Source organism: Amblyomma maculatum, chromosome 7 (assembly GCF_055883805.1).
Source record: "Amblyomma maculatum isolate TAMU_Amacu chromosome 7, ASM5588380v1, whole genome shotgun sequence".
Lineage (NCBI taxonomy): Eukaryota > Metazoa > Arthropoda > Arachnida > Ixodida > Ixodidae > Amblyomma > Amblyomma maculatum.
Genome location: NC_139350.1, coordinates 82,709,737 through 82,781,825, shown reverse-complemented (window position 1 = coordinate 82,781,825; position 72,089 = coordinate 82,709,737).

Sequence of the window (72,089 nt, the reverse complement as noted above, 5' to 3'; positions counted from 1 at the left end):
CAATGAACACTATTTTAAGGCAAAAGTCTTGCCAACTACATCTCACGAAAATCTCTCGGCGCTGGCAATAATCGATGGCACTCATAAGGTTGGCCTCGCAACAGCCGTTGTCTAGCCACCGAAAGAGGAGAGTGGAAAAATGCGTAACAGATACCGCTGTAGCAGGGAGCCAACCAACAAAGGACCTTAATGTGGCGCCACTAGTTATCTTCTTTCGAATCGAAATTGTTACGCAGCCGATCATCGGACAGCGTCTTCGGGGTTGTCATACCATTTCGCTTTCTATTCAGAATTTACCTACTATTCAAGTAAAAATCAGTTTGCGGTAGAAAATAGAACAGACGGCAAAAATATATCGAATTGTTTGCCTTCCAATCAAAGTTTCGGCTGGAAAACAGAAAATTACTTTTTTTTTTCGTGAACGTATTTCAATCAATGAAATAGAACAAGTATTCTCTGTATTGGTACAGAAATTTTCTTTAAAAACGCCTGTAATTCCCCACATATTTTTTACAGTGACCAGTGAATTCTTCAGCTCGGAAAGAAGAGATGTTTTCGCCTACACCCCCGCCTCGTCCAGCCGATCAAAGGCAACGGCCAATGTCTTCCCATTTGCCGCCGCCGCTCGGGTGACCTACCCGGCTACCCGCTCACTGTCTGGAGAGCATAGTATGGTTGGAAAGGCTCATCTTCTGCGGTCCATCTTGTCTGAGAACGGCTTGGAGCCGAGTGAACGTGTGGAATGCCATGCTCCTGCGTCGATCGGGTCGAACGGATTGATCCTCGTAAAGATCCCGTGTTACTGATGAGCGCGCGTGTGTGCGTTTGTGCAGTAATTCATTTGTGCCATTTCCACAGCTGTTTGTTGCTCAGGGAAAGATTAATATGCGCAGGTTTCGCATCCTTGGTTCGCGTGCAGTGAGCAACACGTTGACATTATATGCTGCCTCAGCAAAAAAATACTAGAAGGCGTATCTTGAAGTGTGGTTAACAAAGACGTATTAAGCACAAATAATTAAAAACGCGAATACCATTTTTTTCTTCATCTTGGTTGTGGCTGTTAATTTCACCCTTTGGGAAATATATAAAGCCAGAATAATTAGTACATCACATATTAATCCACGAAATATTGTTCTCCCAAGTATGCAAGACGCTGCTGTGTTTGCCCTAGGGTAAAAACACGCACAACAAATTAGCTACACTAATGACCAGTGAATTGAACGTAGGGCCAGGAAATGAGGCGCTTAAAAGGCATCATGATGAATATTAAATAGCAAAGCGCGTGCTTAAAAAACAGCACACACGTGAGCAATACGCACATGGGTTATGAAAGTTTGCGCATGGCATGTTTCAGTTCGCTTGATCTTGCTCATGAACTGTGGTTTTGAGAACAGTATTATTTTAGTTAACGCAACAAGTGGTGCACCAGAAATATTTTTCGGTGTGTGTATGGGGGGGATGGGAGAATCAGAAGGTGTGTCAAAATCACATAAGTGGTTGGAAAGTATATGGAAAAGGGGAACTATACCCCCTCTGGAGTAAATGGATGCCTATGGACCAACTCTTGCGCCTACTAACACAGTGCCTATTAACTCTCGGGCGACCAATGCGAACTTGTTTACTTTCTTTTGTGAGTACTGCACATAGTACCCCCCCCCCCCCCCCCCTTCAATTTTCGTTATCACACTTTAGTGTACATTACGCAAGGTCCTTGGTTATTAACCATTGCCAGTTTTCCTTCCTGGCAGTGGGTTATATACATCGACACACCTGATGGACGACTGCGTCGTGTATTTTTTTTTTTTTTAATGGCTCCGCCCGTTGCTCCCGACATACAGTTTGCAGAAGATCGTCGGGCGGGAAAGTAGAAATCGTTCCGGCAGGAAAGACTCGGAGATGCGCGCTCTTCGACGGGTCGCTCTCCCCGCGCATTGTCCGCGTGGAGAAGTATATCGCCCCTTCATAGAGAATGAATGAAACAACTTTATGGCCTAGGATATGTTTGGTTAGAGAAGCTGCCCTGGGACGGTTGTGCGAGCCAGCCAGCCGGGTTCAGGCGCCGTCTGTATCTGTACTGCGAGCACAGCTGGTGGATGCTGCGTTTGAATGTACCATTGCTGTTTGAAAGGTTGGGTCTCTCTGCCTTCAAGCGCAGTTGATTGAACGAATAGGCATCTCCGTGGTTGCTATCCCCGACAGAAATGACACGACACTTCTCACCAATCGATGGTTAGGGAAAAGAAAATAGTTTCCGTCAGCTAATCAAAAGCAATTGACTGGCCGCTCGCGTGTAGTCATTTGTGGACAGTGCTCGGACAATTGCCTGCGAGCGACGCGAACTCGCTGTCTCTCTTTTTTTTTTTGTAATTTGTAAATAATGTACATAACTCCCCCTGTCCTTTCTTGATATTGCTTCCCTCTGTACTTCCCCTCGCTATCCTCTCTCTATCCCTTTTTCTTTCCCACCGGGCGCAGCGCAGCTCAGGTGCTTCAGATTTTAGATAACAGTTGCCGCGGCCGACAATACTCTTTTCCTTCTATTCAATAAAATAACCGCTACCACCGCCACCAGGTCCCAAGCAAACATACAAGCAGCACTGTAGTCACGGCATTCCGAACGTCGGCCTTCCCTTACGTTTCCTCTTCCGCACACGTGCATACGTGACAGACTTATGCCGTGGGAACAATCGCTTAAGGTTCTTTATAAAAGAGCCTGTTAAGTTCGCTGAACTTTCTGATGCGCCATTCGCTCTCTCGCACAAAGTGTACGACGCGAGGTAGCTGCTTGGAGATGTCAGTGCGCACCTGTTCCCGGTCTGAACGGCGTTGCATGACGGAGGCTCGGTGGCTGCTCTAAGCGCCCGTTTCATCCCCGTCTTGCCTTCCTGCCACAGACGTCTTTCCGTCGAGCAGCTCTGTACAGTATTCACTGTGTTTGAATGCATGCAGTTGTCATTTCTGTTGGCTGTAAGCACGTTTTGTGTCCTCTCGTTTCTCTACGTGCGCGTCATTCGCTATGCTCATGTATGTACACAGCTTATTGCTAGGAAGCAGGTATATGCGTGGGCTGACCGGTACGAGTAGCGGCGCCAAAGGGTTGTTTGAGCTTCGGGGGCTCAGAAGAGAGTGCTTGACCCCTCAACCACAGCTTTTTGTTCATTTTTTTTCTTTTTTTCTTTTATAAAGAACCTTGAGCGATTGTTCCCGCGGCATACGTATGCACTTGCGCGGAAGAGCTAGGAAACGTAAGGGAAGGCAGATGTTCGGAACGCAGTGACTAAAATGTCTTATTAGCTGCCCGAAACTATTTTCCTTTCCCTAATCATCGATTGGTGAGAAGTGTCGTCAGCTTCCTTGTGCGGCAGAAATTCGTTCACAATGCAAGCATAGACTTATACTCCAGTCACACGGTCATTTTCAAAGGCGATTGAGTTGATAGCCTTCGAGATTTTCAATCGCGATCGAACTCGAAGGAGTTGTGCCGCTGCTACACGGCAAAACTCGAAGGCTATTTTCTGGTGTTTGGCGCCAAACTTTTATGGCGCCACTATCGTTGCTTTCGGTTTTGCTTAAAGAACTAAAATCTATCTCTAAATGCAAAATAAAATATAACTGTTACCTTTTTTTGTAACTGCAGGTGTTTAGTTGTTATTAAAGGACAACATTTTTTTTTTTGCGTTGGCGTTGGCGTTCATACGACTGTGCTTTTCATCGTGTTTGTTTTTCTCGGCGGCACATGCTACAGCAGTAGAGAAGAGTACATAAATAATACTCCTAAAAAAAGAGCGATACTATTTTAACATTATTACGGGTATTAATATTTTACCGCGTAAATTAAAGATATAAAATAATAATGCTTGTTCACATTTTTGTATCGTAAACGCGCTGTGCACGTGTGTGCGTGACGCTCCTCGGGTCAACGCTAGCAACCTTGCGCGACGTTCGAAGGCCTTCGAGATCTCTATAGAGTTCTGAGCTGTTCCGTTGACTCGATAGACTATCGACTCAATGGCCATTGAAAACGCCCGTGTGGCAGCTTTCGAAGGCCTTCGAGTAGATAGGAAGTCGGTTGGAGGGCCTTTGAAATGCCCGTGTGACAGCGGTATTCGCAACTTTCACGTACAGTGCCGCCGCCACGCGGCCGCTTCCGGTACCGCCCTTAAGGGGATACTCGGAAAACGGCTCGTGCTCCTCCAGCTTGCTGCTGCGTCTCCCGCGAAAATTCTTTACGTGGAGCTCGGTACTGCAGCTCCTGTAGTGTGTAACTGGTTTTCGAGTTGACTTTGGCTCGCAGCCATGACAATAGATTAATAATATAACTTCTATTTTGGTATGTGGGGCACGCGTAGTATGAGGGGAAAACATAAAAGCAGTCGAATCTTCCATACACCGATGTGTTCTGACTGCACGGTCAAAGGCGGGATAAACTTTCACATGTTACCTCCAGATTATATGCCCCGGAAGGAGAGGATAATCAAGTTAATTAAGATTTCGGTAAGATCAAGTCGGTTACTTTATCGTGAAAAGCATTGTGATACATCCTGGTCGACAAAGAAACACCCCCTTAGTGACAGTATGAGCGGCGTAGCTATCTCATTTCTGGGGTTATGCATGGGCCTCGTTTTTCATTGCCGCTATAAATTCTGAGCAGAACCAAGTTTCGCAAAAAAAAAAAAAAAAAAAAAAAACTGCGACTAAAGCTATGACGGTTTTCGGTGCGCATTTTTGATGTGAGAAGTTAGACTGGCGTAAGTTGCGAGCCATATATCTGCCTGATATCATTTTTGATGCCGACCAATTCATGGCCCACACATGTTTGAGAAATTAAGAATGTTTGTTTCCTACCCGGTTGAGTGAATGCAGTGTTTGCAATCAGCACCTGCCATATGAACGCTAGATTAGGAGCATGTATTGAACGTTACGGAACATACACTCGCACTCCACATTGAGACTGTTCTCAAAGCCGGCGCTCTAGCTGTCTTGCTTTTCAAGTAACTGTTCCCGAAAAATTGTCTGTGTCAGCACTGGGTCATCACTTGCGAAAGTCAAAATCACTGCCTATCAGAGGTGCAGCAAAAAAAAAGAAAAGTAAAACAGGTTGGTTAAGGTCATCACAGTAGACCATCATTATTACCTTGTAGTGATGTTTTCTTGTGCTTAAACAGGGTAGTAGGTACTTCGATGCGACGGCGTATATTTTGAAGTCAAGGAAAAACTTTGGCCACATAAAATTCGGGGTTGGCTGCTCGGCATGCCTGTGCTACGCGCGTGAATGCACAGCACGACTTCTTGAAATGCTGCAGTTCGCGAGTGCCCGTGATCCCTGGATAAAAGTGGAAAGTTTTATCTATATGCATGTTTATTGTCGAACGTTTCTCTGTAGCACTTTGTGGCGCGATTAGAGTCGCCTGGGAACCTGTTGTACTTGCGCACAACACAGTCAGCAGTAGGATGTTTCACATACCTGACCCGCCACACTCGAGGGGTCCTTTGTATCGCACCCCTGCAACGCATGCTCACAAAGGGCTTGCATACGCTGACTGACAACGCCGTGCATACGTTCGCACCACAGAACACTCGCGCGAATATTTTAATGCAGCTTCAGGAAACGTAGCCCAGCGTCCCAGCACAACGCACTTGAAGCGTGACAGCCGGATCACCTTAAGGGCAGCCATATTGGATTTCCAGTGGCGCCGCCTATAGCCCGTGAAAGTTGCGAATTACTTTAGGGTAAAAGTTAGGTACAGCTAGCGCTGGTACATCGCCTGGCGGGTGGAGTAATTCTCTCACCCCTCGCCCATTCTTCGGAGCAATCCGCGCGTGCGCATTGTCGCCCCACTATTACCTTGTCTGATTAGGGTCCCCTATTCTAAATCTTCTTTCCTCACTCCCAGGGTTAGGGTGCTCCCTCCTTTATTCCCGCATTAAGAATGCCCGAAAACCTGTTCTCTCACAATGGCCTGTGCAACGGGAACGGAATCCGAACCAGCGTGGACTGTAGTAGATGCATGCACTGCACCTAACTATTATCCCCGAGTCAGGTTCTGTCGCCATTGTGCATGAATTCCTGTTTCACAGGGAAGCTGAGTCTTAGGTTTGAGATGCCTATTCATTCAATCAACTCCACTTGAAGGCAGAGAGACCCAACCTTTCAAATAGCAAAAAGCAATAAAACCATAAAGGTACCTTCAAACGCCACATCCACCAGCCGTGCTCTCAGTATAGTACAGACGGCGCCTGAACTCTGCTGGCTGGCTGGCACAACCGTCCGAGTGCAACATCTCCGAAAAGGGCGATAAAACTCTCTACGCGGACAATGCGCGGGGAGAGGGACACACTGGCCCCATCGCAGAGCCCGCACCCCCCAGACTTTCCTGCCGGACGGCTTCTACTTTCCCGCCCAACGATCGAGTTAGTTTAGGGACTGCCGCGTGGAGCCGTCTAGCAAAAAAAAAAAAAAAAAAAATCTCAAGACGCAGGCTAATATCCCTGTCAGACGAGCAAGTTAAGTGTCACTTTCAACGAGTGCACCCGCGTTTAGTGTCATTCGCATCGTGTCACACGATGAACTTTAATGACACTTGCTGCTAAACGCACTGGGCGCGAAGTGAGTTTGGCGAACTCACTACACTTTCCAGGCGGACGAAGTGCGTAGCCTCGGTAGCAGCGTTTCAAAAAGGAAATAAACTTTTACCAAAACAAAAACGCCCCATACCAATTTTTATTATGCTTTGTCACATGTAAACTTATTTTCCGCCATTCATGAGATATATATTACAAGTACGTAAAACCTTGTTACAAGAGACACTCAAGACACCCGAAAAAGTTGTCTCTTGTAAGCGAGGTCTCTGGTAACCAAAAATTCTAAAATCACTGTGTTGATCAGTTTACTGCACATCAGCATATATATGCATTCACATGCATTAACAGGGAACGGTTCAGGAAAGCTTAAAGAAGTTATTTAAACTAGTATGTATTTTTTTGAGTGCAGAGTATATTCCTTCCCAAATTCTGGAGGCAAAGCACTTCACCTTGCAAGCTTTCCTGTTGCACTAATAGCTCTGAAGCACTCTTACATGCTCGTCACCCTCAGATGCTGACACTTTTCCTCTGAAATGTCCTCGTTGCCATCCTCTGTGGCACATGTGCCATTTACTTGCGCGAGAATTGTACAGTCTGTAAGCTCTTCGGGAGCACACAAAATCCACCATCTGCAGATACAAATTTCTCAAAAGATTCTGGTCTGTCAGCAGTCTCTTGGATGCTCGCCCAAGCTTCATTTTCAAGGAAGCTTTCCACAGTATCCGTATATGGGCCCTCTTACATCATGTCACCACATTTAAAGCCTGCTTGTCTTGAACAGTTTTTCGCAGATTCATTTCTCAGGCCATTGCAGATACCTGAAATCACCTGAACAGCAAACTTCGCTCAATTACTATTGTACAGTCTTGCTACCTGTCGAGAAACAGGCGTTCTACCAACCTTATTTTGTACACCAACTTGACAGAGTGCATAATGCATTTGTAGATTCGTTGAAAGTAGCGTGTGGAGCTTGGAGGGAAAGAATAACTTTGGCGCTGCTAGAAGCATTGTCCACAAAGAGAAAGACATCAGGATTCAGAGCTTTCATCTTGTGATCAAACTTTAACAACGATGAGTTAAAAATGGTGAATGTCATTTATGCATTTTCATCTGCTTTGTAGGTGACAGTAATGCAATGCGAGCGGCTGAAACAACGGGGTCGTTTTGACTTTCCAATGGGGAAGCAGTCCTTTTTAGTTCCTGACATATTCTAACAAAAAAGGACAGAATTTAGCTAAGGGACTATGAAATGCATCATGAACAAGTTGGTACGCTTCAGCTGCGTTGCATGAGCACACCTGGGTTGTGTCTCTTATAAATGGTGAAGAAGTTACTTTAGGGACCTGCAAAAGTTGCCCTTAGTAACCGAGTGTCTCTTGTAACCATGTCTCTTGTATGCAATGTTGTTAACATGGCAGACATAGGGAAACCAACCAAATTATTTTCAGATGTCTCTTGTAACCGAGTGTCTCTTGTAATGCGATTTAACTGTATTTAATAAATATTCTCGTTTGTGGAAAACCAGTTTCCTCCCTCTTCGCCGCGACGACCACCATCACCCCAACGAGCTTCATGGCAGCGCCGGCTGGGAGAGGAGGTAAATACCTCCCCTTGGGGGAAGGAGACCAGCGATGGGTGCGCCACTAAGACGTCTACGCGGGTTCCCGCGAGAAGACGAGAGGAGCTTCTGGATCCAGCCGGCAACGAGAGCGGTCGTCTCCCGCCGCCTCTCCCGGCAAAGGCCGGGGGATAGCGGGCACGGAGTACGCTGCGCACACGGGAGGACCCGTTGTGCACGACCGCCCATCTTCTGGTTCCCAACGGCGAAGCGACCGGTAAATACCGCACGCTCTCGCCGCCTCCCGTGGCAAACGCCGTGGTATGGCTTCGTCCGAAGAATGCGGCGCGCACGGGAGATCCCGGCCGCCATATTCATGGCGCGTTCAAATGTCCGCCGCCGAAATCGCACCCCCATTTCCCAGCCGGTGAGTCAAAAGCCCTTCTTACGTAGCCTTGCCCTTCCAAGGAAAACATTGTTGATGTATAGCTAGCCGGCATGCTCTGTATTATTTGCAAGTGCAATAAATAGCATTCGAGTATTAACTATGTGTCGTCCCCGTCCTTTGTCCCTTTGTTCCCCTCCGCGGGTCGCTAGCGAGGACGCTGCACCTGCGGAGTAGGAGCGGGGTGGAATATCTTCCCCCTTTAAACCCCACACGTTCTCAGCTGCACTGTTCATCGAAAGCAAGGCCATTGGCAAGGCCAGCATGGCGAGTCGACACACGCGCCTTTTCTGATTGTGTCGTCAGTTGGTCGTCAGTGTGTACAGAAGCCACTAGTCCAGTGAGTGCAGTCAGTTTGCAGGATGGCGGAGGCCGAAGGAAGAAAAGAACGAGTATTGTGGTCTGAGACGGAAACATACGCACTTATTAGGCTGTGGGAAGACCACCTGGGCGACCTCCGGCGCACGAAGCGCAATGCGAAGGTGTACGCCGCTATTGCCGAGAAACTTCAAGAAGCCGGGATACAAAAGAGCAGCAAAGAAGTTAAAAAAAAAATCGAGAACAGGGGCAACAAGTACAGGTGTCTTATTGTGATAGTCTGATAGGCGGACGGGTTTGTTATCGTTGCCGCGCGTAGTTTTTGATTAGTAGCATGCTTTTCACCATGCATGATGGCACCTCGTACGCTGCACAGCTAGCTTGTTTCCTCACGTAGACTAGGCTGAGTTGCATTGTTGTCGCGTAGAGTTCTGCTTGAATTTTAGCAAGTTTGTAAACATGCTTGATAATTCACCTAGTGCTGCACGTGCAAACAAGAGAAGGTTGTCAGTTAGCGTATTTTCCCTACTCTTGCTTTTAACCAGCATCATATTCCTCAACAACTGTTTACGTTGCTGTTCTTTCTTCTCAGCGGATGGCGCAAAACAATTTCGCTTCATTGCGCCACATGGTAGCAGCCGCGGCGGGAACTACTCAATTTCTTTTGGTCACAATCCGGTTTATTCACACCTTTCATTTGATTGATTAAATTTGTGTTTGCAATACGTCAGGCTTGAAGTCCTTTGGAATTTGCTAGAATAAAGTAACAACTATGTTTCCGGTGTTATAACCTGTGGAATGCAAATGTTATGGAAAACAATGCTGTTAAATTCTTTAGGTGTCAAAGCTGTGATTTTATTATTGCTCATGTCTATGGAGTACAGACTTGGTCAGACTTTTTTAAAGCGGTCGAGCAGGGCTGTGACCATGGCATAAACAAGTGCCTAATGGCCTGAAATTGCATATGTTGAGTGAGTTGCATATGCATGTGTGTGACTCATCCAAGGCGCACAAGTATCAATTTCGGCATGTCTATATGCATTTGTAAATTGCTTGTCACATAGAGCTACAGGAAACTCTGGGCTTGCGTTTGTCTTTTGCCACCATTTTCCCCCTTTTTCACCCACTTAGTTGCTGCAAGCCCAGTTTCTCGGTTTAAAATTTTGCAGCTAACAAAGTACACGCTATGTACTACAATATTCCATATTTTTGGAGCACTTTATTTACAGTTCATGCTTGTGTTACTGCAGATTTCTCAGCCGAGGAAAAACAACTGGGTCGGGATCTATTACCTGGCGATATTACTGGGACATACACAGGTTCCTAGGATCCCTGCCAGCTAATGACAGCAACCTGATGCAAGAATCTGTTTGCGATGAGAATGAATCTGCTGAGCAGGTATGTAGTCGTGGCGATTGTGTTTGGTAAATGCACAAAATGACCAAAAAAGTCGATTTATTAAGTATGCAGCCTGTCTCCCTCATTTAAAGTGACTGGAAACAGCATAAAATACTTAGAACATCCATTTATGTCACACTTGAGGCTTTCTTGTATTTTTTCACACTAGGTAACCCTGCATGTACCATGCCTGCCTACTGAAATTAAAGGAAGGCTCTTGGTGGTACTGACCACTTCCAAGCTTGTTTTTCCTAATTTAGTGCACATATGTATTCTTTCAGATCTTCTTCAGTATGATTGATGAAAGGGAGCCTGACGAACAAGAAGTGCCTCTTGAGCCAGAAGTTGCTACTACACAGTGGCAGAAGATATGCCAGGGTCGGCTACAAACGCAGGTACATTGCCAGGGCTGTCGCCAAACGCAAGTACTTCGCTGCCTGCAACAATCAACTACCCTGAGGCGACAAGCTCGCCAAACGCACCAAAGAGGCTGCGGCCAACTACTACAAAGGGGCTGGCTGCCCACACAGCTGTCCTCCAGCAGCTGTTACAGGAGCAGCGGCAGCTACGCTGCTCAACTGAACGTGCCCGAAAAAGAGGTTTTGCTCTAAAAGAGCGCCGGTTTTCCCTCCAGGAAAACGCCGCCAGACGGGAAGACCGCCTGATCGACGTCTTGGAGAAAATAGCAAATAAATAATTGTGGCAAAGCACTATGGAGTAGAGCATTTGGGATGTTCTACCATGATCCACAGCTTCACACCACTTCATTTACAAATAACAGAGAACACAAATTGTAGAAGATGACATAAAAAAATGGCGGTTCCTTTACACAAACCTATGCATGCTAAAACGGTGCTACACATGGGTCCCACTGACTAGTAGCACTTCAAGATGCAGGCTGCACTTGCTTCCAGAAGAAGTTTGCCAGTGCATTCCGCACTTGTTCACCTCGCCCGTCACACACTGTGGTAGTGTGACATGGCTGTCCATACACGGCATCAAGTGCGTTGACTTCTTTGTCTCATTGCTGCTCAATGGTGTCCTTCAATGTTTCGCAGATGTTGTGGAGCACGCAGGCAGCCCTAATGGCTTCTTTTTCATTGCGCAGCCTACATTCCATCCTTTTCATAACAAACCTTGAACGGACTTTTAGCCGACCAAACGCATTTTCTACAATTCTCCTTGTTTTGGAGAGATTATCGTTGAAGACGGCTACACGTGTGTCTTTCTCTGCATTTGGATACGGTTTCAGCAGGTTAGATGTTAGCGGAAAAGCTTAATCGCATAGGATTATTGGTTCCACAGTTGTGTTCTCAATTGTGACCACAGGAGAACGAAAATGGGGTCCTTCAACGAGCTTGCATAACTTGGAGCTGCCGTACACATGAGCGTCGTGGCACCTGCCCGGGCTTCTGAAATTTATATAGAGAACGCGGTAGTGGTGGTTCACCAGTGCCAGGAGGATGACACTGTGCCTGCATAAAAACAGAGAACAGTAAGCTCTACCATCACATTAACACCTGTTTTGGAACTAAATGCAGTAACCATCAAATTCCTTCAGTGTCACAGCGAGAACTTCCATATTGTGATGGAATCTCAATAATGTCACCATGTTAGAGAATTTTAACCAGATAAATCTTCCTTTGAGAACTGAAAAATCTTACAAGCAAACTATTCCAAGAATGTTTTCTTTTTCTGAATCTAAAAGTCTTGATTGGAAACAAACGGTCTTGTAAAGAAAAAACAGGAAAACGAACTTACCACCCCTTGTAGTTAAAGTAGCCGGCAGCTTGCTCCTTTGGTGGCTATACTGCGAAATGGCAGCCGTCAAGGGCGCCAATGGCGTGCGGGAAACCGTGGACAGCATTGAAATCTCGCATGTGCTCGGCCATCTCGTCACAGCGCACCATGCGCACCCATTTGGCTTCGAGTTTCTCAAGAAGCACCTTGAAAAACTCTCAGTACATCTCATTCCCAGTGGACTGGCCGAGTGCAAATAAGTGCGCGATTGTCCTGTCTTCTGCAGTCGACCCTTGGCGGTAAAGTGCGACGGCAACTCGCTTCTCAATGGAGATTGCTGGCCGCATATTTGTGTCCTGCCGCAATAGCTCCCGCCAGCCCGACTCCACCAAGTACTTGACAGTTGTTGACGACACGCGAAAGCACTGCTTGAAGTGCGAATCACCCAAATTGGGCAATGTATCTTTAAACCACCTTTCGTTTCTTTCCAAGGACCATCGCTCTCTCTGTATCGTGGGCGATGTGCCAGCGTTGACAGCGGCGATGCAGAAGGCGTTCATCCCCAGTTGCTGCTCAAGGTCCTTTAGTATACTTGCTTCCTCATCGATAGCTAGCTGCAGCTCCCTGTCTTGGGCAAGATGTCGCGTTCGAATACACATAAATGTTGCCACGAGATTTTCAGCATTGCTTTGCGTCGTCATGATACTCGAGCAGCTGAAACGGGTGTAGCACGCTTCCCCGTGTGGCGCTTTCCGCGTGTCGGAGGCAATGGGTCATCTCCCCGCAGTTCTGAAATCCCGTGAAGTAAGTGCCACGCGTGTGTTTCCCCGTGTGTTGGCTCCCCCTGCTCACAATCCCCTCTCACCCCACCCTTCCTGTCGGCAGCTGAAAAAGCCGGGGAGCAAGGGTCAGCACCCTACCGCCCCCCACAGAAGTTAACGGTTTTAGCGGGCGTCTTGGCGACGAACTTGTGCGCGTTTTCTTCTTCATTTTATTTTTTGCTTCTGGAGGTGAAGGGCGCTTTAGGGCGAGAGCAGCATAGGGCTGGATCAGGCAACTGGGTTCTGCGAAAAGGGGGAAAATGGCCTCTTCTTACCCGTTATTTCTTCGAGCGTTGTACAAATAATTTCTGTGCTTAAGAAACAGCAAACCCTTTGATGTTAACAACATTTTTTGCTACCTCTAAAACAGCAGCTGGTGGCTGTCAACCGACTAAGTGCATATAAGTAGTTGCGGTCCATGGTGTGTGAACATTGTAATAAAAGTTACGTGAACATGTCACGCGGCTACTACAGGTGTCTAATAAGCCTCTTGGCGTGCCAAAGTTCAGCACACTTTTTTTAGATAGAGTACAACTGGATAAAAAAGAAAATAGCAAAGCCCGAGGCTTTTGTCTAATCTTCACTGCACTGTCCACTGCAATAAACAGAAGCTGATCTTGAGGCCAATATAAAAGGTTTCTTTTTGTATCGAAAAGAGCCAAATTCACCTTGGCAGAAACAAAGCAAAGTGCAGTTTGTTTTATCCACAGCAACACATTGGAAGGTTATAAGTGACAGCTTTGAAGACATTTGAGCAAACTAAAAATTACAGCTGAACTTCACCTCATTCGGTGCCTTTCCGAAAAAAAAAAAAGCGTTCTTAACAGGGTCTTTCTATTTTTTCCTTGCTTTTCTTCGCGATTAAAAATTACAGACAACTCGCTTTGCGAACACTTTTGCTTTGGAACAGAACTGTGTATGTTAAGAAATGACAATTATATACGAATTGCATATTTGACGATTCACATTCCCTGAACAATGGATTAAAGCGCTTTTTGAAAAGTAGCTGCTGCTTTCTTGAATGTGACATGGACACCATGCCATTATAAGCCGCAGGAATCGGCTCTCCCGGCACTCATCCGCGAGCGGTCTACGCCCGCAAGGTCGAAAACTAGCCAACACTAACAAAAAGCAAAAGAGCGTATCACGCTCGCCCTCCCTCCCCCTTCCCCCGCCTCTCGCCTCCCTCCTTCTCCCCTCACCTATTCTATCCCTACCCTCTCCAATCTTCCAAGGAGGGAGGAGGGGTGCGTCGTCAAGAGGGGTTGTCGGCAGTGGGAGAAGGACAAAGAGATTCTGAAAGCGGGGGGACCCGAAGGCGGGGGAGATAACGTATTTGCAATACTGCATGGGAATAGTGACCTGGGTTTCGACACTGTCTTGTTTCGTGCACACCCGGCTGAAACAATCGGGATACGATCTGCTTCTGGCTTGTCTCGTCTTGAGACGCTTTTTTTGTAATTGCAAAACTTATCCTATAGGTTCTTTAAAAATGACAACAAAGTAGACTTCACAAATTATAACTACAAAAAAAAAACAACATAATAAAGCATTTAGGCGCAAAAACTAATATTTTCTGCCAATTACTTGATTAGCCATCACCATCGCCTTCACTGCCAAATGTTGCTTTATCTTGCCGTGTAGCAGCGAGCACTGAAAGTGACATTTTATGAGATAAGTCGTGCACTTCGTGAAAGTGCCATTAAACTTGCTCGTCTGACAGCGATATAATACCCCGGTCAGACGAGCAAGTTTAGTGTCACTTTCAACGAGTGCACTTGCTTTAGTGTCATTCGCATCATGTCATACGATGAACTTTAATGACAGTCGCTGCCGAACACACTCGGCGTGAAGTGAGTATGGCGAACTCACTACACTTTGTCCGGCAGGCGAGTGCGTCTCGACAGCAGGGCACTTCATAATACTCATACATTTTCTTGAGAATTACAATGTTTTGAAATGTTTATCGTAATTTTATGAGCGTTTCTATTAATAGGCAAGGAATTTAAGCTGTCACAAACTAAAAACTGCGTATACTTGCTGCCCTCGCTCTCAGTGCTTGCGCTAAGGCGAAGGCATTCGTCTGCTGCTGCACTTCGATGGTATGCGGTATTTCAATCTGCATCAACGAAGTTGGAGTTATTTCTAACCCAGTCTCTAGAAAGTCGTCCCTTGACACGGCAGCATTTCGCTCAAGCGCCTGCCGAAGACAGCACCGCTTTCGCTCCCGCAAGCGGCCAGCTCAAGCCAGCACCTTTACGGCGCATGGCGCATCCGGCCCCGCTGTCACCGGCGTCAGAAAAGTGTGCGAAAATTTATTCTTCCCGTAAATAATAAACCCTGGAGTAAAGCAGTGTCAGAAATTAATCCTTCTTGGGGATCGCTGACCCGTACTGAGTCGCTAGCAGGAGTGATTTCTGCGATACAAGCAAATGTCTGCTCACAACTTCATAGCATCGTCGCCGGCGGCGCGGCGCAGCTCACCCTTGTAGTACACATAAACACTATAGCTACGCTCCTAAGGCGTCGTCGATTTGAATGGCACATTTATCTCAAGGCAGTGCCACAAGTGAGCCATATATCCTATTAGGCTGGCCATACGAAAGCGCCGCCCACTCATACTTCGATGCCAAACAAACTGTAGGCCTAGCGACGACCACGGAGGAGCGCACGGCCAAGCGCTACTTGCCCTGCGCGCTCTGCCGTTCACGGGCTCTCACGGGCGGCATTACAGCGGAAAGCTAGTAGCATCCGGAGCTGTGAACGCTGCGAACTTGTCGCTTACTTTCGTGATGCTGCGGAAACTGGACATTTTTCAACGCTGAGTACAACTACACGCCAAACAAACGCTGTGAAGACGTGACGATGCTACCATGCGTGGTACATGCGCCGCTGGACATTTTAGGCTGCATAGAAGCTCCATCGGACACGATTCCGTGTGAAAAATGCATGCTGCTCTGAATCATACAACTCGTGCACTTTTCGCGCTCGAACACCGGCGACTCCATTCCATACGTAGGTGCTACCGGCAAAGTTCTCACTTAACGATGCAAATCAGTCGCAAAGCTACGTTCACGATAACCGCAGTTAGTAGCGCAACTATATAATATAAACGAGGTCGGTTTTGCTTGTAAACAGCAGTATGCATGCATGTTAGCGAAAAGCGCGTGCGACATCGCGATGCTTTTTTAGTGAAAACCATGCACTCAAATGCACAAATAAACTGAATAATAGCTTAAGGTAATTGTGCTGGCAATAAAATTGAATGTGAAGGTATTTTCGTGAAAACTAATTTCCACATAGGGCTGCAGCATCCGCATCGGCACTGCCGTCATTTCAAAATAACGCTCGTTTTTTGCCGTGTGACAGCGAGCATCGAAAGTACCACTCTTCCTATGTAAGTGCACTTCGTGAAAGTGTCACTAAACTTGCCTGTGTGACTGGGGTATAATACCGCTGTCACACGGGCATTTCGAAGGCCCTCGAACCGACTGCCTATCGACTCTAAGGCCTTAGAAAGTTGCCACACGGGCGTTTTCAATGACCATTGAGTTCCAGTCTATCGACTCAGCGGAGCAGCTCAGAACTCTATCGAGATCTCGAAGGCCCTCGAACGTCCGCAAGGTTGTTAGCGTTGACCCGAGGAACGTTACGCACACACGTGCACAGCGCGTTTACGATACAAAAAAAAATGCACAAGCATTATTATTTTATACCTTTAATTTGCGTGGTGAAATATTAATGTTCTTAATAATTTTAAAATAGCATGGCTAATTTTAAGGCGCATTATCTATGTGCTATCACTGTAACCTGTGCCGCCGAGAAAAGCGAACATAATGAAAAGCACAGCCGTATGAACGTCAACGCGTTAAAAAAAACAACAACGTTGCTCTTGAATAACAACTAAACACCTGCAGTTACTAAAAAAGGCAACTGTTACATTTTATTTTGCATTTATAGAAAATTTTTAGTTCTTTAAGCAAAACCCAAAGCAATGATATAGTGGTGCCACAAAAGTTTTGCGCTAAACGCCAAAACTATTTCAACAGCCTTCGAGTTTTGCCGTGTAGCAGCGGCACAACTCCATCGAGTTCGATCGGGATTGAAAATCCCGAAGGCTATCGACTCAATCGCCTTTGAAAATGACCGTGTGACTGGGGTATAACACGTCCTCCAGGTGCGCCAATACACATGATCCACTGCCTAGCGGTTTGCTAACCTAGCTTATAAAAAAGGAAGGAAAATTGGCAGTGGCTGATAATCAAGAACCTTGCGAGATGTACACTAATGTGTGTGATAGCAAGAATTGGTGTTTGTGTGTGTGTGGGGGGGGGGGGGGATTATGTGCACTATTGACAAAACTAGGAAAAAAGGTAAAGTTCGAGCCGGTCGCGCGAGAGCTGATAGGCACTCAGTTTATAGGCGCGAGAGTTGCTCGATAGGCATCTATTTACTCTGGAGGGGGTATAGTTCCCGTTTTTTATGCACTTTCCAACCTCTTATGTGCTTTTGACAAGTACCCACTTTCTAGATCGTTATAAACATACTGCACGTTCAATTGAGCTTGCTAGGAAAGCTATTTTGTTGCGTCCATGGAGGAGCCAGGGATGGGTCGTTATTCTGAAACCTTTTAATTGCTTCATCCCCTCTTTTTTTCCTTTGGGCCTTTCTTTCCCTTTATTCTTTTCCTCGACCTGCAGCTTATAACCCCCCCCCCCCCCCCCACACACACACACACACGAATATTATTTCTGGTACACCACTGGTTGCGATACACAAAAATAATACTGTCCTCCAAAACCACAGTTCATGAGCAAGATCAAGGGAACTGAAACATGCCATGCACACACTTTCACAACCCACGTGCGTATTGCTCGCGTGTGTGCTGTCTTTTAAGCGCACGCTTTGTTATTTAATATTCATTACGATGCCTTTTAAGTGCCTCATATCCTGGCCCTGCGTTTAATTCACTGGTCATATAGTGTAGCTAATTTGTTGTGTGTGAGTAAGGTGTGGTCCTTTTTCTATTCTCTGCACGGAGTGGTTGTTTTCTTCTTTCTTCCAACGAAGTACTGAGTCAGGAGGAAGATACTTGTTGCAAAGACAGGGGACTCTTGTCGTTTTATATATGCAGAAGGCTATTTACAATGACTATATACAACTCAGCGTAATGTCTCACCGGCCGCACCGTGCGTGAATCCACTCCACGGCTAATCGAGAGCACGATCCGCGTGCCCGGCTGCGGTCGAGACCAAAATCTCTCTCCTTGCGATGGCGTAGAGCATCGCGCGTCCCGCGCTCTTTCACCACGCGAAAAAAACAACACAAAGTTTAATTGTTTCCAAGCCGCGACTCTCTCGCCGACCTCCGACGGAGCAGGACGTGTTTTTTCATGCTCCCTCGACTTCGGACTGGACTGGCCGCGCGCTTCGGCAACTCGTGTTGGGCCTCCACCTAGCGCCCGATCGTCTCGCACGCCCCTGGCCTGGACCTGGGATAATCACCTCCCGGGGGCCCCGGCCATGGAGCCCTCCCAAGAAACCCGCCGCCGCGGGCCGCGAAAGCAGGCGAAAATACACCAAGGTGGATTTCGCTCGCACAGCGCCCGCCGCGACAGGTCTTTCGATGCGTCCCCGCTTTTGGGGAGATGGATTGAATGCGTGCAGCGTGCAGCTCAGCGCGCTGCCCTAACCCCAGAGACGGCGAAGGAGACTCTGCGAACCATGGCCCTTCCACCACGTGTTGCAGGGATGGCGGCGCAAGCGGGTGAGCACGAGGAAGCCGCCATTGCCAGCTCGGCGCAGCGCCTGCAGCCACCAGCCGGCGGGGACCACATTCCTGCAGCCGGGGCAGCTATTGTTCAGGAGGCCCTCAACAATGCGGACAATGCCATGGATGAGATGACCCATCGCAAGAGGCGTCGTTCCACCAACTCAGGGGAGATAGAGGAGGACAATGGCAGCAGTGGGGAGGAATCTGCTGCTAAGCGCGAAGCGCTATGCGTCACCCCTTCTGCCTCCCCTCTCACACCTGCCGGCCGTCTTCCCTCCGCTCTCGAAGGAAGGGAAACCAGCACTACGAATGATCAGCTGATGGCGAGGACGCAGGCTGAGGATGAGCAGCAGGCGCCAACGGACACCGCCCGTGAGCATGCTGCAGCCAGCCTGAGCCCGACGCGGGACCAGACGAACGGCCGTCCGTTCGTACGCCCGCTTGACAGCGAAGAGAGCCACCCCCCGATGGCACCCGCGTGCTCACAGGAAGCCACCGGCCTGATTCCCTGGAGCCAGGTCTCAACCCGAGCCCAACGGAGACGCAGGGCTGCCCTCCAGAAAGCTGCTGCTGCTGTGCCATCTCACGAGGGGCTGCACTGGACAGTTCTGTTCCGGCCGGAGGACCGCGGCGCTGCCATCACAAAGGAACAGGGATGGGAGATTGCTGAGGAGCTGAGCCCACGCCCGGGTGTGCTGGCGGTTCGCGTTAACACACGCCGGAACGTGGTAGCGGTGGACGTTGGATGTGAGATCACCTTTGGCTCGCTGCTCGCCACAACAGTGATCCGGGGCCTGGCAGTGCGCGCTAAGGAACCAGCCCCTCGCAATCAGTCCACCGGACTCGTATTCGGCGTTGACGCGCGTCGCTCGGCAGATCAGCTGCTTGCTGCTATAGAGACGACAGTGGCTGTGACATCGGCGTCGCTGTCGGGAAGCACGCTGCTTCTCCGGTTTGCGGCGCCGACGCCGCCGTCACATGTATCGATATACAGGCGGCGTCTCCCCGTCCGGCCCTGCCGCCCGCGGCCACTGCAGTGTTGCCGCTGCTCCAGCCTGGGACATGCCACCGAGGCCTGCAGAGCTGCCGCGCGCTGTACCCGCTGCGGTGGACCACACGACATCGACGCGTGCACTAGTAGGAAACCACGCTGCTCAAACTGCGGCGGCCGGCATGCGGCCACAGACCCGGCATGTCCTCACTGGCAGCGAGAGAGGCATGTCGCTACTATATTGGCTACGTCAGAAGTGCCTCTCTCGCGGCGGGCCGTGCGCGCTGTTGTTCTGGAAGAAACGGTCTCGCCAGCCCTGCAACAACAAGGAAGCAAGCGCAGCTACGCGCATGTTGCGAGCCTCAGCAAACAGCCGCAACCGCGGCAGCTGCAGCAGCAGCAGCGACGGCGGCCCCAGCAGCAGTCCCAGCAGCAGCAGTCCCAGAGGCGACAGTCCCGGCAGCCGCAGCAGCAGCAACAGCAGCAGCCCCATACCCACGCAAGGCCCGTTTCCACCACCTCCGTTGGCGGCCCTCCGGATGCGCGTGATGCCCTAATTGCGCGCCTACAGGCCGCGCTGCGCGCACTCAGCGTGTTGCTACCGGAGGGCTCTGAGGGTCGCCGCATCTGCGAGGAAGCGACAGGCCCTCCTACACTAAACAGCCAACACCATGGCTAGTCGCCGGGCAGCCCCACGCATTCCCTCAGTCCTGCAGTGGAACGTGCGTTCCCTCGCGGCGCGATATCCCGAGCTCCGCTCGCGCATAACATCAGAGCAACCAGAGGTAATCGCGCTACAGGAGACGTACGTCCGCCTCTGGGAAGGGGAGCCCCAAATGCGGCTGCCCGGATACGTTGGCTACCATTCACCAACAAATTGTGAGGAGGTGTCATGTACGGCAATCCCCTGCGGCGACCCGAACCACCGACCTGGGAAATCTCGGGCCTCTATGTATGTGCGGCGCGACGTTCAGCACGCTCTCGTCGACACGGCGGCGGCGACGAGCAACGCCCAGGAGTGCGTGGCAGTGACAGTGCGCGTCGGAGGTGTTGACACATCAGTGGCAAGTGTTTATGTGCGCCCAGCTGTGGCCTGGAATGTGTTGTGTTTCCGTGCACTGTCGACGTATTGTGCCCCACGCCAACTAATCGTTGGGGACTTCAATGCTCATCATTGTGCGTGGGGAAGTGCGCGCAATGATCGGCGCGGTGACGACTTGCACAACACAGCAACACAGCTGGGACTCGCCGCCCTCAACACTGGCCAGCCCACCTTTCGACGACGCGGTTTGCCCGGCTCCTGCATCGACATAGCGTTCGCGTCCAGCGGCATCGAGGCGACCTGGCATCGTGCACCATCCCTCTGGGGCTCGGACCACTTCTCCATCACCATAGAGCCCACTGCTAAAGAAGCGCGCCCTATGCGCACCTACTCAATAGTAGATTGGGGCCACTTTCGCCGCGAGGTAGACGCCGCCGCTGCATCCGGTGCCGATTTCTTCACCAGTCTCGTCCGGAGCGCTCTCGCAGCCACGCGTCACGCAGAAGTGCGAGCTGGTCAGCCAACACCCGACAAGAAGCTGCTCGATCTGCGTGACAAGAAAGACATCGCAGAACGCAGGGCGCTACGGACGGACAGACCGGAAGACTGGACGGTTTACAATCGGCTGGACGCGGCAGCAAGGCGGCACGCTAACAAGCTCTACCGCCGGCAGTGGGCTTCTCTGTGCAATACGATGGAGAAGGATCGCAGCTCCCGGCGGCTCTTCACCACCCTGCGGCGCATCACTACACCTCAGGCGAACCCTCAGCCCCTCGCCGCTCTCGCCATCTCAAGCGGCCAAACAACCCAACAACTAGCTGAGCAGTTCGCTGACCGGTTTGCGCCGCAATGCCCCGCGAGCACCGCTGCCATCGCAGCGACTACACCGAGCCCGAGCCCCGATGCCAATGTCGTTTCCTCCGCCCCGGACGACGGCCCGTGCAACGCGCTCTTCACAGCGGTGGAACTGAATAACGCCCTGCGCCGCTGCACCCGCCGCTCAGCGCCCGGGCCCGACGGGGTGACCTACCAGATGCTACGCAACCTGGACGCGGAGCAACGTCAAGTCCTTCTGCGGCAACTGAACCTGGTGTGGGAACGCGGGGAGCTACCGGAGGAGTGGCGCACAGCGGTCGTCTGCCCGCTACCGAAGCCAGGTCGCTCACCCACGGAGCTCAGCGGATATCGCCCTGTGGCGCTGACGTCGGCGGCCTGTAAGGTGATGGAGCATATGGCGCTCCAGCGGTTACACACGCGGGCCGCGGAGGCGGGCTTGTTCGATGAGTGTCAGACAGGCTTTCGAGGGATGCGCTGCACGGCGGACTCAATCGCAGACGTGGTTTCTGCGCTCGAGCACGCCGTAGCGGCGCGGCAGGTCGCACTGCTGTTGCTGCTCGACGTGTCGAGTGCGTTTGACAACGTCCGCCGTGCGGTGATCCTCGCGAGGCTGGAAGAGGCAGGCGTGAACGGGCGCTTGTTGCGCTATGTGCAGGGCTTCCTCAACGCGCGCACTATTCGCGTGCGTGTAGGAGGGGCTCTCTCGCGCCCCCGTCCGGTGGATCTAGGCGTTCCGCAAGGATCGGTGTTGTCGCCGTTTCTATTCAATGTGGCGATGTCGGCGGTGCCGGGCTGTCTGCCCGCAGTCAACCGGCACCGTGTGTACATCTCCATGTATGCGGACGACATCGCACTGTGGTGCCTGGGGCCGCCGGGCGAGGCTCCCCGCGTCAGAGAGTGCCTTCAGGGGGCCCTTTGCGCGATAGACGCCCGGTTGCGTGATCTCGGTCTGGCGCTCTGCCCGGGCAAGTCCGCGGCCATGGCCTGCGGCGCTCGCAGGGGCTCCCGCCTTTCACCGCTAACGTTGGCTGGGATGCCGCTGCCGTGGAAAAGCTCCGTGCGGTACCTAGGCCTAGATATCGACCAGCGCCTCTCCTTCCGTCCCGCGGCGACCAGGGCATGCCAGCAGATGAAGAGGACCACCGCCGCCGTGCACAAGCTCACCGCCCGGGGCCAGGGGATTTCCCAGAAGGCTGCGCTGCGCCTCTACAACGCAGCAGCCGTGGGGGCGATTCTCTACGCACTGCCACTCGTGACGGTGCGCAAACCATCGTGGAGAGCACTGGAGGTGCAGCATCGCAAAGCGCTGCGAACCTGCCTTGGCCTGCCGAGTAACTCTCAATGCGAAGCGACACTCGCCGAGGCAGGCGCGTGGCCACTGCAGCTACAGGCCACACAGCGAGCGCTGCACCACATCGACCGCCTTCACCGCGCACCAGACGGCGGCGAACTCCTGCAGCGCCTTCGGAACTTCCCACGCTCTAGAATGGGTGCGGCGCTGCAGGAGTATGACCAGCTGACGCGTGCCACGCCCCCCTACGGCCTCTGCTCCCCCTGGCCCCTCACGACGGAGGTACAGCGCGAGATCATCGGCATCGCGGGAAAACGCAGCACACCACTCTGTGCGGTGCAACAGCTAGCCAGAGCCGTCATACACGAGCAACTAAGCGACCACCTGCTTGTTTTCACTGACGGCTCCGTGGCGAGAGAAAGCTGCTCGCTCGCCGCAGCGGCCACCATCCCTGCCCTGCAGTTGCACCGCCAGCAAAGAGTGACACACCTGGGCTCTTCGACCACGGCGGAACTACTGGGCCTTCGCCTGGGCCTTGACCTATTGCTCACCATGGCTCCGCCACCTCCCAGGTGTGCACTGCTGTGTGACTCCCGCGCCGCCCTCAGCCGCCTGCAGACTCCCGGCCGTGGCACACCGCTGCTGTGCGCGATACGCGAGCGCCTCGAGCACCTCGCAGAACGAAAGTGCAGCATTCGCGCGCAGTGGGTGCCCGGCCATTGCGGCATACACGGCAATGAGCAAGCCGATGAACTCGCCACCGCCGCACATCAACTCCCTCCCAGCGACGAACTTCTCGCTCTGGAGGACGTGCGCGCGGTAATCTATGACCACCTCCGTCAGCAACACCCGGACCCACGCATCGCGCGAGGAGAGCGCATCCCTGCTGTCGGCGCGCGCTCATTGTCGCGCCTACAGCGTGCAATGCTCATCCGAGTGCGCGTCGGCTGCGTGTGGCCCGGGGTAAGACGGGTGCGCCACGGACTATCGTCGAGCGACGTGTGTGGTGATTGCGGTGCAGTGGAGACATTTGAGCACATGCTGCTTCGCTGTACCGCATCCGCAGAGCCACGTCGCGAGATGCTCGCGGCTTATAGGGCGCTCGGAATCATCCCGGACAGCATCGAGACGCTCCTGTGGCCGCGAGGCAGTGCGCGCACCCGTGACAGGGCAATGGTGAGCCTCTGTGCGTTCATCGAGCGGGCGGGCTTGAAGCCTCGCTTGCTCTTCGCCAGGTAGTGCGTGCGTGACCTGAACGCTCCGTGTGTGCTACCTTGGACGTATGCTGCCGGGCGCCCCACCCCGGCAGCTGGTGCATTGCGTCGCGCGCGCGATCTGTCTGCGACAGGACGCTACGTGCGCGCGACTATGTGTATATATTTTCTAAATAATTGCAGGGGCCGCTCGCGCGCTGGCATTCGTGGACAGTGCTCGGACACTTGCGCGCGAGCGATGCGAACTCGTTGACTGTCTTTACTCTGTAAATAATGTACAAAGCTCCCCTGTCCTTTCTTCCTATCGCTCCCCTCTCTACTTCCCCTTGCTATCCTCTCCCTATCCCCTTTTCCTTCCCGCCGGCCGCAGCTCAAGTGCTTCAGTTTTTTAGATAGCAGTTGCCGCGGCCGGCAACACTCTTTTTCTTCTTTTTGATTATTTAAAAAAATAATAAATCAACCACTACCACCACCACCAAGCCGCGACCAGGAGGTGTCTCGTCAAACCAGGCAGGTTCATAAAGCTCCGGCCTCGGCGCCGTACACAGCTTGTAAACGCGGCGACGAACGGCCACCCGCAACGGGGACCGCGACACCCCCTCGAGGAAGGCAAGGTGCCGCTACACGTTTCCAGATGTGGCTAACAAATGGGCGCGCCGACACCGGGCATTGTCCATACTGCGCCACGCCGCGGGGCACCGGCCCCGTCGAAGAAGAGATGCCTTCGCTAACTGCAAGCGCGCCCAGCTGAACTCTTAAGAAAGCCGCGAAGCGCGAACGTTGCAATCCCTTCTCCCCGCCTTGGGCGTGTGGGCGATCCTCAACCGGCCACGGAGGATGCTTTTTCCCGTAATCTGCGAACGGGCGGAAGCGCGACCGTCAACTGATAAGGGAGACCTCTCGTTCACTTTGGTTTGAAAAAAAAAAACGAAAAAAAACGAGCTTTTAGCGAAAGGACGAGCGCCATCCGGAAGACCCCGACACCCTCGCCTTAGCCGTGCGTAGAGCCGCTATTTCGGTGGTTGAGGGTAGGGTAAACAGTCAGACGTTCCACCAGTTACGAAGGACGAGGTTAAGAAAGCTATAGAAACTATGAAAAGGGGGAAAGCAGCTGGAGAGGATCAGATAACTACAGATTTGTTGAAGGACGGGGGAGATATTGTGCTAGAGAAACTGGCCACTCTGTATACGCAGTGCCTGGTGTCATGGACGGTACCGGAACCATGGAAGAACGGAAACATTATCCTCAATCATAAGAAATAGGACGCTAAGGACCTTAAAAATTACAGACCAATCAGCTTACTGTCTGTTACGTATAAGGTATTTACTAAGGTAATCACTAACAGAATCAGGACAACCTTAGACTGCAATCAAACAAAGGATCAGGCAGGATTTCAGAAACGGTGCTCTACTATCGATCATATCTATACCATCATCTAGTTGATAGAAACATGCTCGGAATATAATCAGCCCTTATACATAGCATTCATTGATTACGAAAAAGCATTTGACTCAGTTGAAGCATCGGCGGTGATGCAGGCATTGCGAAATCAAGGGGTGGACGAGCCGTACGTGAAAGAGCTGGAAGATATATATATATATATATATATATATATATAGTGGCTGCACAGCAAACATTGTTCTGCATAAAGAAAGTAACAAAATTCCCATAAAGAAAGGTGTTAGGCAAGGAGACACGATCTCCCCAGTACTATTCACAGCTTGCTTAGAGGAAGTATTCAGAGACTTGGAATGGGAGCAGTTAGGGATAAGGGTAGATGGAGAATACCTCGGTAATCTGCGATTTGCTGATGACATTGTCTTGCTAAGTAACTCAGGGGATAAACTGCAAATAATGATTGATGACCTAGACAGGAAAAGTAGAAAGGTAGGCTTGAAACTCAATATGCAGAAGCCAGAATACTAAGGTAATGTTCAACATCCTCGGGAAGGAACAGCAGTTTAAGTTAGGTAGCGAAGCACTGGAAGTAGTAGGCGAGTATGTCTACTTAGGATAGGTAGTAACCGCAGATCCGGACCATGAAAAGGAAATAAGAAGAATAAGATTGGGATGGAGCGCATTTGGCAAGCACTCGCAGATTATGACTAGCAGCTTACCGGTATCGCTCAAGAGGAAAGTATACAACATTTGCACCTTACCTGTACTCACCTATGGGGCTGAAACGTGGAGGCTAAACAGGAGGGTTCTACTTAAGTTGAGGACAACGCAGAGGCCTATGGAACGAAAAATGGTAGGGTAAGAGATAGGAAGCGTGCCGAGTGGGTCAGAGAATGAACTCAAGTTACTGACATTCTAGTGGAAATTAAGAAGAAGAAATGGGCATGGGCAGGGCATGTAGTGTGAAGAGAGGATAACCGATGGACTATGTATATACATCAATGGTACTATATATATATATATATATATATATATATATATATATATATATATATATATATATATATATATATATATATATATATATATATATATATATAAGCAGATCAATTAAGGGGAAATGAGGGTGCTCGTTACAATACATTAAGGAAAGAAGCCAACAGTCGGCGAGGCCAAGGAAAGCGTTGAGGATGGTACTTTTATGTCTTTTTTTTAATGTTTGCTTAGATAATCACAGAAATTAGTAATGTAATCTGTTTAGGGGAAAGATAATTAAACACAAAGTAGAAGAAAAAACAACGTGCCGATGGTGGGAACCGAACCCACGACCTCCGAATATCGCGTCCGGTGCTCTTCCAACTGAGCTACATGGGCCGCTGTCCCCCCTGCTACTTGCTTGGGTATTTATGTTGTCTGTATACGAACCTTGAGAGTGTTCACCAGCGCCACCCTCAGCCATAGCGGCGGACGTAGAACGTCCTTTGTTACCGCCAGCGTCACGTAGAACGTGATCAAGAGCGAAGGCGAAAGCTGTGCTAGAACCCTCTTACGCTACCTATGGCTTCAAGACTGCCAGAACCGAGACCCCCATAAGCTACAAGCAGATCAATTAAGGGGAAATGAGGGTGCTCGTTACAATACATTAAGGAAAGAAGCCAACAGTCGGCGAGGCCAAGGAAAGCGTTGGGGATGGTACTTTTATGTCTTTATTTTAATGTTTGCTTAGATAATCACAGAAATTAGTAATGTAATCTGTTTAGGGGAAAGATAATTAAACACAAAGTAGAAGAAAAAACAACGTGCCGATGGTGGGAACCGAACCCACGACCTCCGAATATCGCGTCCGGTGCTCTTCCAACTGAGCTACATCGGCCGCTGTCTCCCCTGCTACTTGCTTGGGTATTTATGTTGTCTGTATACGAACCTTGAGAGTGTTCACCAGCACCACCGTCAGCCATAGCGGCGGACGTAGAACGTCCTTTGTTACCGCCAGCGTCACGTCGAACGTGATCAAGAGCGAGGGCGAAAGCTGTGCTAGAACCCTCTTACGCTACCTATGGCTTCAAGACTGCCAGAACCGAGACCCCCATAAGCTACAAGCAGATCAATTAAGGGGAAATGAGGGTGCTCGTTACAATACATTACATTCCTTAATGTATATATATATATATATATATATATATATATATATATATATATATATATATATATATATATATATATATATATATATATAGTAAACAATTGCAGTGGCCGCTCGCGCGCAGGCATTTGTGGACAGTGCTCGCACACTTGCGCGCGAGCCAGGCGAAATCGTTGACCGTTTGTACTTTGTAAATAATGTACAAAGCTCCCCCTCTCCTTTCTTCCTATCGCTCCCCTCTATACTTTCCCTCGCTATCCTCTCCCTATCCCTTTTTCTTTCCCGCCGGCCGCCGCCCAAGTGGGGTGTGCACGAAAAAGAAAGTGTCGAAACCCAGGTCACTATTCCCATGCAGTATTGTAAATGCGTTATCTCCCCCGCCTTCGAGTCCCCGAGCTTTTAGAATCCCTTTCTCCTTCTCCCACTGGGGACAACCCCTCTTGACGACGCACCCCTCCTCACTCCTTGGAACATTGGAGAGGGTTAGGAGAGAATGGGCGGGGGGAGAAGGAGGGAGGGTAAGGAGGGCGTGCTACTCTTTTTTGCGTTTTGTTAGTGTTGGTTAGTTTGTTTTCGGCCATGCGGCCGCAGCCGTAGAGCGCTCGCGGAGGAGAGCCGGGAGCGCCCATTCTTGCGGCTGTATGATGGTCTGGTGTCCATGTCACTCAAGAAAGCGACAGCTACTTTTCAAAAAGCGCTTTAATCCAATGTTGAAATAATGTGAATCGTCAAATATGCGATTCGTTTATAATTGTCATTTCTTAAGATACACAGTTTTGTTCCCAAGCAAAAGTGTTCGCAAAGCGAGTTTTCTGTAATTTTAAAGAGCGAAGAAAAGCAAGGAAAAAAATAGAAAGACCCGCTAAGAACGCATTTGTTTTTCCCGAAAAGAGCCAAATCTGGGCACCGAATCAGGTGAAGTTCAGCTGCAATTTTTAGTTTGCTCAAAGATCTTCAAAGCTGTCACTTACAGCCTTTCAATGTGTTGCTGTGGATAAAAAAATAAAACTGCGTTTTGCTTTCTTTCCGCCAGGGTGCATTTGGCTCTTTCCGAAACAAAAAGAAACCTCTTCATTGGTTTCAAGATAGCTTATATTCATTGCAGCGGAGAGTGCCGCTAAGATTAGACAAAAACCTTGAGTTTTGCTATTTTGTTTGTTATCCAGTTGCACTCTCTCTAAAGAAAAAAAAAAGCGTGTTGAACTTTGGCACGCCGGGAGGCTTATTAGACACCTGTAGTAGCCGTATGACATGTTCACGTACTTCTGTTACAATGTTCACACGCCATGGACCGCCACTACTTATATTCACTTAGTCGGTTAACAACCACCAGCTGCTGTTTTCGACATAGAAAAAAGTGTTGTCAAAATCAGTCTTTGCTGTTTCTTAAGCATAGAAATTATTTGTACAACACTCGAAGAAAGAATGGGGAAGAAATGGCCATTTTCCTCCTTTTCGCATAACCCAGTTGCGCCCTTCACAAAAAGAAAAAAGAAGGAAACGCGCACAAGCTCGTCGCCAAGACGCCCGCTAAAAACCATTAACGTCTGTGGGGGACGGTAGGGCGCCCCTGCTTTCCGGCTTTTTCGACTGCCGACAAGAAGGGTGGGGTGAGAGGGGATTGTGAGCAGGGGGAGCCGACACACGGGGAAACACACGCGTGGCACTTATACCCTTGTCACACGGGCATGCTTAACCGCGGTTACGATAACCGTAGTTATCGGTAACCGCGGTTACCGATAACTACGGCGGAACACGGCGGAACCGAACGCGGTTAGCCCGCTAACTACGGTTGGCGCGAACCGAGCTTGGCAACCTCGGTTTCATCGCTCAAACCATGAACCAGAGTAAAGATGGCGGCGTCTCTGAGTGGTACGTGCGTTGTGCCTCCTGCATCTCTGGCATCTCCGGCTGCAGCTACGAGACTTTTGTGGTCGCATGAAGCAACAATGATTTTAATACGGCTGTGGGAGGAGAGGCTCCACGCTTTGCGGGCCTGTACGAGAAACGCACGCGGCGAATATGGGGCGATTGCTGCCGACCTCAACGCTGGCCTGCAAGCCATGGACGAAGGGCCCTATAGCGCCAACCAGGTCCGCCAAAAAATAGACAACCTGCACAAAAAGTATCGGTAAGTGAAGTTGTAATATCTACTTAAGCTACTTTCGAATGCGGGCCTGGGGCTGATAGGCTGCGTAGCGGATGGGCTGCCTAGCGGATGTAGCCATGTGTCGTGCCTAGTTTTACTGCTTGCGGTTGAGTGCGAGAAATAGAAGGAGATGCGTGTGCCCGTCCCCAACTTTGACACCTGCTGCTCTGATGTGCCTAAACTGCTTTTACATCACGAACACCGCACGCTTTATCATAATCATCGCGTATTTGCAAACAAAAACCCTCATTACGGAAGTGCAATTTTCAATGCCTAGATTTTGATCTTTTGATTGTTCGAAATATCGCTGAAGTGCCACATGACCGCTCAACGTGTACAGCACTGACTTGATTTTATTCAGCATTTACAATCTCAACGGATATTTCTGCACTTTTTAAATTGCTTGCATGTGTGCAATAGTGGTAATTATTTTATTGCATCCAGGAAGCTGAAGCGCTGCGGCTCTACCACTGGCTCGGGCTGGCAAGACTGGCCATTCTACTGGCACCTCCACAAATTTCTGGGAACACTTCCCATGAATGATGATCTCTTAATTGAAGAAAATGTGGAGATAAGCTGTGATTTATAACACTTCCTCGAACTGCACTTTAAAGGAATCATTGTGCACGCTGTTGTAATAAGTGCAGATTACAAATAGACTATAGCTTGAAAAAAAAACAGTTTACATATTACTGTCAGTGAGTTTTCAATGTAAAATTTAATTGTGCCCCATTAATTTAATGGAAACTAATGTGGGCATCTTGAGATCATTATTTTTTCTGGATACTAAGCCTTTTCATTGTAGTTTTGCTTGTTAACATGACATCTCATTTGCTTGGGCATCGAAGGGTGAACATGCTCGGAGCGCATTGTGTCACATGTACTTTCGTCACATTAACATGTACAGTTTCAACCACATTGTCTGCAGTGCTAGAGCAGCACAGAGAAAGTAAAGTAATACGCTAAGGCAGGTACTGATCTTTGCTGATAAAACTTGTGCCCCAATGCAGTTACAAAATCATGCAAACCGCACAGACACAAATGCATTGCCCTTGAATGAAGCAGCTGGGTTAAGAATTGACTTATTATACTACACAGCACACTGACAAATGTGATCCAGCCAGTGCAGCAACAAAGTGAAACACTGCTGTTTCATTGAGTTTAGAACAGCACTTGAATGCAGCCAGAAAGTGCAGATGGCACAACGGAGGAGAACTGTTTCATGCTCTCGAGTGCCAAGGTGCTCTTTTGACGTGCCTTTCCATTCACCTACTTCATGAGCAGCTCTGCAACTCCTATACTGAAAGCCACAACTGGCACCTGTCAGCATAGCAGCTTTAAAGATATGTAGTCGTGGTAGTGTATTAAAGGCTGAAAGATCATTTATCTAAGGCTACGAAAAGCCCTTTTCATTCATGTCCTATAGCAGCATTATTTCAAGCATTGTAATAGGTAAGCAACTATGTCATCATCACCACACACATCGACTGTCCGCATGGCCGACTTTGTTTAGAGAGTGCATCGTGTATGCTGTTTCCAATTGCAATTGTGACGAGAGTACCCATATTTACTCTTCGGTCATCGTAATTGTGATATTACAGATGAACAATGAAATATATAGCTCCTGAAATTTGCCCTGGACCACTCATATTCACTCATATTAATATGCACAGACATAGGCATGCGCATGGGGGAAGGGGGGGAGGGGGGAGTGCAGCCGCCTTCTCTAATGCTCTCAGTGGGGCGCCAAGTCTACCCCATACCTTTACTCTGCTGGACCATCTGTTATTTGAAATGAAATGAAATGAAATCTTTATTTGCCATCAAATACAGATGGGGGGATTGTAGAAAAAAAGCTGTCCATGGACAGCTTGACGGGTCCACAATCCCTTCTTTTCTTTCGGCAGCATGGCAGCATCCCATATGCACGCATACTCTTCATTAAAACAAGTATACAGGTACATATTTAATATTATGTAAACATAGTAATCATTAGTTAATGTTTAAATGAAAACAACATAGAAACGCATTACAAAAGCAAACAAAAACATCAGCAGGGTTAGACAATATTACATAGAAATCGAAAACATCTCCCGGAGGTCTTTGCAGGATGCCGTGAAAAGATCAAAACGAATTGAATTATAGTAATTTAAAAGTGATGGTATTATGTACTTAAGACTCTGTTTCCCGTAATTCGAACGTGACGTGGGTACTGACCAGTTTTCAAAATGTCTCGTGACGTAGCTTTGAGTGTTGTCCTGTAGTTGAGATCGATTACGTAGATTGTTGACGTTCCTATGGGTTTCTTTTTTATACATATGACTTAAGCGATATTTATATAAATTGTAAGCTGGAATTACACCGGAGTTCTTAAAGAAAGTGGATGTTGAAGCAGTATAAGAAGCATTATATGTGTGTCGGAGATACTTTTTCTGTAAGAGGTGGATGTGTTCTATATTAGTGGATGTTGTGGTTCCCCATACTAACTGACAATAGTTCAAGTGTGATTGAAAGAGTGAATTATAAAGCAAAAGTTTGATGCGTGTGGGAAGGATATATTTTAAACAACCGATTACACCAGATATTTGACTTATTTTGCTGAGAACATGCTTGACATGATTATCCCAAGACAGATTAGCGGAAAAGGTGACTCCAAGGCATTTGAAATTCTCGACTAAATCGATGCATCGGGAGTTTATTATAATATCTTGATGCGGAGGTATGAGCTTGTTTTTTGGCCTGAATATAATCGCTTTCGTTTTGCTTTCATTTATCTTCATTGCATTTACTCTCGACCAATCCTCTAAGGATTTCAACGCACTGTTACATTGTTCAACGAGGAGATTAATATCATTGCCGGCGAAAAAAATACTAGTGTCGTCTGCATAGATGATAAATTTTGCTTTGGAGTTAATATTGACGATATCATTCAGATAGAGATTAAAAAGTAGAGGCCCTAAAATGCTTCCCTGCGGCACTCCACAATAGACAGTTTTAGCATTCGATGTATAGGTACCTATTTTCACAACTTGAGTTCTATTGGATAGGTAAGATTTTATAAGAGCTAGTGCCTGTCCTCGTATACCGTAATAACTTATTTTTTCCAGCAAAATGTTATGATCCACTAAATCGAAGGCTTTAGAAAAGTCCACAAAAATGCCAACAGCTAATGTCTTGTTTTCAAATGCCGTTAGTATATACTCTTTCTGCTCTAGCAACGCTAACTCTGCTGATTTATTTTTACGGAAGCCGAACTGGTGTGGTGTTAACAGATTATGTTTTTCAATGAAATTTGCCATCCTCGAATGCAAGACCTTTTCAAACAGCTTTGAAAAGATCGGCAAAATAGCTACCGGCCTGTAATTTGCCAGCTCATTACGATCTCCTTTTTTGTATAGAATAGTTACTTTTGCACATTGCATTTTAGCTGGAAAAATTCCCGATTTTAAACACATGTTAAAAATAGAGGTGATTATTGGGGCAATAATGTTCCCAAGCAGCACGCCGTCAATGGACCGCCAATGGTCCAATATTGGGATATATTGGTCCCAATATTGGTCAATATTGGCGTCTGATTGGGGCGCACAAAGAGCCAAGATATATGCCAACCAATTTGATCGGCTCTCCTATCAAAACCAGTATTGGCATACTACCTTGTTTACTGGCATTCAACGGCACTCAATGGCTACTCAATAGCTACTCAATATCTTCCACCCAAGCTCACTCACTGGTTGTTATGGGCCTAGTGCGCTGGTATGGAGGCGCCACTGCTCCGGAACAAGTAGCGCCACCTCCCGCCGGCGCACCCATATGTGGTATGTCTGCTCGTCGGAGAGAGGCGGCGGAGTGAATGCGAAGTCTACTCTTCTCGGCAGAAACCTTGAGAAGAAAACTTTTGTCGGTCATTTCCTGCCTCGTGTCACACGCGTACATAACAGACACATGTACCATGTGTGTGTGTTGAAAAATAAACCAAAAGCAAAGCGAAGAAAGCCGCTACCCATTCATGCCGTCTGGTAGAAGGCCGCCGGCGCTTTGGGCGCAGCGCAACGTCGGCGCGCGAGCGCGTCTGCTGGCGGCTCTACGGTTTTTTTTTTTCCTTTGAAGTAGGAATTCGGAACCCGAACAATATGGCACTTTGAAAGTAAAGACATAAATAAAACAAAAACTAAGCCAGTGTGCAATGCGCAGCACTGGCTTTTCCCCTCGGTGGCAGTGTATGTGGAAACGGCATGCTAGACCCCCCAGAAGCGACAGCCGAGAGCCGGGCTCCGTTGGTCAATAGAAAGGATCTTAAAAAAAAAAAAAAAAAATCACGTTTTCCCTAGGTCGGGACGAGCAGGCTGTATATGGAGATGTACCCTAAGGTGTCGGGCCTTGCGTGCACGTGCTTTTTCGGCGCTCGACAGTTCTACCGTAGTTTTTATTTTCTACTCGATGCGTCGAAATAAGTGGTGACGGTTCAGTGCGCGGAAAAAGAGCCATAGCTGAGCAAGCTCCACAGCGCGTGCTGTTCGGGGGATTTCGCGTGATCGGGAATGTTGAGACTTAATTTAAGAATAACTGCTTGGTGCGCGGTCAGAAACTGTACGAAGCCAGCATGTGCGTGGAGTGCGCGGGGAACTTCACGGTGCAGAAGGGCCCTCGGATATCTTCAGAAAATGCGCTAACGAAATGAAAACCGCCTTCTACGACGTCAGCTTGGAGGTACGTTTTATTCGGCCCTTTCGGCGTCTCTTCACCACATATGTAATTGATTTTTTTTGTATGTAGTTGTTGGCAAACCCACGCAATATCACGGATGCCAGTTGCATCTGCAAGGCCGGGTGCCACTGTTAATGATGCGACACATCGCTCTCGTATGATTTCCAAGGAAACCGCAAAAAAAAAAAAAACTTGATTTTCGATTGCCTCACGACGGTTTTTTTTTTATAACTATTATGACACCTATAAACACAACAGCAGATCGAGCTGTTAGTTTAAAATGACGTTTTCTCTTTGCGGGGAGCCATGAACGTGTGTCAAGTCAGAAAGCGCGCACTCCTGCAATGTGCTTCGCTCTCCATGTCGTGCTTCTACGTCTTCTACGTCAGGCTAGGCTGCCCAAAAGCGAGCGCCGAGAACAGCTAGAAACTGTCATTAGGAAGTCGTTAGAAGAAAAAAAAAAAAAAAAAAAAAGCTCCCGTTGGGCAGGAAGGCTCCGCGCTCTCTACAACACAGGACGTGTCCGAAGACCTGCCAGCGCTGGCTACAACAACCTTTAATAGTTGTTACAACTTTTAGAGCTCGAGTTGGGTCCAGAAGTAAAAAAAAAAAAAAAAAAAAGACCCGTTTTTTTTGTTTGTGTGTGTGGTGTGTGTGTTTTTCGCGTGTTGCGCGCTCGATACAAACAAGCGATCGCTCGTGCATGCTTGAAAGAAACCTAGCGTCAAGTACTGTACAAAAAGAAAAGAAAAGTGGGAAATGAGCAGCCGAAACGAAAAGCAATGGGTGCGATATGAGATTCGAAATGACTAAGTAAGTACAGGCGCTTGTTTCAGTCGGCGTTTATTTTTTTTATTCTTACGGGGAACCAAAAAGAAATCGGAACACAGCGTCGGCGCTACCCACGGTTGCGGATCCAGACAGCCGCCTTTTACAGCGGCGCCTCCCAGACGGCGCCACATGTTCGGCCAAAGCTGCAGCGCACCAGGCCCATATCAAGGCCATCCCGCCAAGCTCACTGGCCATCCAATATCTTGTATCCATGCTTATTCACTGGATATTCACAACTGACATCCAGCCAGATTTATCGGCTACCCAATATTTTCAATCCAATCTTGCCCAGTGGTTTTGCATTATTGGCATCCAGCCAGAGCAATTGGCAATCCGGCTTGTTGCTTTTTTGTGCTATGACTAATAGGCACCTGCAAAGCCATCCCCTACTTATGCAGTGCAGATATTTTTCATGCAGCTTTTTATTTAAATAAAGCATGCTGAGGATATCCATGCACAGAAAATAATACAGCTGAAAGGTTCACTGCATGGTGATTTATTAGGTGTGCACGTGTTACAGGGCACGGAAACATTTAGGCAGAACTCTTAGACTTCAGTGCTCCTCCTGTCTTTGCGTCCCTTGGCAAGGTGTTCTCAAGTCCCAGGTTGGAGGAAGGCGCTGCGTTCATCGCAGCTTCTTTTGTGGTCGGTTGTAGGGGCAGCAGCTCCATGCAGCCTTTAAAGATATGGACTTGAGCAGCGTGCATAACAATGTATTTCCTTTCGCAGATGGCACCTGGAAATAAAAGCAACATTCATAAATCCATTAAGACAGAAAACTTTTGGAAAGTGGAAGTGCAGCTAGACCGTGGAGTAAAAATGCAAAATAAAGCACTACCTGTTGGCCCTCAGGCAACTTTCTTGTCTGATTTACTCAGGTTGAAATAACCTGCATGCTCAGCGAGGCCGGCCATATTAACTTGATTAAATTGGTTGCGACATCTGGCAGTGCACGGCTTCCCATGTGGATGTGTTGTTGACGCTGGAAACATAAAACAAAATGATATTTGCCGTTATCTATTCGGTAAACGGTAGTCAGTGCTTGCCCCCTTATACTTGTAGTGCCTTTGTGATCGAACACCTGTAGAAAAAGACGTCGTCATAACTGGAAGCTTCAAATCAATACAAAGGAAAAAACAGACACAAAAAATGGCAGTCGCACTCCGACCGCGGCTGCTAAATTTAGTGTGCACCGCATCATTACTGCAAACAGAACGTTTTAAAAGTTGTCAAAGCTGCAGCCAAAACAACGTACGACACAGATGCTTTGGGGTTTGTATGATACACTCGAACTGAAAAAATAAAGAAATCCGTAACTTAGCATTACGTTTGTTGTGGGAACAAGTTTGTACGTGTGGTAAAGTATAAGAACTATGGTAGCAACTGTAAATAACCTATTTTAAGCGGCTATTTTATGACACTTCTACTACTCGGAATTAGCCCAAGAGAAAGATCAAACAAGTGAATAAGCTACGCGTCGTTTAGACCATTCCAATAGCGCATTCATAACGGCAAATTACAATATTAAATATTCGCTCGCAACTAAAAATCATGTCCCAGAAAGCTAGACTTAACTCTCAGTTTACGGACCACTTCAGACACACAACACACGCGCGATGAAGTTGTAACCTGAAAATCACACAAAACACGCGTCATGTTTTACAGGACCACGTTTTTCTTTTGCAATACAAATTGGCCACCTCTGCGCCGTAAATTTTGTCATTATGACCAGAGTTTATGCATACAAAATAGTGCGCTGAAAATACAGTTCAGAACTGACTGGCGTGGTGCGGTCGAAATAAATGACTTTCCTTTCTCGCAAGCATATCGGTTATTGACATGATGATCAAGGCTGACAACATACTGCACCAAATAATGCAAAAAAAAAAGTATCTTACCATACGGCTAGCGCAGATTTGCAGACCTCAGTTGCAACAATCCAAAAGGAATGCTGCCACGCAAAGTACATCCCAGGGATCTGATGCTTTACACACCTGGTAAGAAAAAGTAGCGATCTTACAAGGAGACAAAGCAAGAAATAATCTCAGAGAGCTCAGTTATGAACAAACAACTTAAAATGCTGGTGGTACTCACAAATATCCTCTTTCAGGCATAGCCATTAAAACGAATCGGAACTTTCACAAGGCTTGGTTTTTCGGTTCTGCTGTCCAAAGCTGCGGGAGCTCGAGCAGCTCGAGCGGGTGGGGATTCTGTGGCCGACCAGACGCCTCTGAATCAGCGGCTTGCGTCGAGTTTTGAGGCACGGTTGGAAGGGGGCAGAAGGATGGTTGTGCTTTCTCTCCCTCTTTTTTTTTTTTTTTGCTTGAGATCTGTCGAAAGAGTAGGCATAAAGCTCGAAAGGGGGTGAGAGAAATGAAAGAGGTCCCGCAGGACCACGTGAGCCCAGAAGGCTGCCGGCCAGGAAAGTTGGCGGGAAGGAAGGGAAGAGTAAGGGGGAGTAGAGTGGGGGGCATTGTGAGCAACGCCTGCCTAGCCGGGAGGAAAGAGAGGGCAGTGAAGGTCGCTGCCCTTCCGCGATGACTGCTTTACGGGGAGAAAAGGCTACAAGGCGGGAAGTTGAAAGCGGTTTGGAGAATTGCTTTAGTCAAGGCCCTCGGGCGGAGAGGCGACAAAAGGACGAGAGAATGGAAACCATATGTTCTTTGCGCCAAGCTTGTGAGGAAGAAGGCGCAGAGTTTTGCCCTTGGCTTCGCTAAAACAACGAGGAGTGCGTTCGGAGCTCTTTGGTCGCCTCGACTGTTGGCTCGGTAACATTTTCAGTGGAATGATAATTTCGCTATATTTTTTTTTTGTTAATGCAAAATGCGTTTTACCTCATAGTTTCAAATAATAATCACATACGTAAAACAATCTTCAGTTTTCACGGAATCGTCCTCGGTTCAAACAAATGGACATATTTTTTTTATTAAAGATGGCACACAGGTCGCTGTTCATGACGGAGTGCTCTTGAAACGTCATCACGCGCAACTGAGCGATGCAACAGCCCGTATACTTGCTGTATTCCTATTAAGGAAAAGAAAAGCGAAAACGACCATAACTACGAGTACTTCAAGGTTAAAAATTCCCATGTTATTCATTTTTATTTTTTTTTTAATCAGGTGGACATTTAGAGCAAGAAAAAATCTGCGTAGAACTAAGCGTGGGCATATCAAGAAATACAAAATACTCGACGAGCTAAGATCTGAAGAACTAAATTTGCAGTAAAGAAAAAATAGAAAGAAAGCAAGGGTCAACATTGAAACTATATCTACGAACTTGGGACAAGGTTGTCCTCAGAAAGAAGCGCGGTATAATCATCTTTCAGCCCGCGGAAGCAGCGCTTGTGAAAGCGGCAGAATATTTCACAAAGGAACCCTAATTCTCAATCATGTGTTAAATTCTTCGAGAGTGGTGTTCTCTAAAAATGCCTCAAAACTGCTAAGGTAACGCACTCGCATTACTTTTAATATATATAAATTGCAATTAGCTGCCTGGTTGACATGATGGGATAGAATTATTTAGTTCTCTGAAGGGAAACGCCTTCGGTGCGGTGATTATATGGTTGGATAATAAGGCAATGAATGTTTGAAGAATAGCTTCTGAAGAATGCTTAAGAGAGCTCTGTCAAACGTTGTGGTCAAATGCATCATTATGAGCCATATATTACAGCTTTCGAACAAAAATAACTTCCGTAAAGAACATCGTTATTATGCAATTTCAATTTTGTTACCATATATGCTGGCGACACATGTGCGCGCATTCATTACACTGCAGGTAATTGTTTTAAATTTTTTTTCGTTTGCCTTGCCCCATGCAGTGCTGTTGATTTTTTTTTATTATCTTTTACATGCACTACACTACTTTTTGGCAGTGTGCGATTTACGTCGCATTAGAATACGAACCATTCCAGGAGAGTTCAGATTTGTTTTCTTGTCAAGTGAATTAGCTAGACATAACGTAGAATAATGTTGCTTGTATTTTTTCTTTTAGCTGAAATATTTTATGCGCTGCTGCACCGATGGCCAAAGTCGTTCAGTCTTTGTCTGTTGCTGAAGCCCACAGCAGAGCGCAAAAGAGTACAGTGCAAATTTGTGTTTAGTAGATATTAGAAATCGAAGGCCCTGAAAGCAGCCCAACATATCTGTCTATAAGAACAGCTAGTACTGAGGCGTGGTATAGTCGGTGCTGATGCTGAATGCCGGAAACAGCTAGGGTAATGGCGAATCATGCAGTGCGTGTTTGATTGGCTAGCGCGATCAATCTCTCCCACCTCTGCTTAGCTTGAACATGTTGGGTTTCTTTCCATCACGTAAAAAAAGACGGAAATAATGATGCTACGCGTGCGTGTTTCCAATCATGGACAAACGTTTGCAGGATGTGGATTCACCGGATATATTCGATCGTTTCTGCGTTTCCTATCCAAACGTGACCCCTGGTGTTTGTTCAAGCGACACACACACGTTCTGTTGCGTTCTTCGCATTTGAGTACCTTGCGTTTCTTGACTGCGCAGGATTTTTTTCGCGGACACGCATCTATTAAACATTTGCTTGTCAGATCAGATGTGTGCTCGAGCGTGCGCGTATGCTTGTACTCGTATGCGTATAAATAGGCCCATGGAACAAAATCCCGTGCGCGAGAGCTGTGCGCGAGATGTGTTCGAGAGCTGTGCATGGATATATCTGTGCATCGGATCTGTGTATTGATGTGTCAATCACTTTCAATCATCCTGATTTGACGAGATCAGAAAAACAAATCGTCTCCACCGGGAATCGAATTCCTAGCCTAGTTAACGCTTTAACCAACTGCGCTAAACCCTGGATCGCGAAACTAGCACCATACGTAATTCTCAGTCTACCGTGAGGATAGCGACGAGAATGACGCTGCAATTAGTGATAATGACAATGATGACAGAATCAATGGTAATGACGCTGCGTTTAGTTGATAACGATAATGATACGTAATGCACCGTATGCAGTAGCATTAATCTCGCCTTCGCTAATTTCTGCAGTGTAGATTCCACGTGCTGTCAGAATTTTTTCAACACTTGGCTAAAGTTTGGAACACTATCTGTGTTAGCTACGTCCGTGATCGACATCCGGGCCTCTAGTCTGCAGGAATTGTCTCGAAGATATTATATGCAGAATTTTACATAACAATTAATCGTGCCTAAAGTCGTAAATAAAAGAGTTCTTTACCAAAATTGTCAAGTATAATCGCAGGTCATCCACAACAATTAGCGAATCACGAAAAATGTATTCAGAAAAATATATTCTACATTTTCCGTGATGCGCACTTCTGTTCATTTTTTCTGGTCAGCTCAGTCAAACAATTTTAGGACTATCTATACATTAATCCCAATAAACATTATATATATGGTGGCCCAAATTACGTATGGCGTATGAATATCTTCTACAGTTGAACGTAAACTGACGTCCGGGCCAGCGAAAAATTTAGCTGCGACGAAATTAGCCCCAACACACTGTCATACTGAGATGCAAGCATATTAGAAATGTCTCTGTCGGTCAGAGCTGCTTCTACTGTTTTTTTAGCGCCGCCGCAGCCTGAAATGTGCAAAGGTGGCCAGCCATCAAAGCTCGTTAGACAATATCGACCACTAGAAACCATGATATATACAATGTTGGGATGCCATCAAAGCTGATGGGACAATATTGACCAATCTATGTCAAGATATATGCAATGTTGACAAGCCATCCATATTGGCAGAACATTACTGCCCAACCTATGCCATTAAGGTGCAATGCTGGCTAGCCATCACAGTCCATCGAACAATATTGAACAATATAATGCATATGTATAGATTGTTGGCAGGCCGCCATGACAGGCGGGTCACTATTGACCAATATATGCCATGATTTATTTATTGCTGAGAAGACAACCATAATGGCCGGACAATATTAACCTATTTATGCCATTATATGTGCAATGCTGGCCAGCCATCAGACCTCATTAGGCAATATTGACTGCTATAATCCAAGATATATACAATGTTAGGGTGCCACCAAAGCTGGTGGGGCAATATTGACCAATGTATGCCAAGATATATTCAATGTTGACGAGGCAACCATAATGACCGGACAATATTAGCCAAGCTATGCCATGATATGTGCAATGCTGGTCAGCCATCAAGGCTCATTAGACAATATCGACCACTAGAAACCAAGATATTACAATGTTAGGAAGCCGGCAAAGTTGGTTGGACATTATTGACCACTGTATGCCTAGATATATTCAATATTGAGAAGCCGTTGTTATTGACCGGACAATATTTACCAGGTTATACCATGGTGTGGAAGATATTGGCAAACAATTGCAGCTGGTTGGCCAATAATGACCAGGCTGCCTCATTGTGTATACAATAATGGCAAACTGTTCAATATGAATGGGCATTATTGACCGCTCTTAGCCGGTTGAATGCCAATAACGGATATGGGTGAAGTTCACTAGGCCAATAATGATTATGGTATAGCGTGGCTGCACATTATTGGTAGCTCAATGGCACCATTGGGCCACTTGTGGGCCAGTAATCCCCAATCAATCCCCATTATTGGGCCGATGAAATGTGCTGCCTGGGTTGACTACATGTTTGATTGGGCGTGCTTGCAAACCATCAATGTCACAACTGCTACTGTTGTTTAAGGCTCGTATAAATGACACGATTTCATCCAGTGTTACGGGCTGAAGGTATATTGTGTTGTTAAGATGAGTGGAAACATATTTGCTAGCATTAGATGACGTAGAACCAGCAGTAGCGATACTTGTGAAAAAATTGTTAAAAGTATCAGCTAGTTCAGCACCGGATAATTCTTTGCCATCAATTTGTAGTTTCAATAAAGGCTTATGCGAGTGACCACGATTAAGGAGAGTGTTCAACCTCGACCATAACAGACTGTGTTGACGGCACCCCATATCAAGAAAAGATGAGTAATACGCTGTGCGTGCATTTCGCAATTTTTTTGTAAGCTGATTACGATGCTTTTTAAACTTGACAAGATCATTTGCTGATCGTGTATGAAGAAAATGCTGATATAACTTGTCTCTCGTTTTCATTTCATCTCGCAATTCTGGTGTAATCCATGGTTTGCGTGTTTTTTTACTTTTTTTGCGTGTTCTTAACGGGAAACTTTTGTGGTATAACTGTGTCAGTATATCCACAAATTTATTGTACGCTTCACTGGCATCTGTAAGATCAGCGATCATGTTCCATTCTGCTGACAACAGAGCGTCACGAAAGGAATTCAGTGTTGTGTCTGTTATTAGTTGGTACATTAATGGTGGAAATTTTTCTTTCCTTATTGACCTACTTGTTTCCAAACACAAGAACACCGGCAAATGATCGCTGATAGAACAAGATAAAACTCCAGATTTAGCGTTCGACTGAAAGGAATTAGTAATAAACAAATCTAGGGTAGACTGGCCTTCGGGGGTAATTCTGGTTGGTGTATTAATTAAATTGGCAAACCCATTCGATAATATGACCATATTGAAAGCATTTGATGACGGACTGTTCACACTCATGTCGACGTTGAAATCTCCACCCGCTATCAAAGGTTTAGAGTTGTGGTTTTGAACGACATAAGCCAGAAACTGATCATAAAACTGCAGAAACGCAGACAAATCACCATTCGGTGGTCGGTAGCACACAGAAAATACATGTCTTGCAGTACACAGGGTTAACATTTCATAGTCTGGTGAAAGAACTGTATAAGAATCAATGATTTGACATTCTACATCATTTGTAATCAGCAGTGATACTCCACCCCCTCGAGAGTGCGATCTGTTTAAATAGTAGGTATCGTAATCAGGCAACCTAAAAACATCACATTCATTAGTGCTCCATGTCTCGGTTAGCATGATAACCGAAAATTGAAAAGAGAATCCAGTAAATAACTCTTCCAGGGATGACACCTTATTTCTAACCGAACGCGTATTCAGGTGGATACATTTTATGGGAGCTGCAGGAAATGCTGTAACAATTTTATCTACATCATTAGGTAAGTAAAATTCCATTTCATTATGCATTCTCTTTTGTTGCAAAAAGAAACTACCCTTTAAAGGTCGTCAAGCTCCCCCTTCTCCCTGATGTGAATTGCAGTAGCTCCATCGGTCTTTCGAACAAGGACCTTACCGTTCACGTACCAAGCAAACCTATAACCTTTTTGTTTTGCAGCTTCCTTTGCCGACCGTAGAAGCTCCCTGTTATGCCGAGTCAAGTTTTCTTGAAAGAAAATTTGAGGGGTCTCATCCCTCAGGGCGTTTTTTTTCTTATGTCACGTGTCTCTGGTTCCCTGCTTTGTGAAACGGACAAGAATTCCACAATGTATTTTTTTTTTCTTTTACTATACTCTCGGCTGACGACACGTGGTGCTGCATTACAAGAACTGCTCATAAGTGGTTGCCTAACCATGACGTCTGCCTTAGTGTATCCAGTAATAAGACAGTGTCTGTGTTCACTGTACACAATGTTGAACATACCCATCACAGGAATACAGGCGCAAGATTTCAGCAAGTTTATTCCATGTGTTTGGAACTCAAGAAGGCTGTATAACATTCCAAGTTTGTGCACTCACATGTTGCATCAACATTTTCTTTCATTTGTAGTGAACTGAATTTGGACACCCGAAAGCAGTTATGACTGTCTTGCGTCGAGTAAATATAGTATGACATAGCAAAAAATGCATCCGAGTAACAATGCTCTCTGCTGTATACTTGTTTGGTGCAGGTGCCAGTAGTGGATGAGGTGCCGGAAGGTGCTGAGCTGCTGCCATGGACAGAAGCAGACAGCGCCGTCCTTCAAGATAGTGCTGGACCTGCTGCCACTACGGAAGCTAAACAACAAAACACTACAAATGAACGCACTGCTGATGTCAGTGCAGCACTCAGCAACAGTGCTCATTGTGAGCCAGTTATTGGCTGCCAAGCCAGTACACAGCCTGCAGGTGCAGGACCAGCTACCACTAATGCTGGCAATAGAAAGAGGGCATCCTCATCAGCTGTCCAACAGCTACTTATAGCACACAAAGAGGCAGCGGAAAAAGCTGAAAGCGCTGCTAAAAAAAGCAGGAAACTGCAAAAAAAAGTTGTTCGGCTTATGGAGGAATCAAATGGGATTCAAAGTAGGATGGTTCAAATCATGGAGGCATTTTTCGTTAAAAAAACTCAATAAATGCAAATTTCTTTGGTATGCGTACATGTCACATGCTCATTTTGTGCAACAATTCATCACTGAGAGTTCTGCGTATCAGTTTCCTGAATCACATCCAGTCTTGTATCACAACACAGAGCACTGTTGGCAGCTTTCAATTAGAAAAAATGTGATCTTCTAGAGCATCTCGAATTGCTACTCCAGGCGCATCATGCCGACTGCTGGTGCACACTGGCTGAATGCGCCTCTGGTCTTCAGACAGCTGCATCGAGCCAAGCGACATCACAGCGATCTGACATTTGTTCACACACATTGTGAAGTACACAGGCAGCACGAATGGCAGTGTTCACATTGTGTATGTTGCATTCCAGTCCCTTCAACAACACACGAAAACGTGCTTTCAATCTCCCAAACATATTTTCCACAACGCGCCTTGCAGATGAAAGACGGAAGTTAAATAACTGTGTCGCAGATCCTTGTGCTCCAGGTTGGGAATAAGGCTTCATAACGTGTGTCTGGAGAGGAAACTCTTGATCAGCAAGCAGGACAGGGCCAACTGGCACGCTATTCAGAATTTTCACTTCTCTACTGAACAGTTCACTCTGCAACAGTTTCGGCAGTCTGGAGGCTTGAAATACACCAGAATCGTGATTCCTACCTGGTGCACCGACACAGCATTACAGAAATTTGTACTTGTGATCTGCAACTGCCAAAAGAATGGTACTATACCAGCCTTTGTAATTATAGTAATCTACTGCGTTCTCTTCAGGTGGACACACCTCGATGTGGCATCCATCAAGGGCGCCAACGCCTTGAGGAAATCCAGTCACTGCGGCAAACTGGCGCATGTGTTCGGCCAAGTCGCGAATTGTCGGGAAGCCCACAAATTTCGGTTCCAGTAGCCGCACAACAACATGGCAGAATTCCCAGAAAATCTCGTTCACTGTGGAGCGCCCCACACCAAAAGCATTGCTGACGCTTCTGTCTTCACCGGAGGTGGCAAGACGGTAAAGGCCGATTGCAACACGTTTGTGCAGAGGTACAGCCATCCTCATGTTTGTGTCCTGCCGTCTCATACGCTCACATGCACTTAATAGGTAACGAAACGTGCTGCGATTCACTCTAAAATGTGTCCTGAATTCGCTGCCGTGAAGGTGAGGCACCGTAGTTTCATACCAAGAATTTCCTCTCGGGTACGACCATAACCTCCTATCAAGTGGGCACAGTTGTACAACAACTGCAGCGAGCTGACGGCACTGCATCTCGGCATATCTTCGCTCTTCTTCCACACACGCAATCTCAGCTTGGAGAGATGCAAGTTGGGCACGCTGGCGTTGAAGTGCAACTTGCTGCACTACGAACGCGAACCAGAATTCATGATCTTCACGATGTCCATTTTGGTCAACCGGTTCGCTCGCAGCCACCTTTCCGCTCGGGAGCGGCACTCACAGAAAACAAACATGCTGCACAGGTCGCGAATAGGTATAACAAAAACACGGAAACGAGACACAGTACGACGGGCACAACATGAACGTAAGGCCAAAACACTGAAGGCAGGCAGTGACAGTGACAGCGTGGGTTGCAGCGGAGAAGCTGGCGGAAGTTTGGCTTGGCTGCTATCTAGCGATCTGGCTACGAAGCTGACTGCACCCACTGTTACGAGTTGGCACTCAGTTGGCGTCAGATTTAGGTGAATGCGCAGAGCATTCACGTGTAGCTGCACAACGTGCATATACCTTGTGGATAAAAACATTACCGTGTAGTGTTATTAAGTCGTTTATCGTAAGAAATTAATGGCAATTTGGTTGTCTATTTGGAAACCACGTGATCGCTGTCAAACCACCGAACGGTGGGCCTAATCCCCGTGTGGCAGCGGCGAGATGACGGTTTCCTGTAACCACAGTTCTTCCGGCTAACCATAGTTAAGCATAACCGCGGTTAGCGTGTTCGTCTGACTAGGGTATTACTTCACGAGAGTTCGGCACTGCGGGGAGATGACCCATTGCCTCCGACACGCGGAAACCGCCACACGGGGAAGCGTGCTACACCCGCTCAAGTACTTCAGTTTTTTAGATAGGAGTTGCCGCGGCCGGCAATACTCGTTTCCTTCTTTTTGATTATTTAAAAACAATAATAAACCACTGCCACCAAATGATTGGCGCCAACCTTACAGTGTGTTTTTCAGTTCAGTTCAGTCGTTCAGTCGTGTCCGACTCTTCGTGACCCTACGGACCATGTCACGCCACGCTTTCCGGTCGCTCACTATCTTCCTAACATCCCATAACTTCATCTGCAGTGCATCGAGGATGCCATCTAACCATCGCGTTCGCTGCCTACCCCTTCTCCGGCGACCTTCAACCTTTCCCAACATCAAATCTTTCTCCAGCGACTCCTCTCTTCTCATCAGATGACCAAAGTAGCTGAGCTTTAACTTTAGAATTTGACCCTCCAATGAGCAATCAGGGTTTATGGTCGACAATATCGACTGTTTTGATCTTCTGGCAGTCCAAGGAACTCTCAAGAGTCTTCGCCAGCACCACAATTCAAACGCGTCAATTCTTCGGCGGTCAGCCTTTTTCACAGTCCAACTCTCGCATCCATACATCACAACTGGAAAGACCATAGCACGAGTTATACGGATCTTGGTTGGCAGACTAATGTCTCTGCACTTTACTAGGCGGTCAAGGCTAACCATTGCTCTCTTTCCCAGAAGCAGGCGTCTCCTAATTTCATGGCTGCAGTCTCCTTCCAAGGTAATTCCTTGGAGCCCAAGAAAAGAAAATCTGTCACAGCTTCCACTTCTTGTCCCTTGATGCTCCAGGACTTGATAGGGCAAGACGCCATGATCTTTGTCTTTTTAATGTTCAGTTTAAGCCCAAACTTCTCACTCTCTTCTTGTACGCGCATCAGAAGTCTCTTGAGTTCCGCTTTACTTTCTGCCATTAAAGTGGTATCATCCGCATATCTAAGGTTGTTGATACATTTTCCAGCAATCTTCACTCCAGCTGAAGACTCGTCCAGACCGGCTTTCCTCATGATGCACTCTGGATATAGGTTAAATAGGCAGTGCGACAGTATGTAGCCTTGCCTCTCTCCTTTCTCAATCGGAAACCAGTCATAAGACCATGCCCAGTTCTGACTGTGGCCTCTTGTCCTTCATACAGGTTCCTGAGGAGACAGATTAGGTGAATTGGAACTCCCAACTCTTGGAGAGCTTGCCACAATCTGCTGTGATCTACGCAGTCAAACTCTTTCGCATAATCAATAAAGCAGAAGTAGATGGGTTTCTGGAACTCTCTTGCTTTTTCCATGATCCAGCGAAGGTTGGCAATTTGGTCTCTAGTTCCTCTGCCCTTTCGAAACCCAGCTTGCACGTCTTGAAGCTCCCAATCCACATACTGCTGCAGCCTACCTTGGAGGATTTTCAACATCACCTTGCTAGCAAGCAAAATAAGCGCGATCGTGCGGTAGTTGGAACAATCTTTGGCACTGCCTTTCTTTGGAATGGGGATGTAAACTGACCTCCTCCAATCCTGTGGCCACTGCAGAGTTGTCCAAATCTTCTGACATAATGTATGCAGATTGTTAATAGCGTCATGGTTGAGGTTTTGAAGCAACTCAGCTGGAATGCCATCAATTCCGCTAGCTTTGTTCTGAGCAAGGCTGGCTAAGGCCCATTCAACTTCACTCTTCAGGATGCCCGGCTCAAGATCAGTAATCACCACCGTCTTATGTTGGGTTTGCACATTCGCGTCCTTCTTGTACAGTTCTTCGGTGTATTCCTGCCACCTCTTCTTTTTCTCTGAGGCTTCAGTGAGGTCCTTGCCTCGTTTGTCCTTTATCACGCCCAGCTTAGCACAGAAGCTTCCTTTGATATCTTTGTCTTATACAGAGCTCTTGTGTTCCTTAATGGGCTGTTGTCCTCAACTGCTTGGCACTGTATGTTTAGGAAGGCATTCTTATCTCTCCTTGCTATTTTCTGAAAATCCGCATTGAGAACCTTGTATCTTTCTCTTTCCCCATAACTTTTGCCATCCTCCTTTCCTCAGCTATTTGCAAAGCCTCTTCAGATAACCAGTTTACTTTCTTGCATTTCTTTTGCTTTGGAACTACCTTAGTAGCAACTTCTTGTATTATATCGCGAACATCAGTCCACATCTCTTCGGGCTCTTTGTCTTCTAGATCTAATTCTTGAAATCGATTCCTCACTTCCACAGCATATTTTAATGGAACTTGATCCAGATTATACCTGAAAGGCCTTCTAGTTTTCTGCGTTTTCCTCAATCGAAGCTTAATCTTGGCAACAAGAAGCTGATGATCGGTGCCACAATCGGCCCCAGGCCTTGTTTTTACTGCTTGTATAGCGCTTCTCCATCTCTGCCGGCAAATAATATAATCGATCTGATTCCTGTACAGACCGTCCGGTGAAGTCCATGTGTACAGGCGCCTCTTGTGCTGTTGAAAATGAGTATTCGCTATGGTCAGGTTGTTTTCTTGACAAAACTCTACTAGCCTCTGCCCAGCTTCATTTGGCTCACCAAGACCGAACTTGCCTGTAATTCCGGATATTTCTTCACTCCCTACCTTAGCATTCCAGTCTCCTATGAGAAAAACTACGTCTGATGATGGGGTGCAATCTAAAAGGCATTGTAGGTCCACATAAAATCTCTCAACGTCAGCTTCTTCAGCAGTAGTGGTCGGTGCATAGACTTGGATAACTGTTATGTTGAAAGGGTGACCTTGGATCCGAAGTGAAATAATTCGGTCGTTTTGGGGGTCGTACCCTAGCACTGCTTTGCCCATTTTTCTGTTTACTATGAGAGCGACCCCATTCCTTCTCTTGGATTCGTGTCCACAGTAAAAGACGCCGGAGTTAAATTCTCCCATTCCGGTCCACTTGAGCTCGCTGATACCCAAGATATCAATGTTCAATCTGTTCATTTCTCGCTTGACGATATCCAGTTTACCTTGCGTCATAGATCTTACATTCCATGTTGCTATGTGATACATCTCCTTGCAACATCGGACTTTCCGGTCGCTTCCCGACACATCCACAACTGAGCGTCCTTTTGGCTTTAGCCCAGCCGCTTCATTCGTCCTGGAGCTACTAGGAATCGCCCTTTGTTCATCCCCAGTAACATGTGGGACGCCTTCCAACCTGGGGGGCTCATCTTCCGGCGCCATATCATTAATGGTATTGTGACTGGCCATAGGGTTTTCTTGGCAGGAAATACTGGAGTGGGTTGCCATCACCTTCTCCAGTGAATCACATTTTGTCAGAACTCTCTGCCGTGACCTGTCTATCTTGGGTGGCCCTACACAGCAGAGCTCACGACTTCATCGAGTTTCGCAAGCCCCTCCGCCACGACAAGGCAGTGATCCATGAAGGGGAGTGTGTTTTTACACTAGGGCAAACACAGCAGTGTCTTGCATACTTGGGACAACAATATATTCGTGGATTAATATGTTATGCACTAATTATTCTGGCTTTATTTATTTCCCAGTTGGTTCAAGATGTTCAAGCTTCATAACTAAAGGGTGAAATTGACAGCCACAACCAAGATGAAGAAAAAATGGTGTTCGCGTTTTTATTTATTTGTGCTTAATACATCTTTGTTAATCACATTTCAAGATACGCCTTCTAGTATTTTTTTGCTGAAACAGCATATAATGTCAACGTGTTGCTCACTGCACGCGAACCAATGATGCGACACCTGCACATATTAATCTTTCCCTGAGCAACAAAAAACTGTGGAAATGGCACAAATGAATTACTGCACAAACGCACACACGCGCGCGAATAAGTAACACGGGACCTTTACGAGGCTCAATCCGTTCAACCCGATCGACACAGGAGCATGACATTCCACATGTTTACTCGGCTCCAAGCCGTTCTCAGACAAGATGGACCGCAGAAGCCGAGTCTTTCCTACCATACCATGCTCTCCACACAGTGAGCGGGTAGCCGGGTAGGTCATCCGAGCGGCGGCGGCAACGGGGAAGACATCGGCCGTTGCCTTTGATCGGCTGGACGAAGGGGGGGTAGGCGAAAACATATCTTCTTTCCGACCAGAAGAATTCACTGGTGGGACATTCGCCGCATAGAACTCGCCGCAACGAGGATATCACCTGTACTAAAACAGCGGTGGGGCTTGTCGCGAATTTAAGGCACCAATACTTTTTCTTGTGTGTTCCCTTGTGTGCTAATTGGGCAACTTGTGGTGGGTGGAGACAATGAAGAGGCTTGCGGCTAACAGTGCACTAGTAAAGCAGTTTAACTCTGTAGCTATAGGTACCGGGAACCCTCAAATGTTAACCGCAAACTGGAAGGTTTGAGCGCGCTTCGTATTTTTTAATTTTAGTCTTCTTGTTCTCTTACGCGCTCGGGCGTATTCCCTAAGCCTTTGTAAATGTGCAACATAATCCTCCTAGCTTGGTGCTTCTCCTAAAACTTGCCCTTCTTCGTCTGCGCACCTCATTGTCATGTGGCGAAGTCCTCCATGGGTCCCTTTCCCGATCATATCACAACAAAGATGAAGCCCAAGTGATGAATGCATTAGTGGGCTCCTCCTTCCAGAAAGGAGAAAAGCCATGATATAAACACTGAGGGCCAAATTAAGGTATGGTACACTCGTACGCTTAAGGCAGGCGTATAAAACAATCTTCTGTGTCTTGGTGTTTGTCTTTGAAAGTCATCTTTTGGATTTATTTCGAATTTCAAAGTGTCGCACTCCAATTAGAGCCGTGGAGGAGCTTCTGCTAGGCAATGAGTAACGAAGTGCAAAATTAGGTAGACATTAAGTATAATTAAAAATATGGAAATGAAATGAAACACGGCAAAGCTTGACCCTCTTGTCCCCTCAAAAGGTGACCGCCCTGTCGTCACCATTTGAGCTAATATATGGCAGAATACCGACTGGACCCCTATCGATTCTTCAAAAAACGTGGACCGGAGATTGGGCGGTGCCGGATTCCCTAGCAGCACCTGCCGTAGAGTATCTGTCGGCTTTGCGCGAAAAGCTAGTTGAAGTAAACGCGCAGACAGGGGATAACACCTCGGCAGTGCAGCGTAGGTACGTCGGGAATTATAACTTGCGTACCAGTGACAAACAGTTCACTGATGGGCAGCAGGTACTGTGGCTAGAAAAGGATGGCGAGGGAAAGCTGATATCTAAATGTACGGGGCCCGTGATGGTATTGCGGAGGACACGCCCGTACAGTTACTTGACTGAGCTCGATAACGGTGCGCGTCGGATTGTCATGCAAACAAGCTCAGGGCGTATCACGCGCGGGTGAGTGTAGTGGGAGTGATTTTTGGGGGTGACGCAGAGTTTGGCGACGTGCCAACGTTCCCCAGCTGCACAGCACCGGGGGACATGCTCTCTCCCGGTGCGCTCGAACATCTGAATGAAACGCAACGCCGGGAGTTGGAGGTGCTTATTGAGAGAAATAAGCAAGTTTTGAGTAGCAAACCCGGCAAATGCACACAGGAGCGCATAAAATCACACTGAAGGAAGGCACTGAGCCACCACGAGCAGGGCATGTGTATAATTAAGGTACCGATGGCGTATCGAATGGGAAGTCGAGCGGCAGGTGGATGAGCTCCTGGAGTGGGGATTGATATATCCCGTAGAGAGCCCGCACGCACACCCAGTGGTTTGCGTCGCGAAAAAGGATGGAGGGCTGCGCCTGTGCTGCGATTATCGGAAACTGAACGCGATAACAGAACAGGACGCGTTTCCGATGAGCATTCCTTCCGAGCTGCTGTTCAGTGTGGCAAGGGCTCATTACATCAGCCTAATAGACATGCTCCAATGCTACTGGCAGATACCTCTGGACGAGCAGGCACAGGCACTCAGAGCGTTTGTCACACCAGTGGGGCAGTACGCATGGAGGGTCATGCCCTTCGGTCTCCGAAATGCGAGCTCTACGTTTCTGAGGGTCATTAAGCAGGTACTGGCGCCGCATCGCGATTACGCATGCGCCTACATAGATGACTTGGCAATATATTCAGAGACCTGGGAGGAGCACTTGGTTCGCGTTCAGGCGGTGCTTGCCTCGATTTCAGCTGCCGGATTCACCTTGAACGCAGACAAGTGATGTTTTGCAAGGCGAGAAGCTGAATTTTTAGGGCATATTGTTGGATCTGGGAAGAAAAGCGAACCCGGAAAAAGTCCGGGCAATAGATGAGATGCCGAGGCCCCAGACAAAGAAGCAGCTCAGGAGCTTTCTCGGCTTGGCCAACCATTACCGACAGTACGTCCCTGACTATTCTCGAGTAGTGCTGCCGTTAACAGACCTAACCAATAGACGCACACCGCAGCAGCTCCCATGGGACGACGAGGCGCAGGCGGCGTTCGAAGCAGTCAAAAATTTTCTGAAAAGCGCTTCCTCGCTGTATGCACCTGATCCCAGTCGGGAATTCGTACTCGCGACCGATGCTTCGGACTACGCGGTGGGAGCTTGTCTTGCCCAGTGTGATGGCGAAGGCCGCGAACAACCCATCGCTTTCTTGAGCAAAAAACTGAGTCCCGCTCAGACTCGGTGAGCGACGATTGAAAAGGAAGCGTATGCCATCATTTGAGCCCTAGGGCGACTTGAAGTCTGGCTGTGCGGCGCATAAGTTCGGGTCATAACGGACCATAATCCGCTCAAATACCTGACCCTCAGCAGTCCGCACAGCGCCAAGCTCACTCGCTGGGCACTCGCTCTGCAGAGGTTCGAAATTAGGGTAGAGCACAAAAAGGGGGTCCAAAATTCCAATGCCGACGCCATGTCGGGATTAGTAGCTGCCAACTAGAAGCTTCGGGGGGGGGGGGGGGGCGGGGGTCGTTATTGTTCGCAGAGCTGTAGCAGTGTTTGCCTGTATGTGGATGCCCTCAGGCTTTGGCAGCACGTGCACCGAGGCAGGAGCAGGGGGTGCTGCTTCGCCTCTGGGCCCGCAGCGCTTTGGCTTGTGCGGCTGTGTGCGTGCGTCGGTGTGTGTGTGTGTTGTGTGCTGCATGACAAGATGGTATGCAGCACACTTGGAAGGGAGATATCGTGGACGGATTCATCGAACCGGGCTTTGTGAACGGATGCCGGTGACGACTCGAGTTTCTGCGCCGTGCGCAGGCGGTGCGCCCAGTTTTATTACAACGGGCGAACGCCAACCCAGCGCAGAGGGAGGCTGCAGGCCAGCGCCTCGAGGACGGCGAAGTGGGAGGCGAACGCGCGCCCCACTGTGCGCGCGGCCCCGTGGGGGGGTAGCATCGCTGGCCGCGGTCCACGCCTCGGAGCAGCGGAGGGTCTTCGGGACGGCCGCGCGTCTTCCGAGAAGCGAGCGAGGCTCGCGTGCAGAGACAGTCATCGCGGGCAGCTGCGAGGAGGACCCGGAGAGGAGGAAGAAGAAGACATAAGCGACTTGGAAAGAACAAGGGGACCGAGAGATGCGAGTCGGGTGCCTCGCAGAGAGGCCGCACCCTGAAGACGTCGAGCCTTTCTTAGCTTGTAAATAATGTAAAATAAACGTTGTTTGTACATAGCAAGTTGTGGTGTACGTGGTCCGGTTAAATCGGAAGGTGAAGAAATATAAGAAGAAAAGAACCTCGCTTTGTTTCGTTTAGCGTAACTGGAGCATAACTGACGTGAAGTAGTAAATGCTACAATCACTATTACGAAGTAGCAACGCAACTTCGCATACATATTTAGAGAGTATCAAAAAGAATCAGCGAAGAAAACGTGATAACCTGTATAGAAGCGCCTTCTTGTATCCTCCCAGGGTTAGTGCTTATTACGCTGGTTACACGAATTCAACGTAAAAATAAGTTTCCAAAGTGCAATAAACAACTGCACTTATGATGGTAATAATAGACCAGAATAAAGGAATGACAAGCACAAACAACGTCAGACTATGCAGGTTATCACGCGCTCAGGAATATGCATAGGAATGACAAGTGAGAACTAGAGAGGCAAATCGATAACTATAGGACAACTGGAACTGGAACGGTTATTTTAAAAGCGGACATTCACGCAAAGAGTCAAGGTGAAAGTAAAACCAAGAACTGACCGATATAGTAAAATTTTGGTTATACGAATCTGGTTGATACAAATTTTGGGATGATACGAATTCGCGAAATTCCCCGGCCAGAGTGCATTGTGTACAATGTGCAAAATTTCGGATTTTTCGGTCACTCTCCCGCACCACTACGAGCGCGTGTCCTGTGTCTTCTTCTCTTGAGTGTGTCTGCGTGCTATTATATCTTTAGTCAAACTACGAACTCGAACGCGCGGACTGCGACCGCAACCTTGAGCACTACGCGATCGCCAGCCGCGCTGTATGTACGCATCACGAGAAGTTTGCGGTGATGCGTGGTCCGCACATTGTAGACTTCGCGACCGCTATAGTCGCTCTGTACGCTTCGCGAGAAGTCTGCGGCGCCGCTCGGCCGGCGCGTCGCCATCTTTTTTCGTGCTAAGTTTGGCTGTACGCACCGCGAGAAGTCCGCGTAGGCACGCGCCGCGCACGACGCCGACGTAGCGCTGTGTGCGCCGTGAGTGGCGGGCTGTGACCGCGCGATAGTAATAAACCTTTTCGGACATAAAACAGCTTTGCGCAACTGCCTTTGCCATGATTCTGCAAACTCATTCTCTTTCGTTTTAATGATATCAATGTTCGGGTGATGCGAATTATTTCGAGACCCAGCGAGATTCGTTTAACCGAGGTTCTACCAGCTGTTACAAAATGTTTGAGCAATTAAAAATGTAAGTGGTAACAAAAAAAAATATCACTGTTATATTAAAAGCAGATATTCACGGTGTGTAAAGAAAAATCGAAACGCAAATAAAAATTTTGGTTTCCTGTATTTAAGGACTACAAAGCTGCTGATCACTTGATAAAAGTCGGTGCATTTGCAAGCTCACTTTCAATCAATAATAATGCCAGATCTGATAGCCTAGACTGACCCATTGTAAATCTCAAGTAGTTTTTTATTAGTTTCAGCTTTGGAAAACTTCTCTCACACGATTGCACAGACACACATATCGTGCGGAATAGCTACAGCCCTAATGACAAGGTGGGAAGGGAGTCTACAAAATCCCAATCCGTAATGAATGTCAAGAAGTCCAACGCTGCCCAACAGTTGGCGTCTTCGAGGGTGATGCCGGCTGCTTTGAGGTGTCCTAGGAATTTTGATAAGAAGACCGGTGTCAGACAATCCGTCATAAAATTCGCTAAGTTTCGAAATATAAACTTTGAGCCCTTCTTCAGTATAATAAAGAAGGCTATTTGCTTCAACAGGTCCAAACAGAGTTGCCACTTTTTTAATCTCTTTTGGATATTGTGCAGGCGTCTCGGTAGAAAATCTATCAATGCACTCCAGTATCGACCTCTTATTTTCTTCCTGCCGCGGAAGTCCCGAATCTCTGGCTTGTTCACCTGCCATCCTCTTCCTTAACCTGACACGCCTCTCAACTGCAATTCCAAGTTCATTGCATTTTGTGAGCACCTGCTCAACAGCATTTTCCACTAGGCGACCCTGTTCCTTCTCCAGAAAATGCTTTAGGGCCTTCAACTTTGCCACTACTTTGTCAAGGGATAGTCCTTTTGTCTGTGAATACAGTTGCACAGCATTGACTTCCTCAAGTGGCAGCTGACCTCCACAGGTGCGAATAACACAGGTGCCCTCCTTCTCTTTTTTTTTCCTAGTCAGCGCGTAGTGATCAGACGTGTCAGCCCCTGAGCAACAAGCATTCCGTGTCTTTCGGCGTTTTGAAAGTGTGAGGTGGATGTATGATTGGGCCGAGGTGCGAGAAAGGCACAGGGGATAAATGAACATGACAAAAGACAAAAGATCGCTGGAGAGATAGTGCCAGCGGTTCTAGTTTGGGAAAGGAGAGAGGTGCACATTAACAAGAGGCGATGCGGCGGCGCAGTCGCCGACGGGTGTCGTCTAAGGCCTCATTCTCACAGCCGGTGCTCCTCTCCGTCGCGGCGGCACCGGCGGGGGACACCGCACGACGGATGGAGCGGCGCGATGTTCAAACAGAAAGGGCCGCCGGACGCCGTCAAACCTGTTCGGGCGGGGCTTCGCCGCTCCCACGTGACTCTACGTCAGAGCGCTTTTTTTTTCTCCTGCAAGAAAAAAAAAAGATACGAAGGGCGGCTGCCCTCCCTGCAGCGGTGGAAGTTGTGTACTCTGCGTCTGTACGGGGAAAAAAAAAAAAAAAAAGAAGCGTGCTGTCTCACGTGCTCTAGCAGCAGTTTGGAGCTAGAAAGCGTTTTCATCTCAGCTTTGGTAACGGTACAAACACCACGCGTACTGTGCCAAAACAAATGAGTATAATTATAGCAAGCATGTATTAAACCGCAGAAAGTTATGCTCACTCCAATAAAATTATTCTTCGCAATCAGCACAATCACAGAAAACGTAATGAACTATTCTATCAATAAAAGAATTGTTCGCGACAACATGGCAAGATGGTTTTGATACAAGTATTAAAAAATCAACTTAGAATGGCGCCGACTGAAATATTTCACGCAAATCTGTCGGAAGTCGAGGTTAGCTGTGACGCCCTGCATATTGCAAAATTAAATAAAATCGGCATTTTTTGTTAGCCTCTTGTGCTTTGGTGCTTCAATAGCTGTACGCAACTCCACGCAACTCAAGAATGCTATCAATATAAGCATTGTTCACCAGCAATGAAACGTTCCTGTCGATATCACCATTCGTGATATTAAGGTAGCGCTAAATATTTCGCTATCACCTGCAAGTGCAAGCAATGCGCGGCTTCAAAAGCGGTGGCTTCCTCTTGAAACGCAGTTTCGTCACAGCTTTTTTTTTTTTTTTTTTTTTTAAAGCGTTCTCTGTCTTGCGGGGAGATTGCGACCTTTTCTTGCATTTCTTTTCCCCATTGATATGCTTTTTCTTTACTTGCTTTCTTAGACCTCCTCCCCTTGGCGAAGTTTTCTTGCCGCGCCATTTACCCGCTGTTTGCATTTTTTTTCTCTCTCTCTCTTTTCTTTGTTCAGTTTTGTCCTCTGCTCCTTTCCTCACCTCGCCCATTACCTCTTCCTTTCCCTTCTTCACCTGTGTGGCAGTCGTTTTGATTTCTTCTTTACTGCCTCGAACCTTGTTTGCCACTCCGTACTTGTTTTTGGTTCTGGCTGTGTCTATATAATGGCTCTTAGCTTAACTTGTGAGCCGCATGCTTTACATGATTTCAATTTGTCAAGAACCTGTTCTGCGTTTGGATTGACTTAGGTTGGTGAGAAAAACTACCAGATTAACTATTTGCAACGAGGTACCGTTTGCGTAGCTCCAAAATGAAAGGGAGTGAAATTCCAATTATGCTACTTGAAAATAGTGTTACCTCAGCATCTCAGATAAAAAAAAAATTACCCGTCTCTTATATTCCGCTTTTAGTGTCGCGACTTCTCGCAGCAGTTCAGAGTTGGAACGCCTTTTTATGTCAGCCTCAGTACAAACACCGCACGTACTACGGAACAACAAATAGGTACCGATATATATCAAGCCAGTATCCAAGCTCAGCATGAATGCGCACATCTATATTATTATTCATGGCAGTCAGCGAAATCGAAGAAATCTATATGAACATATATAATAACTCTGTCATCAATAAAGGAATGAGTCGCCAGAACTTGCAAAATTTCTTTTGATACACCCATTCAAACATACAACTGAAATATCGTTAAGTTTTGCAGGAGGTCATGTTTAGCTGCGACACCCGGTGCATTAAAAAAAAGAAAAAAGAAACGGCAGCTGTTGTCTTCTTGTCAGCGCGCGCTTCGCGGGGCGCCAAACAGGAGGGCAACCCCCGCTTTTTTTTTTCTCTCTGTTCTCGCGAACCGCCGTCTGCATGCGAGCCCGCGATGGCCGCGCGGCCGCTCCGCCAGCGCTCGCTCGGTCGCGACACGCAAGCCATGACGTTGAGTCACGTGAGAAAAGCGAGCGCGCTCACTGGTCCGTCTTTCGTGGGGCGGAGTCCGCCGCTCGCCGGACCGGCGGCGCCTTGGAGCAAAACCCCACGGCGCCGGCCACCCGATTTCGGGGAGTACTGGCACCATTCACTCCTCTTCTCGGGCGAGCGCCGGCGCGACGGAGGCGACGGAGGAGAGAAAAACCGGCTGTGAGAATGAGGCGTGGCCGGCGCCGTGGGGTTTGCTCCAAGGCGCCGCCGGTCCGGCGAGCGGCGGACTCCGCCCCACGAAAGACGGACCAGTGAGCGCGCTCGCTTTTCTCACGTGACTCAACGTCATGGCTTGCGTGTCGCGACCGAGCGAGCGCTGGCGGAGCGGGCGCGCGGCCATCGCGGGCTCGCATGCAGACGGCGGTGCGCGAGCACAGAGAAAAAAAAAAGCGGGGGTTGCCCTCCTGTTTGGCGCCCCGCGAAGCGCGCGCTGACAAGAAGACAACAGCTGCCGTTTCTTTTTTCTTTTTTTTAATGCACCGGGTGTCGCAGCTAAACATGACCTCCTGCAAAACTTAACGATATTTCAGTTGTATGTTTGAATGGGTGTATCAAAAGAAATTTTGCAAGTTCTGGCGATTCATTCCTTTATTGATGACAGAGTTATTATATATGTTCCTATAGATTTCTTCGATTTCGCTGACTGCCATGAATAATAATATAGATGTGCGCATTCATGCTGAGCTTGGATACTGGCTTGATATATATCGGTACCTATTTGTTGTTCCGTAGTACGTGCGGTGTTTGTACTGAGGCTGACATAAAAAGGCGTTCCAACTCTGAACTGCTGCGAGAAGTCGCGACACTAAAAGCGGAATATAAGAGACGGGTAATTTTTTTTTTTATCTGAGATGCTGAGGTAACACTATTTTCAAGTAGCATAATTGGAATTTCACTCCCTTTCATTTTGGAGCTACGCAAACGGTACCTCGTTGCAAATAGTTAATCTGGTAGTTTTTCTCACCAACCTAAGTCAATCCAAACGCAGAACAGGTTCTTGACAAATTGAAATCATGTAAAGCATGCGGCTCACAAGTTAAGCTAAGAGCCATTATATAGACACAGCCAGAACCAAAAACAAGTACGGAGTGGCAAACAAGGTTCGAGGCAGTAAAGAAGAAATCAAAACGACTGCCGCACAGGTGAAGAAGGGAAAGGAAGAGGTAATGGGCGAGGTGAGGAAAGGAGCAGAGGACAAAACTGAACAAAGAAAAGAGAGAAAAAAATGCAAACAGCGGGTAAATAGCGTGGCAAGAAAACTTCGCCAAGTGGAGGAGGTCTAAGAAAGCAAGTAAAGAAAAAGCATATCAATGGGGAAAAGAAATGCAAGAAAAGGTCGCAATCTCCCCGCAAGACAGAGAACCCTTAAAAAAAAAAAATAAAAAAAAAGCTGTGACGAAACTGCGTTTCAAGAGGAAGCCACCGCTTTTGAAGCCGCGCATTGCTTGCACTTGCAGGTGATAGCGAAATATTAAGCGCTACCTTAATATCACGAATGGTGATATCGACAGGAACGTTTCATTGCTGGTGAACAATGCTTATATTGATAGCATTCTTGAGTTGCGTGGAGTTGCGTACAGCTATTGAAGCACCAAAGCACAAGAGGCTAACAAAAAATGCCGATTTTATTTAATTTTGCAATATGCAGGACGTCACAGCTAACCTCGACTTCCGACAGATTTGCGTGAAATATTTCAGTCGGCGCCATTCTAAGTTGATTTTTTAATACTTGTATCAAAACCATCTTGCCATGTTGTCGCGAACAATTCTTTTATTGATAGAATAGTTCATTACGTTTTCTGTGATTGTGCTGATTGCGAAGAATAATTTTATTGGAGTGAGCATAACTTTCTGCGGTTTAATACATGCTTGCTATAATTATACTCATTTGTTTTGGCACAGTACGCGTGGTGTTTGTACCGTTACCAAAGCTGAGATAAAAAGATTGTGCTGATTGCGAAGAATAATTTTATTGGAGTGAGCATAACTTTCTGCGGTTTATTACATGCTTGCTATAATTAAACTAATTTGTTTTGGCACAGTACGCGTGGTCTTTGTACCGTTACCAAAGCTGAGATGAAAACGCTTTCTAGCTCCAAACTGCTGCTAGAGCACGTGAGACAGCACGCTTCTTTTTTTTTTTTTTTTTTTTTCCCTACAGACGCAGAGTACACAACTTCCACCGCTGCAGGGAGGGCAGCCGCCCTTCGTATTTTTTTTTTTTCTTGCAGGAGAAAAAAAAAAGCGCTCTGACGTAGAGTCACGTGGGAGCGGCGAAGCCCCGCCCGAACAGGTTTGACGGCGTCCGGCGGCCCTTTCTGTTTGAACATCGCGCCGCTCCATCCGTCGTGCGGTGTCCCCCGCCGGTGCCGCCGCGACGGAGAGGAGCACCGGCTGTGAGAATGAGGCCTAAGGCCTCATTCTCACAGCCGGTTTTTCTCTCCTCCGTCGCCTCCGTCGCGCCGGCGCTCGCCCGAGAAGAGGAGTGAATGGTGCCAGTACTCCCCGAAATCGGGTGGCCGGCGCCGTGGGGTTTGCTCCAAGGCGCCGCCGGTCCGGCGAGCGGCGGACTCCGCCCCACGAAAGACGGACCAGTGAGCGCGCTCGCTTTTCTCACGTGACTCAACGTCATGGCTTGCGTGTCGCGACCGAGCGAGCGCTGGCGGAGCGGGCGCGCGGCCATCGCGGGCTCGCATGCAGACGGCGGTGCGCGAGCACAGAGAAAAAAAAAAGCGGGGGTTGCCCTCCTGTTTGGCGCCCCGCGAAGCGCGCGCTGACAAGAAGACAACAGCTGCCGTTTCTTTTTTCTTTTTTTTTAATGCACCGGGTGTCGCAGCTAAACATGACCTCCTGCAAAACTTAACGATATTTCAGTTGTATGTTTGAATGGGTGTATCAAAAGAAATTTTGCAAGTTCTGGCGATTCATTCCTTTATTGATGACAGAGTTATTATATATGTTCCTATAGATTTCTTCGATTTCGCTGACTGCCATGAATAATAATATAGATGTGCGCATTCATGCTGAGCTTGGATACTGGCTTGATATATATCGGTACCTATTTGTTGTTCCGTAGTACGTGCGGTGTTTGTACTGAGGCTGACATAAAAAGGCGTTCCAACTCTGAACTGCTGCGAGAAGTCGCGACACTAAAAGCGGAATATAAGAGACGGGTAATTTTTTTTTTTATCTGAGATGCTGAGGTAACACTATTTTCAAGTAGCATAATTGGAATTTCACTCCCTTTCATTTTGGAGCTACGCAAACGGTACCTCGTTGCAAATAGTTAATCTGGTAGTTTTTCTCACCAACCTAAGTCAATCCAAACGCAGAACAGGTTCTTGACAAATTGAAATCATGTAAAGCATGCGGCTCACAAGTTAAGCTAAGAGCCATTATATAGACACAGCCAGAACCAAAAACAAGTACGGAGTGGCAAACAAGGTTCGAGGCAGTAAAGAAGAAATCAAAACGACTGCCGCACAGGTGAAGAAGGGAAAGGAAGAGGTAATGGGCGAGGTGAGGAAAGGAGCAGAGGACAAAACTGAACAAAGAAAAGAGAGAAAAAAATGCAAACAGCGGGTAAATAGCGTGGCAAGAAAACTTCGCCAAGGGGAGGAGGTCTAAGAAAGCAAGTAAAGAAAAAGCATATCAATGGGGAAAAGAAATGCAAGAAAAGGTCGCAATCTCCCCGCAAGACAGAGAACCCTTAAAAAAAAAATAAAAAAAAAGCTGTGACGAAACTGCGTTTCAAGAGGAAGCCACCGCTTTTGAAGCCGCGCATTGCTTGCACTTGCAGGTGATAGCGAAATATTAAGCGCTACCTTAATATCACGAATGGTGATATCGACAGGAACGTTTCATTGCTGGTGAACAATGCTTATATTGATAGCATTCTTGAGTTGCGTGGAGTTGCGTACAGCTATTGAAGCACCAAAGCACAAGAGGCTAACAAAAAATGCCGATTTTATTTAATTTTGCAATATGCAGGACGTCACAGCTAACCTCGACTTCCGACAGATTTGCGTGAAATATTTCAGTCGGCGCCATTCTAAGTTGATTTTTTAATACTTGTATCAAAACCATCTTGCCATGTTGTCGCGAACAATTCTTTTATTGATAGAATAGTTCATTACGTTTTCTGTGATTGTGCTGATTGCGAAGAATAATTTTATTGGAGTGAGCATAACTTTCTGCGGTTTAATACATGCTTGCTATAATTATACTCATTTGTTTTGGCACAGTACGCGTGGTGTTTGTACCGTTACCAAAGCTGAGATAAAAAGATTGTGCTGATTGCGAAGAATAATTTTATTGGAGTGAGCATAACTTTCTGCGGTTTATTACATGCTTGCTATAATTAAACTAATTTGTTTTGGCACAGTACGCGTGGTCTTTGTACCGTTACCAAAGCTGAGATGAAAACGCTTTCTAGCTCCAAACTGCTGCTAGAGCACGTGAGACAGCACGCTTCTTTTTTTTTTTTTTTTTTTTTTTTTTCCCTACAGACGCAGAGTACACAACTTCCACCGCTGCAGGGAGGGCAGCCGCCCTTCGTATTTTTTTTTTCTTGCAGGAGAAAAAAAAAAGCGCTCTGACGTAGAGTCACGTGGGAGCGGCGAAGCCCCGCCCGAACAGGTTTGACGGCGTCCGGCGGCCCTTTCTGTTTGAACATCGCGCCGCTCCATCCGTCGTGCGGTGTCCCCCGCCGGTGCCGCCGCGACGGAGAGGAGCACCGGCTGTGAGAATGAGGCCTAAGGCCTCATTCTCACAGCCGGTTTTTCTCTCCTCCGTCGCCTCCGTCACCTCGGCGCTCGCCCGAGAAGAGGAGTGAATGGTGCCAGTACTCCCCGAAATCGGGTGGCCGGCGCCGTGGGGTTTCGCTCCAAGGCGCCGCCGGTCCGGCGAGCGGCGGACTCCGCCCCACGAAAGACGGACCAGTGAGCGCGCTCGCTTTTCTCACGTGACTCAACGTCATGGCTTGCGTGTCGCGACCGAGCGAGCGCCGGCGCTCGCATGCAGACGGCGGTGCGCGAGCGCAGAGAAAAAAAAAAGCGGGGGTTGCCCTCCTGTTTGGCGCCCCGCGAAGCGCGCGCTGACAAGAAGACAACAGCTGCCGTTTCTTTTTTTTTTTTTTTTTTTTTTTTTTAATGCACCGGGTGTCGCAGCTAAACATGACCTCCTGCAAAACTTAACGATATTTCAGTTGTATGTTTGAATGGGTGTATCAAAAGAAATTTTGCAAGTTCTGGCGACTCATTCCTTTATTGATGACAGAGTTATTATATATATTCCTATAGATTTCTTCGATTTCGCTGACTGCCATGAGTAATAATATAGATGTGCGCATTCATGCTGAGCTTGGATACTGGCTTGATATATATCGGTACCTATTTGTTGTTCCGTAGTACGTGCGGTGTTTGTACTGAGGCTGACATAAAAAGGCATTCCAACTCTGAACTGCTGCGAGAAGCCGCGACACTAAAAGCGGAATATAAGAGACGGGTAATTTTTTTTTTTATCTGAGATGCTGAGGTAACACTATTTTCAAGTAGCATAATTGGAATTTCACTCCCTTTCATTTTGGAGCTACGCAAACGGTACCTCGTTGCAAATAGTTAATCTGGTAGTTTTTCTCACCAACCTAAGTCAATCCAAACGCAGAACAGGTTCTTGACAAATTGAAATCATGTAAAGCATGCGGCTCACAAGTTAAGCTAAGAGCCATTATATAGACACAGCCAGAACCAAAAACAAGTACGGAGTGGCAAACAAGGTTCGAGGCAGTAAAGAAGAAATCAAAACGACTGCCACACAGGTGAATAAGGGAAAGGAAGAGGTAATGGGCGAGGTGAGGAAAGGAGCAGAGGACAAAACTGAACAAAGAAAAGAGAGAGAGAGAAAAAAATGCAAACAGCGGGTAAATGGCGCGGCAAGAAAACTTCGCCAAGGGGAGGAGGTCTAAGAAAGCAAGTAAAGAAAAAGCATATCAATGGGGAAAAGAAATGCAAGAAAAGGTCGCAATCTCCCCGCAAGACAGAGAACCCTTTAAAAAAAAAAAAAAAAAGCTGTGACGAAATTGCGTTTCAAGAGGAAGCCACCGCTTTTGAAGCCGCGCATTGCTTGCACTTGCAGGCGATAGCGAAATATTAAGCGCTACCTTAATATCACGAATGGTGATATCGACAGGAACGTTTCATTGCTGGTGAACAATGCTTACATTGATAGCATTCTTGAGTTGCGTGGAGTTGCGTACAGCTATTGAAGCACCAAAGCACAAGAGGCTAACAAAAAATGCCGATTTTATTTAATTTTGCAATATGCAGGACGTCACAGCTAACCTCGACTTCCGACAGATTTGCGTGAAATATTTCAGTCGGCGCCATTCTAAGTTGATTTTTTAATACTTGTATCAAAACCATCTTGCCATGTTGTCGCGAACAATTCTTTTATTGATAGAATAGTTCATTACGCTTTCTGTGATTGTGCTGATTGCGAAGAATAATTTTATTGGAGTGAGCATAACTTTCTGCGGTTTAATACATGCTTGCTATAATTATACTCATTTGTTTTGGCACAGTACGCGTGGTGTTTGTACCGTTACCAAAGCTGAGATGAAAACGCTTTCTAGCTCCAAACTGCTGCTAGAGCACGTGAGACAGCACGCTTCTTTTTTTTTTTTTTTCCCGTACAGACGCAGAGTACACAACTTCCACCGCTGCAGGGAGGGCAGCCGCCCTTCGTATTTTTTTTTCTTGCAGGAGAAAAAAAAAGCGCTCTGACGTAGAGTCACGTGGGAGCGGCGAAGCCCCGCCCGAACAGGTTTGACGGCGTCCGGCGGCCCTTTCTGTTAGAACATCGCGCCGCTCCATCCGTCGTGCGGTGTCCCCCGCCGGTGCCGCCGCGACGGAGAGGAGCACCGGCTGTGAGAATGAGGCCTAACACGCTCCCGCGCAGGGTACACGCACGTACACAGGCCCGGTACAAAGTTAAAATGGCGTAGAGTCTCTAGCATAAACTAAGGAATGCGTTTTCATGCGCTCCTCACACCCAATGCGCGCCTTTTCGCGTCTTTACACAAAATTTATCAACCCCCCGACCCTTCACATATCTAACTGCTGCACCCCCCCCCCCCCCCGAGCGTTGCACTAGGTGCGGACCGCACCCCACGCACCCCCCTCGTGACGCCACTGGTTGTCGCCCATGTGCTAAAGCCGGTCTCGAGGGAGAGAGCGCTTCTCTTCTCTTACGGCCTCTCCAATGGGGTCTGTTTCTATTGCCCGCCGCGCCTCGGTGGGGTCGCCACCGCCCCACTGCTGCTCCTCCGCTACAGCCGTTCACGCGCAAGGGAAACACGCACTCGCTTTTAGCTTCGCCCGCGTCAGTTGCAACCGGCAGGTCCTGACATTTCGCCCCTTATGGTTTATACAAAGTCCGTAATCAACATCGAACATTTATCGTGTACGAGGAATAAAATACAGTCAACAATCCGCTCACGCGCGCGCTGCTTCGTCAGTGCGGCCGTGCACGGTCGAATAAAGCTTCGGGTACACTTCAACATTTTTTAACCCTAAGTTTTGTACAAAAATAAATTTGTCAGGCTGTGCAATGTGCCTTTGAATGTTTTAAGCAGGTGTAGCGCGACCTGACGTTAGTGCATGGTGAACTGTTGGGTGGAGATTCTGTCAACCGCTACCGTTTTCGTTTAGATCAGAAGAGGCACGGGCAAAAGTTCATGGCGCGTCTCAGATTCAGAGTAAAGAACAAAAATTTACTCATATAGTAAAAATTACACTTGTCTAGTGGAGTGGGCTGTTCTAGCTTCGTTCAAAACATATCAGTCGGTTGAAAGACCGAAGATGTATATATGTAGTCTCGCGACTACTTTTAATCAAGGAAATCGGCATAAACAGTTAAGCAGAATAGAAAAGAGCCGCAAACAATAAAAAAATTGTCCTTCAAAGTTACACATTGCACTATATGTTCATCAATTCATCAAAATTAGACCTGCGTCTAGAAAATTCAGTCTCAAAATCTTCCTGCACGGCTTGTGCACATAAGGAGTTGGCCTCTCGGTCTTCTCTGTCACTTTCTTGGTATAATTAATTGAGAAAAAGAATTCTGAGAAATGTTTCAAATATCAAAGAAGCGGACCTAATAACATAGCTGTTGTCAATTCCTTTCGGGCAACTCAGTGTTGAATTCTGAAATGCTGACTGAATCAGGATCTTAAGTACTTCGAGAACATTTGTGTGTATAGTAGGTGCATGGCAGCTATTTCGAAAAAAAAAAGAAGCTTGTCCAATAGGGCAACAAGCTCTGGTTTCGGATAATGCAGTCCACTAGAATATTGTCCTCGTAGAAGAGCGTACTACATGGGGCTGCTTCTTTCGCTAGTTTCAAGAAGAATAGCGCAAGCGTCACACCCGAAGTTGATTAACTAAACGATATATCCAGCGGCGTAAGGTAAACCAGAATATATGACAGTGGGAAATGGGATGGGAGGAGATGCCATCACTTCCTTCAGTGCCTTGATTTTGATCTCGGATGAAACGTCCGTCTTGGCAATGTAGTCTTGTGCCGCTAGCTGTTAGGGCCCTCGCATCTAGCATATGTCATTCCCTTCTGCACATTAACCTTACTTTCCCGAATAGAGCCTCAATGGGTCGCTATATAGGGCTTGAAGTGAGTCTTCAGTGAGAGTGTCCTTCTTTAACGCTTTAGAAGTTTCTTTCATACTTTCGATATAGCAGGTAAACTCATATGTTAAGTCACTGCATTCACCTTCATCATTTATTGGCCTCTTTTTACCACTTCCAGCACAAGTGGTGTCATGAATATCAAACCATTTTTTATTGCTTTCATAACAAGCTTAATATTATGTAAAAATTTCATCAAAACAATGTTTATTTGCAAAATTAAATTATTGTTTATAATACCACACATTGGCTAATAAATGAATCGTAATAACATTTAAAACTCAACCCTACAACGTTTACTTTGAGTGTTATACTAATACTTTATATCATGCAAGCATTTTGCAATTTAAATTACATTTTTATGAAATTATTTTCATCTTCGGTGTTACATGAATGGTTTCTCATTAAGCGCTAAAGACGGTTTTGCTGTAGCAGACGAGTTGCTGTCATGTTAGCCTTGAAGAAGCTTCGATGTGATCACTTCTCATTCAGTTTTTTTTTTGTTCCTATTCTTGTACAGGGAAAAATTCGGATTGAAATGGACAAAAGTAGCTACCATGCCGCAATGTATGCCATGCTTGTCGAACGTTTGCTGAACGACAGTGTTTTTTATATCCGTTCGCGTGTGTAGTACGTTGACGACATGCCGCTGCAGCATCTGCCTTCTGTGTTCTTTAATTTCGGGGCTGCACTCACCACGAAACTCGCGAGCGACAGCGCGAAACCAAGCAAAAACCACCCGCCGCCGCTGAAGCAGACGCGGAGCGAACAGTGAGCAGGTCGCGCCCCTTGCGTTGGCGGAGAGCGCAACTCAAGGAGAAACATTCCCATTGTTCCCTCGGCGATTGAGAAGGCCGTAAGAAAGAGCGCGCGCTCTCCCCCGAGACCGGCCGTGGCTGTGCCTGGCAACTCCGCACTCCGTGGCCGTCGCCGCCGCTCCTCCTCCGTTGACAAGTTACGCCGCTGGTTGCCGAGAGATGGCGACAGTGACGTAGGGTCACCTAAAGTCCCTTGATAATTTGAAAGTAGCGACACTCTCCTCCGCGCCGCGCTTTCCTCCTCGATTCTCCTCGCGCGGCGGCGGCGAGCGCTGCGCACGACACGCTTTTTCCCCCTGACGCCAGCCGGCCGGCCGCAGCAGTGAGTGAAGCGCGAGCTTTTGGGCCAGGTCTGCGCTCCAGGAGTGCACAAAATTTTTGAAAAATTGCGAGAAAAGCATTGAGAATGCCGATAGTAAAGTTCATGAATTGATTGGTTTCTTCTTAGAACTGTTTGAATGGGGAATACTGATAAACAAAGCTTTCAGGCGAGTTCTGTGCTACAGACACTTTTTAAGTCTCATGATAAGGTTTTACTTTGCGCACTTAATCTAGTACTGCCTCTGACTTTGTGTTTGTTTTTTTTAGAGCGTGAAATCTGTCACCGCGGTAAAACTTCAGAAAACGATCCAGGCTGGTGCTTTGAACTTCAAGATTAGAGAAGGTCAAAGCAGGACTTAGTCTATTTCGCTACTGTCAAGCTATCTCTCTAAGCATAGTATATGTCACGTGATCAACCATGAGATTGGAATATTGGTTAATTGTACATGTATTTCAATCAATTACTGGGCCTAATTAATTGATATTTAGTAAATTGCAATTAAAATCTAAATTTTAGCTGCAACACAGAACCGTATACCATTGGAAAGCTTAGGCCAAGCGTAATGGCACTGTGCTAGTTAAAGATCCGCGATAATCTGCGTTCATTAGTTAATTTTGTATAAAATCAAATTTTGAGCTGTTCCTTGCTGCTTCGAGGCAAGGAACAGGTTTGCCACGGCAGTCTTGATATGATGCTGATGGAGGAATTAAATAATTTTACGAGTACGTGGCCCCTCACTGACTTCGCGTGTGGTTAAAAGACAGCAGGGTACACTGGGAGAAGTGGTGGGCCCTTTTGCCGATACACTGAAGTTCTGGGGCAAGCATGCTGTGGTCTCATGCGCTGTGTAAAAGAGCTTGATTTCATTGAACGCAACAATCAAATAAAAAAATTACAAGGTGCACATAGGTCTTCAACGTGCGGAAATGAGAAAGCATATAACTGCCAATTCATTAACTATCGCTATCCTATCTATCACTATATCTACTAATGCCAGAGACCTATCGTAACTGTCACTATCCGCAACGAACACTATCACCTCACTATCCGGGCCTATTATTATAATTTACTATTATTATCCGTAACAGTCACCATCATTACTTATCACTATTCATAACCATCACTATTTAATCTGATGCCGTCCCATGGCCCATTGATATACTTCAATTTTCATTGACTTACGTTGTCAGTCATATCTCTATTATCTCATAATATCTGACGAGACAACTATACATTGACTTTTAATTCTTATACTTTCTTGTTTTCTCATAAATGGAGGTGGGAAAAGAGCAAGCCACAGAAATAACTGACTAATATCAGCGCGAGGTTCATGTCTCTGTCGAGGAGGCTTCCTTTACTTCAGGACAGGTCGGTGAGAGAAAATTGATGGAACTGCGTTTGGTCTGTTCTTTTTTTCGAGTTCGTGTAATATTGGCGGCTCAAACTGGTCTTCAGTGAAATGTAGCTAGAACATAGAGCGATGAGATAATTACTCAGGCTAGGTGAAAAAAAGAATCTTGCATACAATTGAAATGAGTAATATGTTACAGTGTTAAGAATTGTTGCTCGCAAAATGTTCCCCTATTTTTACATAATAACTATAATCATTATTGATTGTTTAAGTTTCGTAAATACAGAAAATTGATGCAATGATTCCGGCTGATTTGACATCGATGGGATAACTTTTCTCGCAATAAATGAATACGCGGAATCGCGCTTTTAGAGCTCCAGCTTTCAAAGCGAAGGTAACCTGCCAACACCTAGTAGTCATGGTTATTAAAGTGAAGCGTGTGCGATCATGTGAACACCTCCTGCACATTGGCCGTATCCCTGATAAAACGAACGCATATTTTTTAACCCACGCGTGCGTCGAAGCATGACAAGACACATTCAAGAATTAAAAAAAAAAATGCCATACGACCTAACTAGTGCAGATTACCCGCAATACCTCGGGTTTACTTGCCAAAGCAGGGCCAGCATTCATTGCTCCCGAGTAACCGACGCACACTACAAGTAAAAGCTGGAAAGGCTAGCTCCTCTACAAGCCCGAATTTTGATTTTTAGTGAAGGAGGCCAGGGATCCTAGCATAATCGCGACAAATGCAATCGAGAGACTGTAATTTTCCAGTTATTTCTGACAGCAAAAAGCAGATTATAGCGCCCTGTTTCTGACTGTACAGAAGTCGAAGCGTGTTAAATGATGGAGCCTTGGAGCCTCGCAGAATATTCAGCATGCTGCAGAGGACAACCTTATTTTTATACAATGAACATGCTGCCGCCGCAAAAATATTGAGCAGCAAGCAGGAATAAAAAACGCAGCGTCAGGTGACGCGTTATTACGGGGAGTGAGAAAGGCACTCGACGTCGCAAACAACTCTGTTGTTTCTAGGAATAAACGTCTTTCGACTAATCTTGTGAATCCATTGACTCGTGCGCAAGCCGTCACGCTTGCCTTGAGATATCATGAATACCGCATAACCATCTTCAGGTCGCTTGCTGCAGTTGTACGCGCAACAGCACGGCATAGAGCTTGCACGCTGCAATAAAAGCACAGCGCGCAATATTCGCTCGCCGAGACTAGGGGAAAAATGGCGCGAAGGAAAAAGAAAACACAAGGAAAACGTCGGACGCGCGTCGGTTTCCAATGGCAACGGCAGGGAGACCAATCGTCGCTCAGGAAATCGGGCGGAGAGCCGGCTTTCAGCGAAGGGGCGCGCAAGGGGCGAGGAGGAGGCGAGGAGGTAGCGCGGCGGCGGCAAAGTTCAATCGTTGGCGTAACTTTCAAAGTATCAAGGGGTTTTAGGGTCACCCTCGCCAGGCGAGTGCCGGGTGCGCCGTGCTGCAAAGCGGTCCGGATAGTCACGCGCTGCCGCTTTCTCCCTGTTTCGTGGACTGTTTTGCAGTGTGCAAGGTCATGCTTCTACTTTTCTCTGCCTTCGGGTGCTGCAGGAATACAACATTGAACCAACTGGTTAGTGCCAGCTTTGCTTTGTCCTACCGGCGATCGCTGCGTAGTGTTCAGCTGCCTTGAGGCTTGTAAAAAACACTGACAGCACCAAACACTCCGTTTACTAAGTGTTAATACTGCAATAGTAATGTGCACCTGTGCTTTCTGGACTGCAATACTAATTGCTTCCCTGCCTAGCTCATCTGCATATTGTGTTAGATGTGCTCCTGCGAAGTTTTTTTTTTTTTTGCAGTATACGCTAATTACGAAATTTTGTGATAAAATAGAAACACAAGATTTACTTATTGTGAAGATTACTTTAAAGTGAGTTAAACCAAATCGTTGAAAGCCTATATTAGTTTTCCTTGTCAACTAGCATCAGAAACAGCAAAACTCGTACTCAACCGCATTAAGGCCTGTGAATAATAATGACAGCACCAGAAGTGCGTTTATTACGCGTCAGTAAGGTAATACTAATATTAAATGTGCACGTGTATTTTCCGGACAGCGATGCTAACTTCCTCCCTGGTTAGCTCGTCTGTCTCGTATGTTGCATGTGCTCCAGCGCAGTATTTTTTGTTTCGCTAACTGCGCAATTCTGTGAAAAAATAAAAAAATTACCGACGATTACGTTACTTCCTAATGCGAAATTTGAGCACAGCAAATAAGCTGTTTCACCTTTTCGATAGATTGAGGCAAAGAAATCGAGCAACACATGTATGCGCTATCACAGAATTTTTTTTTTATTTTTCACACATATTCCTTTAACAAAGACTCCCTTCTCGGCGGCGGCGATGAGCTTCTGCTTCAGCCTCGCTTACACCTGGTTGCTCTCGACGGTGGCGATGAGCCTCCGCTTCGGCGGTGCGAACGGCAGGGTCTTCTCGACGGCGGCGATGAGCTTCTGCTTCAGCCTCGCTTACTGCTCTGGATTCT